Raw genomic sequence first — 68,728 nt, 5'->3', positions numbered from 1 at the left:
CGGGAGGAGCCCGGAGCTCTCTGCTCCAGAGCCCCGGGCACAGCCACAGCCAGGATTTGGGATTTTTTGGGTTCCAGGCCATGCCAGGATTTTGGCAGGAGCTGGGGCAGAGCCTGGTATATCCCATCCCATGGATGCTCCGGCATTCCCGGCTCTCCCGTGGGATGGGGCGGTTTTGGTGTCCAGCTCACCCCACACACACCCCATCCCACCATCCCCGACTCCCCCCCTCCGGAAAGCGCAGGAATGTTAAACTCGGCTCAAAATTAAGCCAAACCCAGCAGGCAAAGCCCGACCCAGAGCACGGGGCCGTCCGAGAGGCAAAACAGCGCTCGGGGGACGGGAGAGCCACCGGGCAGGACGAGCAGCCACAGGCACGGTATTTTTAGCAGGATTACACAGGGACAGGGGATTCCTACCCCGAAGATCCCTGGGGGATGAAAATAGGTCCCGTCACTTCCTCCAGCAGCAGCCGGGAGAAGCATCTGCTCCTCCGGGAAAGGCAGGAGGAGGAGAGGGGGAGCCCGCGGGTTTTGGGGTGCTCGGGACACCCTGGGGGCTCACCTTGTCACCGGAGCCGCTTCCTCTTCCCTGCTCCGTGGAGAATCCCGCGGAAAAAAAATAAGAAACAAACCCCAAAGCGGCGGCAACCCCTCCCAAAAATCCCCCTGTGGAGCACGGCGGGGGAAACTGAGGCAGCAGAGGCGGAGCTGGGACGGCAGAGGGAAACTGGGGCTGCTCGGAGAGAGGGGGGAATCTCTAAAAATCCTAATTTTAATCCTAAAACCGGGATTCCAGAGCGGGATCGGATGCGGGGGGGTGGCGGCAGCAGCCCTAGGGACACGGGGACAAAGGGTTGGGGACAGCAGTGTCCCCCTCCTGCCAGCGATGGGGGTCCCTGCTCCGGGAATCCCCCTCTGGATCACATCCCTGCCCAGCTCCTGCCGTCCCGCCTAGCTCCGATCCCTCTCCCCACTCTCCTCCAGCCCAAAATCCATATTTTTTCCCCCCCTCCCCTCCAAAAACCCCGAGCCTAGCGGGGGGATCCTCTAAACGAAAGAGACGGGAGAAAGGTAAAAAAAAAACAAAACCAAAAAAATCCCAAAAAACCCGAAAATCCAAGGGCTGCCAGCGCTTTTCGCTGCCGCAAAGGGTTAAAAAAAATAAAGTCGGGAAAAGCGATAGGAAAAACACACGCGGCTCCCAGGGAAGAGCGCGCCGGCTGCTCCCGTTTCCCTTCCCAACATGCTCCGCTCCTGGGAAAGTGTGGGCTGTTTTCCATATATAACTGCGAAACTGTTCCATGCAGTAAGAAGTCTAATTAAAGGGAGCCAGGCGAGCAGAAAGGCGGTATTTATCCCGGAGAAAAGAAAACCCACCCCTCCATCCCCGTCCCCCCCAAATCCCGACCCTCGCCCGGGAAGGGGAAAGATATCAAATAAATAATTTATATGTTAAAAAAAAATTAAAGTGTCCCGTGGTGGCGTGGTGGAGATGGCGAAAAAATGAAAAATAAAAAGAAAAAGGGGGGGGGGGGGAAAAATAAAATCCAGGCGAATCGGAGGTTGGAAAATATGGAGAAATAGGAGGGGAGAGGCAGATGGGGCAGGGGAGGGGCAGGGCAGGGAGGAGGGAATGCTCCTGTGAGCCGGGATATGAGGCAGGATGGGGTGGGAGGGGGCACAGCCACCCCCCAGGAGCCTCCCGAGGTCCTCCTTCCCCATCCCCCCGAGGTGGGAGAAGCGAGGATCTGAGAAAACAGCGGGAATGAGCTTGGAAAATAAATAGGAAAGCGAATTTACGCGGCCGGGAAGGAGCTCGGGGGAGGTTGGGAAATGCCTGGAGGCACCGTGAGGGGTCCGGGGTGGGTGGGAGAGGCTGGGAAGGGGCACCCACCCACTCAGGGGGTGACCCCCAGGCTGTCACCCCACCCCGACACCCAGCTGAACCCCACCCGTGTTCTGGGGGACCTCTCCCCGCGTCCAGAGGGATGGAAAAAAACCTTGGAAAAAGCCTGGATCTGCTTTTCAGAGGCGCTTTGTTGGAGCTGTGCTCCCCACCAGCGCCAGGCACTGCCGTAATCCAGAGCAGGCACCGCATTCCCGGTTACCGGGGCCTGTCCCGGGGGGATCAGAGCAATTAAAAACCGTTAGCGTGCTTTAATTAAACGCTGATTATATTTAAGAGTCGCCGAGCTGGGGAGAGGCTCCGTCACCATCGCGGGCATTGCTTCCCGCTGGATGGGGAAGCTCCCTAAAATTGGATTTTGTCCTGCTGCTGCCCTGATCTGGAGCCTTGGAGTTTGGGTTGTCATTCCTGGTTCTGCCATTCCCGGTTCTGTCATTCCTGGTTCTGTCATTCCCGGTTCTGTCATTCCTGGTTCTGTCATTCCTGGTTCTGTCATTCCCGGTTCTGTCATTCCCGGTTCTGTCATTCCTGGCTCCGTCATTCCCGGTTCTGTCATTCCTGGTTCTGTCATTCCTGGTTCTGTCATTCCTGGCTCCGTCATTCCCAGCTTCGTCATTCCTGGTTCTGTCATTCCTGGTTCTGTCATTCCCAGCTCCGTCATTCCCGGTTCTGTCATTCCCAGCTCTCATTCCCAGTTCCATCATTCCCGGCTCCGTCATTCCCAGCCCCACCTCCGCACCCCCGTCCTGCACAGTCCTGAGCTGCCATCCTGTTTATTCCGCATCCATCCCCGCGTGTTCCCTGCTCCCGGCACCCCAGAACGTCCCAGTTACACCAGTGACCCCCTCAAACTGGGATATCCCTTCCCAGTCACACCAGTGACCCCCTCAAACTGGGCTATCCCTTCCCAGTCACACCAGTGACCCCCTCAAACTGGGGTATCCCTTCCCAGTCACACCAGTGACCCCCTCAATCTGGGATATCCCTTCCCAGAGCATCCCAGTCACACCAGTGACCCCCTCAAACTGGGGTATCCCTTCCCAGTCACACCAGTGACCCCCTCAAACTGGGATATCCCTTCCCAGTCACACCAGTGACCCCCTCAAACTGGGATATCCCTTCCCAGTCACACCAGTGACCCCCTCAAACTGGGATATCCCCTCCCTTGGAGCTGCTGGCACAGCTCCCACCTCCCCCATCCCTGCAGGGAGGGATTTGGGGCCTTCCAGCCCCTCGAGCTCAGCCCCAAAACCGATAAAACGGCCCCAAAACAGATAAACGTGCCACAAATCCCAGCTCACCCCCCCAAAACCCACCCAAAACGAGTCCCAGAATGGGACACAACCCCAGAGCGGTTTGGGATGAAGGAGACCCTAAAGCTCATCCCATTCCATGGGCAGGGAACACCTCCCACTATCCCAGGGTGCTCCAAGCCCCGTCCTCAGACACAACGGGGACAAGGACACGGCGCTGCCGGGGGGGGACACCCCAAAGGACGCCCCCCAAACCCCGCAGGCCTCCGGGCGAGGGGGACACGGGGTCAGCCGAGGTGACAGCGGGGACCGGGCGCTGTGTCCCGGCCGGAGCTGCCGGAGGCTCCGGCCCTGCTCCAGGTGGGTCCCTAAGCAGCAGCAGCGCTAATCCCGGGATAATTGCGGATTTGGCAGCGATACGGCCCCGATTATCGCGAAAATCCGGGGGTTTGGGGCGCTGCTGGCACCGAGCGGGGCCAGGGGAGAGAGGGATCCGTGGGATACAGAGAGAGATCCTGGGAATACAGCAAGGGATCCCTGGAATACAGAGAGGGATCCCTGGAATACAGCAAGGGATCCCGGGAATACATCAAGGGATCCGCAGGATACAGAGAGGGATCCCTGGAATACAGTGAGAGATCCTGGGAATACAGGGAGGGATCCTGGGAATACAGAGAAAGATCCTGGGAATACAGAGAGAGATCCCTGGAATACAGTGAGGGATCTATGGGAACACAGTGAGGGATCCCAGGAATACAGAAAGGGATCCCAGGAATACAGTGAGAGATCCTGGGAATACAGTGAGAGATCCTGGGAATACAGTGAGGGATCCACGGGATACAGCAAGGGATCCCGGGAATTCAGGGAGGGATCCAGGTGATACAGCAAGGGATCTGTGGGAATTCCCTAAGGGATCCCAGAAATAGAGCGAGGGATCTGTGGGAACGCAGTGAAGAATCCTAGGAATACAGTGAGAGATCCTGGGAATACAGGGAAGGATCCCTGGAATACAGAGAGGGATCCCAGGAATACAGTGAGGAATCCACAAGAACACAGTGAGGAATCCTGGGAATACAAGGAAGGATCCTGGGAATGCAGTGAGGGATCCCTGGAATACAATGAGGGATCTGCAGGAATACTGTGAGGGATCCCAGGAACACAGTGAGGGATCCCTGGAATACAGTGAGGGATCCCAGGAATACAATGAGGGATCTGCAGGAATACCAGAGGGATCCCGGGAACACAGTGAGGGATCCCCGGACACCGGAGCCCAGCACACCCACAGCCCGTGGTGCCGATTCCCGCTCCCCATCCCAATGGAAAAATGCCAAACCCACAGCCAGGATTCCCCCTCCAGCCCAGCTGTGCCCAAGCCCAGATTGGACTGGGGTCGTCCAGCACTGTCTGGGATCCCCCAGAACTGTCTGGGATCCCCAGAAGTGTTTGGGATCCCCCAGAACTGTCTGGGATCCCCAGCACTGTTTGGGATCCCCCAGCAGTATTTGGGATCCCCCAGAACTGTTTGGGATCCCCAGAACAGTTTGGGATCCCCAGAACTGTTTGGGATCCCCCAGCATTGTTTGGGATCCCCAGAACAGTTTGGGATCCCCAAGCACTGTTTGGGATCCCCAGATGTGTTTGGGATCCCCAAGCACTGTTTGGGATCTCCCAGAACATTTTGGGATCCCCAGAACTGTCTGAGATCCCCAGATGTGTTTGGGATCCCCAGATGTGTTTGGGATCCCCAAGCACTGTTTGGGATCCCCAGAACAGTTTGGGATCCCCAGAACAGTTTGGGATCCCCAGATGTGTTTGGGATCTCCCAGAACAGTTTGGGATCCCCAGAACTGTCTGAGATCCCCAGAACAGTTTGGGATCCCCCAGCTCCACCTTGGCTGCTCCCACACTCGAGGGGAGGCAGGTCCCGGGTGAAGAGGCTGAGATTTGGGGGAATCCCTCTGCTCCCTGCTGCCTTTTCCTGGATCCCTTCCCAGCGCCCGTGTCCAGAGGCTGATCCCGAGAGGGGACGGATCCCAGCGAGCTCCCGGGACACCCCGAGGCCGGGCTCAGCAGGAAGGGAGGCTCCCTCATTGTCCTTTCCAGAGGGAAAAGGGACAATCCCGTGCCTGGAAGCGCCAGGAAACGCCAGGAAACACTTCCAGGCTCCGGTGTCCGCGCCGTGCCCGCCCTCGGGGCCCGTCCCCCGCGGCGCTGCAGCATCTTCCCGGGATTCCATGCACTTCACGTCCGACTGCAGGAGCCGGGGATGCCCGGGCTGCTGACCCGCTCGGAAACGCCCGGCTGCTGCGGGAGGGAGGCAGCGAGCGGGGAAAAGCCCATCCTGCAGCCGGGATGCTCCAGCGGCGCCCGCTGAGGCACGGAGCGCATCCAGGGATGGGGAGAGGTGGGAAAACGGCGCCGAGAAGGGAAGGGGGGGGAACGGGAAGGGATGAAAAGGCAGCGGGGTCAGGAGGCGGCACGACGGAATGCGGCGATGGGTACGGAGCTGGAGCACGGCGTGGATGGATTTTGGGCCCGTGGGATCGGCCGTGCCCATCCTGGAGAATCCATGGATAGCAGGACAGCCCCCGCTGGATGAGCCTCCCCCAAAACAGGGAGCAGCAGCATCTCAGCAACCCGCCCGTGGTTCCAGCCTTCCCCACCTCCTCTGGGAGCCCCAACCAGCACCCAGCACTCTGCCATAAATCCAGAATGCCCCTGAGGTGAGGATCCCATGGATTTAACACCTCCCAGGGGCACAGCACACCCGGGGGATGCCAGAGCAGGTAGCGGGATGAGGTTTTCCAGCTGGATTTCACCACGGAGATGCGAGCAGGGCTCGGCTGTTTGCTTTCTCCTTCCCCCAGGAAATCTCCCGCTGGCTCGGGAAACACCCTCGGGAGCAGCTCTGCGGGGAGGAGACACTTCCCAGCCACAGCTTTGCTCCTTCCCTTAGTTTTTTCGGCCAGTCCAGCTGGGGTCAGATTGGAGAGCAATCCGCCACTTGGGAAATAACACCACTCCAAGGCCTCCTCCCTCAAAGAAACCTCAAAAGACAGCATTTAAGGCGAGCTTAATTTGGACAACTAAAAATAGCCAGCACCAGTCACACTGGAAAATGCAGGATGTGGAGCTTCAGCCTCTCCCAGCCCCAGCCTGCAGGCGGGGGTTTGTGGCCCCCAGCCCCACGGATTTATGCCCAGGGATGAGCACAGCCCTGCTCCCACAAGGAATCCACCAGAATCCTCCCAGAGCCCGTCCCAGAGCCCTGCCCGGCTGCTCCGGTGGAAAAGTGGGGACCCAAACCTTTCCCGGGCGGGATGTGGTGACTCAGAGCCACGTCTGCAGAGGGACACCCAGGAAAGATCCCAGCCACGCTTCCCAGCTTCTCCCGAGTTTCTGATCCCGGCTCCCCGCAGCTGATTCAGCCCGGGCTGAGGGCAGCCAGGCCTGTGCCATCGGGATAAATCCCGGCTGGCATTCCAGCTTTCCCGCTGCTCCAGAGGCTGTCACCCGCACTGTCACCCTCTCCCAGCCTCGCTCCGGCCATCCCGGGGCTCCTCCAGCGCCAGCCTGGCATTCCCAGCTGCCGGCACGGCCACAAATCCAGCCTGCCCTCATTTCCCCGCGCTGCCCCTCCTTGCACCGAGCTCTCCCTCCTTGCGCTAATCCCTGCCGGCTCCAGAGGCAGGAGGAATAATGTTTAACTCAGGTTCACGCCCGAGCACGGGCTCCCTCCCAGCCCAGGTCAGCCCCAGGCGTGTCCCCATCACCGAGGCCATGCCGGATCCTCGCTGCTGGCCCGGCCACGTGCCCGGCTCCGGCAGGAAGCCCCTCTGGAAGCGGGGAGCTCCGGGCAGCGGGCTGCAGCGATCCGTCACGCCCGGGACCGGGACGCTGCAGCCGGGCTGAGCTGTGCAGGTACCGGGGGAACCCCGCAGCTCGGAGCCGCCCCATCTCCCCCAGGCTCATCCCAAAATCCGGGGGCTGAGACTCGGCGAGGATGGGAGGGGACGCTGCCGGAGCCGTGTCCTGGCTCATCCCTGGGCTGCCTGAGGAACGGCAGGAGCGGGACAGCCGCGTTCCCGGCGGATCCCGGGATGTGCCCCCAGCAGCGCGGGGTTATTTCTGAGAAGGTGGGGAGGGAGGCGAGGAGAAGCCTCTGGAAAGGCTGGAGCCCCAGAGAGGCGAGGCATCGACATTCCCAAGCAGGAACAAAAGGCGAGAAAGCAGCGAAAAGCCGAGGGCATTCCAGGGGCCACGGGCACCTCCCGGCTGAGCGAGGGGTGGCGAAGGGACACTAAAGCTCCAGCTGCTGCAGCAGGGTCCTTAATTAGCATCTCGAGAAACGGCGCCGAAAATCAGACACCTTCTGCCCGAAATCCGAGCCCGGGACCTGAAAATCCGATCGCCGACCCCGATGCTCAAAGAGCAAAGGTCACTTCCAACCCCACACAGACCCTTCCCCGCCGTCCCCCCCGCTGCCCGCATTCACCCCCTGCCCACAGCAGCCCCCCCAGACCGAGCAGAGGCAGCACGGTGAGGGCCAGCGGCTTATTTTTAGCCTGGAGAAGGCAGGAGCCGGGAGCAGCCATCCCGACTCTTGCCCTTGGCATGGGACGCGCCGCTGCTCCCCCCGCGCCCCGCCGCCCCCCGGCCCCGCAGCGCCGCGTCCCCCCCGGGCCGGCAGCGCCTGCCCTGGCACGGCTCCTCCACGGGGAGGAGGAGGAGGAGGAGGATGCTGGGCTCAGCCCTGGAGCCGGCCCCGCGGCACAAGGAGCGGGATTATTCGCAGCTCCTCGAGGGAGCGAGGCAGGGCTGACCTTTGCAGACAAAGAGGAGATGTCGGGAATCGCTGCTGGGACCCTTCCCTTGGCGGCGGGATGAGCGGGGGGCCAGCCCCACGCCGCGGGGGGATCGGCTGCGGGGAGCCGGCCAAGGCCACGGAGAGCCAAGCGCGCTGGGATCCCAGCCTGGGAAAAGGAGGGATCGGATTCCTCCTGCCCGGCCCCGCCGGACAAACTCTTCCGGGTGGGGACTCCTACGCGCCGCGCTCTGCCCGGGCACGGCCCCGCTGCTCCTTCCCGCAGCCCCGGCGGCGGCAGAACGCCGGGATCCGCCTGGCAATGGGAAAATCGGGACCCATCCTGGCCCCCGGCGCCCCGCTCGGCTCAGCCCAGCTGCCGACTCATCCCTGCCGTGGAAGCGTGGAAGGAAAAGTTTCCCCGTCAGCACAAAACGCGGACACTTGGCCGAAGCTTCCCCTTGGCTGCTGCTGCCCTGGCCGGGAGCTCCCCACGCTGGGGACACGCCAGGGCCCGGCCACGGGTGGCCGCAGTGGGCGGGAGTGGCAGGGGACAGGCCTGGTCCCTGCAGTGTGGCACTGGGGTGGCACTGGGGTGGCACTGGGGTGGCCCGGTCCCTGCAGTGTGGCACTGGGGTGGCACTGGAATGCCCCAGTCCCCACACTGTGGCACTCGGGTGGCACTGGGATGGCACTGAGGTGGCCCGGTCCCACAGTGTGGCACTGGGGTGGCACTGAGGTGGCCTGGTCCCCGCAGTGTGGCACTGGGGTGGCACTGGGGTGGCACTGGGATGGCACTGGGATGTCCCAGTCCCCGCAGTGTAGCACTGGGGTGGCACTGGGGTGGCCCTGGGGTGGCCTGGTCCCCACAGTGTGGCACTGGGGTGGCACTGGGATGCCCCAGTCCCCGCAGTGTGGCACTGGGGTGGCACTGGGATGGCACTGGGATGTCCCAGTCCCCACAGTGTGGCACTGGGGTGGCACTGGGATGTCCCAGTCCCCGCAGTGTGGCACTGGGGTGGCACTGAGGTGGCCTGGTCCCCACAGTGTGGCCCTGGGGTGGCCCTGGGGCTCCCCAGTCCCCACAGTGTGGCACTGGGGTGGCCCCAGGGCTGTCACAGCCCCTGGTGCCGCAGGGAAAGGAGGGATTCCCGAGGCCAGGAGCTGTCCCGTTGGCACTGGGTGACGGGATGATCCATCCCACCTCCCTTCCCTGGCTCCCAAGCTGTGGGATTTGGGCAGAGGGCTCCTGTGGCACAGCTGTGTGTCCCCTGCCCGGCCTGCACCCTCCTGGTCCATATTTAGGTCCCCATTTAGGACCTGACCCCAGGAAGCTGCCTGGGAACACCCCACCAGGGTCCCCATGTCCCTCACCAGCAGCCTGGGCCACGGTGGCCTGGCCACCCTGGCGGGAGCAGCCCCGAAAGGGAACCCCACAACCCCAATTCCTGATTCCAGGGGCTCTGCTGTGCCATCAGCTTCCCACGCTCAGACCTGAGACCCCTCCCTGAAGCTCACAAAAACGCAGGAGGACTCTGAACTCAGCTGTTACTCACAGAGAGCTCTCCCAGGATTTAAGGTGTTTAATTAGCGGTTTGAAAGAGTCACCAGCCAGGTGGGTGACACCCCAGCGGGTGTCATGAGCTCCACAGGGCTCCAGCTTCCCTCCTGCCCCGACCCAGCCTTACCCTGTGTCTTTTTTCCCTTTTCCTAATGATCCAGCAGAGGGGCAGGGTTTATAAGTCCATGGAAACTCTATTATCCCCGTGCATTAAAGCCAAAAGCAACTAATTAAAACATCAAAGTCGCAGGGTTCATTAGCTCGGCCTCGGCGCTGGGAGGAGGTGATTGGGATGGTGACACAGAGATTGTGGCTGTCACTGCTCCCAGGGACCCCAGGGCTGGCCCTGCACCCCAAAACACATTCCCTGTCCCGGTGTCACTGGGAAAACCCCTGGAAAACCACTGGGCTGGGCAGGATCCTGCCACCTTTGCCTGCAGCAGTGTGGAGAGGAGGGAGGTTGGGGACAGCTCTGCCACCCTCTGCCGTCAAAGCTCCGTCCCCCAGGAGCTTCTCCAGCCCCATGGGATCCCCATTCCCACCCAGCACAATGAGGGGGACAGGGATGGGATCAAATTCCCAGCTGGCCCCCACTGATTCATCTCCTCCTCTGCACACCAGATCCCCTCCGGTGTGCCAGAGCAGCCGTTCCTTACCGGGAATGCTGCGGGCATCCAGCAGCATCCCTGGATCCGGGAGATCCCAGCAAGCCACGGGAGAGGGGGAGCAGCAGGGGAAAGCGGCACGGCTCGTGCTGCAGTGGCCACTTCCCACCTGAGGGCCTGCATCCACTGCCAGGGTCACACCGGGCACTGGGCACACCGGGCATTGGTCACATCTGGCTCTGGTCACACCGGGCACTGGGCACACCAGGCATTGGTCACACCGGGCACTGGGCACACCGGGCATTGGTCACACCAGGCACTGGTCACACCGGACACTGGTCACACCGAGCACTGGTCACACCGAGCACTGGTCACACCGAGCACTGGTCACTCCCACTGCCATGGTCACACCGGGCACTGGTCACACTGGGGACTGGTCACACCGGGCACTGGTCACACCGAGCACTGGTCACACTGAGCACTGGTCACCTCCCCTTCTAAGGGCTGCATCCCATTTCCACGGCCACACCGAGCATCGGTCATTTCCCATCGCCATGGAGCATGGCTCACTTCCCATCCCGGGATCTGCACCCAGTGCCGTGCCCACACTGACCCCTGGTCACTCCCCAAGGACCTGCACCCAGTGCCGTGCTCACACTGACCCCTGGTCACTCCCCAAGGACCTGCACCCAGTGCCGTGCTCACACTGACCCCTGGTCACTCCCCAAGGACCTGCACCCATTTCCACGGCCACTCCGAGCCTCCCTGCCGGGGCTCCCCGTCCCTGCCCAGCCTCTCCCGGACCCAGCGGGGTCCCCGGGCTCTCACCCCGGCTTTTCCTCCGTCTCCTCTCCCAGCACGGCGCAGCCGTGCCCGGCGGGGAGGAGCCGTGGGCGAGGAGGAAGCCGGAGCTGCCAGCCCTTCCCCGGGCCCTGCTCGGGGAGCGGCAGCAGCGGCCGGCGGGCGGCGGCCGCGAGTCCCCCCCAGCGCAGGGATTGGGGTCCCCAAATCCCCGCAGGCTCCAACCCGCGCTGCTGGAACGGGAGCGTGTGGCCACTGCGGGAAAACTCCGCTCGTGGCCTAGCAGGGAGGAGAAACAGGAAAAGGGGAAAGAAATAAACCCCAAACCGCAACCCCAGAGAGGAGCAGGGAACGCGCGAAGGAGCCGGGAAGGGGCAGGGAAGGAGCGGGGGGCAGGAGGGGAAGGAGCCGGGTTCGTCTCGCAGGGCTTGGGGACAAGGGGAAACTCCGGGCTCGGCTCCACCCCGGCGCTTTCGACTGCTGAACAATAGTGGAGAGGAGCAGCCGTCCCTCCCTGCTCTTACTCATCCTGCACAAGGACCGGTGCCACCCTTGGGCTGCCCCCGCCCTGCCCGGCCTCTGCCCGGGGGCTCGGGCACGGCGGCTCCCGGCTCCGGAGGCGCAAGGCTCGGGTGACAGCGACAGATCCCCCGGGAAGAGATGCGGACCCACGGCACGCGAGCGGCGAGCCGGCAGCGCAGGGAATTCCCTCCGTCATCATCGCCAGCGGAAAAAAAAAATAAAAAAAAAGGGGGAAAAAAATAATAATAAAAAAATAATTAAATGAACCAACACCCAACAACAGCCTGAGCCCTCTCAAAGCTCTCTACCTGCAGCGCTCGCAGCACTTCCCAGCGTTTTTCCAGCCGGGGAGGGAGCAGGGAAGGAGCCGGGGGTCGGACGGGGAGCGGCCGGGGTGGGACGGGGCCGGAGCCGGCGGGGAATGCGCGGAGCGAGGGCAGGAACGGGGAAGCGCTGCCTCCTGCCTGCCCCGGGCGCTCCCCAGCTCCACCTGCAGCATCCCGGCACCGGCACCGGCACCGACACCGGCACCGACACCGGCACCGGCACCGGCACCGGCACCGGCACCGGCCCCGGCACCGGCACCGGCACCGGCACCGGCACCGGCACCGGCACCGGCCCCGCACCCCGGGCACTGCCACGGCCGGGGGCGGTCGCGGATCTCAGAGGCCTCCAAGCCCACCCGGCGCCCACCATCGAGGGAGGGTCCTTCCTCCACCCCCCAGATCCGAGGGGCACCTGCAGCCCCCCTGAACCCGCGGGTGGGGCTCCGGGGGGGTCACCCGAGGGAGCAGCCGGGGAGAGGAGCCCGGGGCCGGGGAGGGATCCCCGGGGCGCGGCGGGGTGGGGCTGGCGGAGCGCGGGGGCGTCAGCCTCTCTCGCTCATGATTTAATAATTTAGGTGCGTTTCAGTGCTCAGGGAAGCGAAAGATTGAGGGCAGTGTCTGGAGCCCGGCAGCGGTGCAGCCCCTGCCTCGTCCCCGCAGCACAGGGGGTTTGGGGTGGGGGGCTCAGCTCGGGGTCCCCCGGCCCCAGGACGGCTCTGGGTGCCCCTTGGCGAGCTCCGAGCACTCACCTCCACCCCAGCTCGCTGCCCTCGGCTCCTGCCCGTCCACCCACGTCCAGGGCCGCCGCTCCACGGCCACGGGCAGAAACTGGCTGCACTGGTTTGCGCTTCGCAACGCAAACCCCCACCCAAGCTCAGGTCTCCAGAGATAAGAGCACAATAACCTATTGTCCCTCCTCCCCTCCCAACATCTCCACTCGCCTCTGGCCGGGCAGAGAGCGACCACCCAGCTCCGCACAGCCCCCGGAGCTGCCCCCGACCCACCGAGCCAGGCCAGGGATGCTGGGAGGCTCCAGAGCCGGGGCCGGGATGCAGGGAGAGCGCTGAGGGCAGAGGCGGGAGGAGGCGGACGAGGCCAGAGCCTGGCCGGGCTTCCAATAGATTTCCTGATTTATTTTTTAATTTATTTTCCGCCTCCCCACTCCTGTTTTCTCCGCCGTGCCCAGCTGGATTGGTGCAGGCAGGAGGGGGACGTGCCCAGCCGTGGCGTGGGCATCCCCCACGCACCTCCCCAGCGCATCCCACCCTCCCCACGCGCCCCCCACCCGAGTCTCCCCGCTCCAGGCAGGAGCAGCCCCCCGGGTGGGGAAAAACCACCCCAAACCCACCCACGCAGCACCTTCCCCGCTCTGTCCTTGGGCTGCCGCAAGCCCCCCTCCCTTTCCCCCGCCTCTTCCTTCCTCCATCATCCTCATCCTCCTCCTCCTCCCCGCAATGCCACAACTCGCTGCCTCCCAAAAAAAAATCCAGCACCACGCGCGGCCGGGAGCCCCGCGTCCCCCGCCGCCCCAAGGGCGGGCAACAAGTTGTAGGATCCGAGCGGAGCGTGTCCCCCCCGCCCCAAATACCGGGGGGGCTGCCGGGCTTTGCCCCCCACGAGCTGTTTGGGGGCTGCACCCCCCGCAGCCGCCCACGCCCCGGAGCGGCCGGACCGCGGTCACCCCATCACCCCCCGCCTCTCCCACGCGGGATTGGGGTCTGGGGGGGTCCCACGCTGAGCCCCCACCCCTCCCCCCATGATTTAGGAACCCACGCCAAGCCCACCCCTCCCAAACCCACCTGCTGCACCGGGACGGAGCGGGTGAAATCCCGGCTGCCCGCGCCCCACCCGCCCCGGCAGAGCGCTGCCAGCGATGCTCCCACCCAGCCGCGCCCCCCGCCCCTACAAACAACCCCCTCGCCGGCCGCCCCACGCCGCTCCCGCCTGTCCCCAGCGCGTCCCCCGGCACCTCAAACCCCCCGCGGGACCCCCCGTACCCCGCTGCCGGGGTCCCCCCGCGCACTCACCGGCTCCGGTCCCACCGGCTGGCGGCGGAGCCCCCGCGACTGGCCATGGGATGGAGGGGCAGCGGTCCCGGAGCTAACGGGAGAAAATGCTTGTCATGGCAACCCCCGTGCCGTGCGGGGCCGTGCGGGGCCGGGCCGGCGAGGGAGGGGACGGCGGGCAGGGAGGGGGAGGGCTCGTCCCAGCCCGCCGGGGGAGGGGCTCCCTTAAGGTGGCTGCACGCCCCGACGGCTGCTTAAGGGGGACGGCGAAAGGAACGGGGTGAACGGCCCAGCGCGGGGGGACAGCGGCGTGGGGAGCCCCAAAACAGGGCGGGAGACCACGGGCAGAGTGGGGGTGCACGCCTAGGACACCCCCGGGGCAGAGTGGGGACACCCCCGGACAATGTGGGGACACCCCTGGACAATGTGGGGACACCCCTGGACAATGTGGGGACACCCCCGGGAAGAGTGGGGACACCTTCGGACAATGTGGGGACACCCCTGGACAATGTGGGGACACCCCTTGGCAATGTGGGGACACCCTCGGGAAGAGTGGGGCCACCCCCGGTCAATGTGAGGACACCCGCGGTAAATGTGGGGACACCCCTGGACAATGTGGGGACACCCTCGGGAAGAGTGGGGACACCCTCGGACAATGTTGGGACACCCGCGGACAATGTGGGGACACCCCTGGACAATGTGGGGACACCCCTGGACAATGTGGGGACACCCTCGGACAATGTTGGGACACCCCCGGATAATGTGGGGACACCCCCGGTCAATGTGGGGACCCCTGGGCAGGATGGGGACACACTTGACAGAAGTGTGGGCGCACCCCCGGAAATTTTGGGGACCCCCCAGGACAAGAGAATGTGCTCACCCCAAACGGTGGGAGGACCCCACGGGCAGAGTGGGGCGTGCGACCCCAAATAAAGTGGGGGCACCCCCGGACAATGTGGGGACACACCCGGGAAGAGTGGGGACACCCTCGGGAAGAGTGGGGACACCCCCGGGCAATGTGGGGACACCCCCGGACAATGTGGGGACACCCCTTGGCAACGTGGGGACACCCTCGGGAAGAGTGGGGACACCCCCGGGCAATGTGGGGACCCCCCCAGGGCAGTGCGGGCACCCCAAAAAGCGAGGGCAGCCCCATTCCCAAACCCCTCCCCACTCCACGTGTGGGGGAGGCAGAAGGAACTTCATGACCTGCGGCAAAATTGGGGTTTTTTTGTGGGGTTATGGCAGTTTTGGGGTGTGACCCACCCTGGGAGCGGCCGTCCCCTCATGGGACAGCATCACTTTGGGGTCACTGTCACCCTGAGAGCCACGAGGGTCCAGCACGACCACCCCCCTCAATCCCAGATCCCACATTTTTTATTTTTCACCCCCTTTTTTTATTTTTACAGGAACCCGCATCAAATTCCTCATGGAATCCTTCCCAAAGCACGGGAACGCGGTGGCCTCGGGGCCAGTGGGGCTGGCAGGGGGCACCTCAAATCCCCTCCCCGAGGCCCAGTTTGGGCTCGCAGCGGTTCCAGTTAAACCAGTGGAACGCCCGTGCGGGCACAGCCCCTCATTAGCGCTCCCGAAGGGATTTTTCCCCCCTCGAGGGCCCGCACCTCCAGAATTCCACATTCCCGAGCGCTCCCCGGCCGCCGTGGTGCTGCACAGGAGCCGGGCTTGGAAACACAGCCCGACCCTGGCAATTCCTCTTTCCCATTTTCCAGCAAAATCCCTCCCTCAGCTCACCGGGATGGACATTCCCGCTCAGCCGAGCTGATCCAGGGGTTTTTTGGGAGCAGGGAATGCTGTTTGAAGTCACCTGAGTGACCTCAGAGCTGCCCAGGTTGGGTTTGATTCCATCTCCGCGTCCTTTGGAGCACAACCCGGCCCCGAGCTTCGCTTTGAGAAGAGGGAAATGCCCTGGACTGGGAATTCCGCCTCAATTCCTCCTTGGCATCTTCCTGGGGAGTTCACAGGGTTATTCCTTCTGAAAATAAAATATTTCAGGGCTGGAGATTCTCGTGACGAGACAAACATCGAGTCCCAAAAAACAACCTCTGGCCTCTTCCGCTGAACGGCTCCGCGCTTCCCCGACACAAAAAAAAACCAGGGAAAAACACAGGGATTTTTATCCCTCCAGGAAAATCAGCCAGCCCTGACCAGACTGGTTCCCCGTGAGCGCAAGAACAGCTTGGAAAAGAGGTGTTGGAGCAGCTGGCAGGCGCCACTTCCAACGGGCCGGGATGCAAAACTGCTATTGAGACATAATGGCCTTTCCCAACAGGTTCTGGGAGCTTGGAAGGAATCTCTGACCATCTGGATTCGGGCTCCTGGAAGGAAATCAGCCTTCCTGCCTCAGGGAAGCCGTGTGAGCTCGGCAGTGCCGGGGATTTGCAGCCTCCTCGGGCTCCTGGGTTTGGGTTGAAACGGAGGAAAAGCAGGTTTTCCACCCGGGGAGGGAGCAGCCAAAATCCATGTGGGAAATGTGGTTCCCACGCAGTGACGGGGAGGAGATTCCAGCTCAGAGCCACGAGCAGCCCCGGAGCCTCTTCCAGGCCGTGTTTAAGGAGAAGCGCATGGAGGGTCATGGCCGAGCGGAAAAATTCCTTCGTGGAATATTTTGGGACCCTTTGTGTGTCTCTGCTGGTGCCACCTGCTCCTCCTGGTGATGCCACCACCCCCGGGGTGGTGACAGAGGTGTCCCCACCCTGCGCCCAGAGCAGGAAGGAGAAGGACGCTCCCCCCAGGGAAGTCCCTGCAGGGCTGTGCTGCGCCTTCCTCCTCCTCATCCTCCTCGGATCATGGCTGGATCGGTATTTATTGTTATCTGTTGGTATTTATTGGTATTTATTCCCTTTTCTTCACGGCTCTGGCCATGGATGCGGGGATCAAACCCCCTTTTCCCAGCTGGGAATTCTCTCCTGGATGCAGGAGGGATTCCTGGCTGGATTCTCCTTGTTCCTTGCACCCAGAACCTGCTGCGGGCTCCTCTGGATCCGCACCACACCCCAAATAAAAAAATAAAAGTCCTCTCCCTTCCCATTCCATGGAAAATCAGCCAAACTCCCCCAGTGACCGGCAGCACCCGAGTTCTCCACCAGGGACCTGAATCCCCATGGGAATCTCCGCTGTTATCCCGATTTTTGCCATCTCTTTTCTTCTCCCAGCGCTTTTCTGGAAGGCAGTGCCAGGCCTGGAGGAGACCCAGCAGCACCAAGGTAAAATAAATAACCCCAAAATAGAAAAAAAGTCTCCACCAGGCTCTTCCCTAAGAAAAAATAAAAATAATAAAAAAAAAATTAAATCCTGCTACCCTGATGATTTCCCTTTAAACCCAGCCTCTAATATTTGGATTAATTTGCCTTTAATGCCTCCCAGGCTGCGAACTTGTAGGTGGAGTTTTTTTAGCCCGAAAAATGAATTAAATCAGCCGAGTTGTATCAGCCAAGTTACAAACCCATCAAAACCCGGGGCCAGATCCTGATCTCATCCCCGGAGGGGGCGGAGGGGGGTAAATCCAGCGCCGCTGGAAGACGCGGGGAAAGGTTTTTTTTTTGTCACGGAGCTCCGGATTGGACCCCCCGTGTTTCTCATGGAAACACTGAGTGACTCTTGAGCACAAGGCAGAGTCAGGCGTCTGTAAAATCTCTCTCCATTCAAGGGCTAAATATAGGGGGAGAGAGCGCCAGCGCTGTGGCTCGCGGTGCTCGGGGATAAATAAACCCTGGAAAAGCTCTGCCGGGAATGCCGGGGGTCCTGGGGGGGCTGCGGAGATGGGGATGCTCCCGCAGCTGCGGGAAAAGGGATTGAAAGGATTTTTTTTTCCCTTCCTCTTCCCCCTCTCCCTGCTCATCCCTGAGCTGCAGCACCCAGAGGTGCCCGTTCAAGGCTGGGATTCCTGCCTGGAATTCGGGATGCCGATGGGAAATGTCCCATCCCTGTCCCATGAGCATCCACAGCGATTCCCTGCTCTGCTCCCGGCTTTCCCCTCGCTCCAAAGCCTTTGGAGGCCTCAAAATAAAAATATTCCGGCAGCCACGGAACTGCTAATTACCCATCACCGCACTAATGAACCTCTCCTAGCCCATTTCTGCTCCAAATTACTCCAACAGCCCCGTTAATTCCTAATTAAGCAGCTCCTTCGTCAAGGGGCTTGAGTGGAGAAGCGAAAAGGCGAGAGGAGGAATTTGGGTTGATTGGGAGGGATTTTTGCTTTGTGGCTGTAACTGGATGATGGAATTGTTTGCTCATCTACGGAATTCATCCCCAAAGTGCCTGGGAGCCTTTTCCTTCCCCATCCCTGCCCATTCCCGCTTGGAAGCACGGGAGGGTTGATAAATCTCTTATTAAACCCTCAAAATTTGCGACAGCTCAGGAAGAGCCTCTGGGCCGCTCCTTCCCGAGCATCCCTGGGTGGAAATAAAGGGAATTTCCAGGATGCTGGATCCGTGCTTTTCCATGGATCCCAGGGAAACAACCCCAGGGAAACCCCCCCCCGAGATCCTCCTCTCCCTCCCTCCCGAAATGAACATTTTTCCCTCCAGTTCCGACCTCGTTTCATTCCTCACATCAAGGAGGAACCTCGTACTCGGTGTTTGCAGCGCGCTAACAGCTCGGGGACCTTGGTGGGCCCGAGGAAAGTCCCCGCTGCCGGCGGTGACAGCGCGGTGGGCGGTGCTGAAAGGGAGGGGAGCGAAGTGACAGAGAGGGAAAAAAGCTCTGCCCGTCACTCCCGAGCTGTCAGCCCCGAGCTGGAGAGGCGGGGGAGCTCCCCAGACCCACTTTGGGGCCGCTCTTCCCTCCAGGGAAAGGTGCTGGAAGGGCTGGAGGTGCCCTCGCTCCCACCTGGATGCTCCACAGGGATGTGACAGCAAGGGCAGGGATGACCCAGCCGGGCCACTTTTGTCACCTGCAGAGAGTTGTGGGGTCGGGAACAGCTTTCCCAGAGGAACAAATTCCCAAGATGCTCCAGAAATCCAAAATTTGGAGGCCGAAGCAGCGGTGAAAACCCCAGGGGCAGCTCCTCGTGGTGTCCCAGCAAAGCCACCCAGGGCCTCTGGATGTTCCTGTTCTCCAGGATCCCCCGGATTCCTGCTTCTGGAAAGGTCGATTTTCCCCCCAACCCCACCTTCAGGTGCTTGGGGGACGCTGGGTGACAATAAGGGGACATCACCGGTGTTGGTGTCACAGGGCAGCACCCAAAAGAGGGGTGAAACACCCAAAAGAGGGGTGAAATACCCAAATGAGGGGTGAAATACCCAAAACAGTGAAATACCCTAAAAAGGGGTGAAATACCCCCCAAAAAAGGAGTAAAATACCCTAAAAAGGAGTGAAATTAACTAAAAAGGAGCTAAACACCCTAAAAAGGAGTGAAAGACCGAAAAAAGGTGTGAAAATGTGTGGAAAAATCTCGGATGCAAAGGTGACCTCTTCCATCAAAACAGGGAGAAAGAGGGAAGAGGGAAAACCAGACATTTTCCCGAATCCATCCCTGGAAAAACCAACCAGGAGCGGCTCCTTTATTGGAATAATCCCCATCAATAATTCATCGCTGAGGAGCTGCAGATGAACGCAATTAAAAAAAAATAAATAATAAAATAAAGCAGCGCATTCCCCGAGCAAAAAAAAAAAAAATTAAAAAATTGAAATTATTCCTCGCAGCTTCCCCGAGATTTATGGAAATGAAGCGGTTCCTGGAGCTCGGCAGAGCCGGGGAGCCCGGGTGGAAGGCAGAGTGGAGGGGGTGGGGGGGGGAAAAAAGGCAGGAAAAAAATGAAAAATGGGAAAAAAATGTAGGGATTTATAAATATTTTACAGGCGAGGAGGAGTGGGGAGCCATGGATATAGATGGGATTGCGGGCGGCTGTGGTGGGAGGAAGGAATTAATCACAAAAACGGAGGAGAAACTTTCCTCCGGGAGCACGTGGCGGCACCCACGGCTCCCGAGGGAAAAGTTTGGGGTTTGCTCTGGGAGGTTCAGGACTCCACCATCCTGGAGAGGTTCTCCATCCCGGCCTGGGATTCTGGGAACACGTCGGAATCACCTCGGATATGGGGTCTGGCACAGATGTCCCCTCCCTCCCTGCCTCCTCCGGTGCCAGTGTCGCGCATCAGCGGTGACGCCAGCAGCTCCTGTCCCCGCTGGCTGCTGAGACAGCCGATCCCAGCTCCCGGCTCTGACGTGGGAATCTTCATTTCCAGTGCCACCCAGCTGCTTTTCCCGGATTTTTTCCCCCTGCCGAGCCCCGCTTTGCTGGGCGCAGGAGGTGACAGGCGGTGATGGAGCACAGGGAGGCCCCGGGCCTGGCACCGGGAGGCCTCCCCAGGAGTAATTAAGCTAATGAGGGCCACGGGCTGGGCTGGCAGCGTCCCTGGCAGCCGGCGGTGAACCCGGGTCAGCAGTGACACATCTCATCCATAAAGGATGGCGATGGATGAGCTGCCGGGAAAAAATCCAAGCAAGGAAGGGCAGGAGGGGAGGGAGAATCTGTCCCCAAAGCCAGGGAAGGGGACGCTGCAGCCCGGGGGATGGGGGTGAAGGGTCTCTGCAGGACTGGGGGGTGAAGGGGCAAAGATCCGGGGTGGGTGTTGGAGGTGGGGATGGAAATTTGAGTCCAGGTGTGCTCTGGGATCCAAACCTGAGTCCGGGTGTGCTCCCAGAGCCAAAACCCTGTCCAGGTGTGCTCCAGGATCCAAACCTGAGTCCGGGTTTGGGATCAGCTCCACTGGCTGATCCCAGAGGACATTTGGTGATGGAAGCGCTTCTGGGATGCTGTGCCGGGGGATGGGAGAGGGCAGCTGGGCTGGTCGGGATGGGAGAGCCTGGAGCCTCTTCCAGGGGCTCCAGGAGAGCTGGGACTAAGACTGGAGAGACTGGGAATATTGGGAATATTCCAATGGAATGGGATATTGGGAAGGAATTGCTCCCTGTGAGTGTGGGGAGGGGCTGGGATGGAATTCCCAGAGCAGCTGTGGCTGCCCCTGGATCCCTGGAAGTGCCCAAGGCCAGGCTGGAGCAGCCTGGGATGGCGAGAGGTGTCCCTGCCATGGCAGGGGTGGCTCTGGGCGACCTTTCCCGTCCATTCCCGGATTCCAGGCCCGGTGCAGCATTCCCCAGGTGGGGAATCCCTGGGATCCCCGGAGCTCCTGGGTTTGCAGGGAGGGACCCAGCAGGGGCAGCGCGGCCTCCGGGGAGCCGCAGCCTCCGCGCCCCTCCCGCGGCTCACGGAGCCGGTTCTGCTCCGCAGAGCTGGAATTGGCTGCGGATCCCAACTCCGGGAACAGACTCTCCTTCCAGGCAGGAGCTGTGGGCAGCGCCGCGAGCAGACGGGGAGGAGGAGCAGCAGCAGGAGGAGGAGGAGGATGAGGAGGAGGAGAAGGCTTCGTGCGGTCCCTCGGGGCACCACGGCAGCAGGTGTGGGCTCAGCTCTGCCCAGCAAAGCCCGGCAGGAAGGAGCCCAGGCAGGCAGCAGGAGCAGGAGGCAGAGATTCCCTGTGGGAATGGGACTGGGAGGGATTGAACCCCCCAGCGCTGCCCGGCTCCCCTGTCCTTTGTTTATCCTTCCTCCCATTCTTCCCGGAATCCCAGCCGGGATTGGGATCGAGGTTCTCCAGCCCAGATCCTGGAGGAGACCCAGCAGCTGCAGCTCGGGGGATCAGTGTCCGGTGTGGGGTCACATCAGTGTCCAGTGTGGGGTCACATCAGTGTCCGGTGTGGGGACACATCAGTGTCTGGTGTGGGGACACATCAGTGTCTGGCCTGGGGTCACATCAGTGTCTGGTGTGGGGTCACATCACTGTCCGGGCTGGGGTGACATCAGTGTCCGGCCTGGGGACGCATCACTGTCCGGCCTGGGGACACATCACTGTCCGGGCTGGGGTGACATCCTCTGCTCTCTGTCCCAGCAGCCCCGCAGTGCCAGGAGCCGGGATCCCCGTTCCCTCGGTGTTTTCAGAGGGAAGGGGAGCCTGGGGAAGGTCCCGAGGCTCTCAGCCCACCACGAGCCGCTCCCTCCCTGGCAGGAGCCGCTCTCAGGAAGGAGAAGTTCGCTCCTTCCCTCTCGCTCGCACTCAGATTTTCCAGTGACCCAGCGCTGATGGAAACTCGGCCTCTCTCTGGCCCTTCCTTCTCCAGGGTGTTCAGGGGTTGGTTTTTAAAATTTTTTAAATTTTAACTTTTTAATTTTTTGAATTTCCAGCTGTCCCCCCAGCCCTGGCTGACCCTTGGAGGACAAAGCATCACCTCTGGCATAGCGTGGGGCTCATCATCCGAAAGGGACAGCCCTGTCCCCCTGCCCCAGGTGACACTCTGATGGCACAGCAGGAAATTCAGATTGAGCACATTTTGGGGGTCTGGAGGCAGCTGGAAAAAGGTTTCCACCCATGGAGAGCCTCGCTGGAGTTCCCCAGCAGAGCTGGGCACCCCTCAGCTCCCGGCCACCTTCACCCCTCCTTTCCTGGCAGCGAAACCACTCCAGTGGATCCCTGCTGGATCCCTGCTGGATTCCTCCTGGATCCCTGCTGGATTCCTCCTGGATCCCTGCTGGATCCCTGCTGGATCCCTGCTGGATTCTGGCTGGATCCCTGCTGGATTCTGGCTGGATCCCTGCTGGATCCCTGCTGGATCCCTGCTGGATTCTGGCTGGATTCTGGCTGGATCCCTGCTGGATTCTGGCTGTATCTCTGCTGGATCCCTTCTGGATCCTTGCTGGATCCTTGCTGGTTCCCTGGTGGATTCTGGCTGGATCCCGGCTGGATCCCTGCTGGATTCTGGCTGGATCCCTGCTGGATTCCTCCTGGATCCCTGCTGGATCCCTGCTGGATCCCTGCTGGATCCCTGCTGGTTCCCTGCTGGATTCTGGCTGGATTCCTCCTGGATCCCTGCTGGTTCCCTGCTGGATTCTGACTGGATCCTGGCTGGATCCCTCCTGGATCCCTGCTGGATCCCTGCTGGATTCTGGCTGGATCCCTGCTGGATTCTGGCTGGATTCCTCCTGGATCCCTGCTGGTTCCCTGCTGGATTCCTCCTGGATCCCTGCTGGTTCCCTGCTGGATTCTGGCTGGATCCCTGCTGGATCCCGGCTGGATCCCGCCCGATTCCCAGCCAGCCTCTCTGACACGAACCCCTGGTGACATCTCCGGCTCGAGCTGGGGTTTAATCAACTCCTCAATTAATCATTAGAGAGCTGCAGGTTGGAATCCGCAGCCCGCGCTCCAGCACGGGCACCGGCAGCCAACGAGAGCTCTCCCAGCCCTCATTCCCTAAATCTGCTCCTAATTAGGAATGCACTATCCCTACAATTAATTGCTGGAGTTGTTCATTAGCGCCTGGATACCCAGGTCTGTTTGGGAGAGGAGGCAGCAGGGTAATTAATCAGGTTAACTAATGAGGGGAGCGTCCAGCCCCGTGGCCAAGTCCCTGTACCTGGCCGGGGGACAGCTGGTGGCTTCCAGTGGAAAGTTGGCTTTGGGACAAGCGGGATTTGGGCATTTTTTCCCGGCTCTGGAGCCGCTGCTCGTGGGCGCTGGCAGCCCCAGGGGCTGTGGCTTGGCGTGACACCCGTGTCCCCACTCGCCCCGTATCCCTGCCTGCCCACTCCTTGTCACCGAGCCCCGAGGGAGCCGCGGCTGGAGCTGGGGGCTCTGATTCTCTGATTCTCTGATTCTCTGATTCTCTGATTCTCTGATTCTCTGATTCTCTGATTCTCTGATTTCCTGATTCTCTGATTCCTCCCCACGAGCTTTTGGGACACCAGGATCCCCTTTCCCTCATTTTTTTCCCCCCACGATTTTTCCCCTGTGCCCTGGGAAATCCACCTGAGAAGGACAGGGAATGTTCCCCACCCCATGGCACCGCCACCACACTCGGGGCAAACTCAGGAGCAGCTCAACCCTTTCCCAAACCTCCTTAAATCCATCTGAGCGCTCCCGTGCCTCAGTTTCCCACCCCCGCAGGCTGCACGAGGCTCGGGGCACCCGCTGAGCCCGAAAGCGCCGGGTGCTATAATTAGGATTTAGGGAAGTGAGAGTCTTTCTGTGCCTCAGCATTTTCATTTTCCCTCAGCGTGGAAAAAAAAAATAAAAAATAACACCCCCCACACACCCAGACCCCCCAGGAAATCACCGGTGAAATCATCTGATGAAGTGAAGGGTCATTCCTAAGGGTTTGGAGAAGCTTCCAGAAGGTCAGGGAGGGTCTCGGGGATGTTTTGGCAGCAGTTTGGGCAGGACTGGGCTGGTTTGGGGAGGCACAAAGCTCCTGCTTTTGACAGGTCGTGGTGAGGGTCCCAAAAAACCGTGAGGGTTTTGCTGCTGAGGCGAACTCAAATAGAGATATCGGGGGAAAGGGAAAAATTTAGGAAAAAGTTAGGGGGAAAAAATGGGGAAAAACCTCTGTGAAGCGAGGGAGGGGCAGAGCAGCGTTCTGGGCTGATGGCTGGTGAAGTTACATGAAAAACTGGAGCAGAGCAGAGCCTGGAAGGCAGATCAATGCAAACAGCACGAGGAGAAACTGGGACGCGGCTCCTAAGCCGGAATGTTTATGGCTGGATGGCAGCGAGGCCGCCGTGACTCACGCTGGCATCGGCCAACCAGTCCCAGCCCTCCCGGGGACTGCTGCGGCTCCAGGCTGCGTGATCAGACCCCAGGGATGGGCTCTGTGACGGGACCCCCCTCTCAGAGGGGACAGAGTTCCGCCTGAGCCGGCGCCATCCTCACAAAATCGCGTTTTCACAGCAATATCCAGATTTTCCAGCCGGGTTGGGGGGTCAGAAAATTCCCTGGGGCAGGAGGGCTCTGCAGGCCATCCCTGAATCCTGCGGCAGCTGCCAAGGAGGGATTTCCTGCCCGCCTGAGGAGGGTGAGGATAACCCTGGAGGGCTCGGAGAGGGAGAAATCCCCTAAAGATCCCTGGGGCAGGAGGATGGGGAAGTGAGAGGGATAAACGCGAGGAAATCCATGGATAACGGCACAGCTGGGCATGGACAGGCAGGAGAGGGCAGTGATGGGTGTGGAGGGTGCCACAGGACGGGCAGAAGCTGCCAATGTCCCCGAAGAGCCAAGGATAATGACAATTGTCGCGCATTCGCAGCGATAATTGTCAACATGATAATTGTTGGCGATAATAAGCGATAATCATGAGTTGGGGTAATTAACAAACTCCGGGGTTCAGGGAATAAAGTCGGTCCAGCCCTTCCCGCTGCTTCCGCTGGCCCGGGGCCACCGCCAGCCCTGGGGCCACCACGACATCATCCTGCTTTGCCAGCAGCGGCCGTGCCAGGCTGCTCGGGATGCCACGGGGGTGGCAGCGCCTGGATCCGGCCGAGGCAGCCGGGACAGGTCTCCAGTGGCGCTCCGTGCCCTGCTCGGGTGTCACCCGTGTGTCCCCCCAGGAGATCCCGCTGGGAATGGGCATTTAAGGACATCCTCTCCCGATTCCTGCCTCTCTGGAGTTCCGGAGCTCGCCCAGCCCGGCTGTGACCGTGCCCTGACCGAAGAGCAGCCAGGCTGGGGCAGAATCTGTCCCAAAACTCCGCTCCAGAGCCCAAAGTGATCCCGACGGATTTCTCCTCCCTTTCCTCCACTTCAGTTTCCCGCTGTGGCTGCTCCTCCTGGGATCCCCGAGAGAAGGGGGAACATCCACCCATCACCCCCCTCCTCCAACGGGACCCCGCAGTTATCCCCCGCCGCCCGGAGCCCCCCAAATCCAGCCTCCTGCGCCTCTTGGCAGCAGGTGCCCGCTCCTCCCGGATTAATCCCGCTCCCCGCCACGGGCCAAGGGCTCCGACAGGAATAAACACATCCCAAATGCCTTTCCATAAGGGGAGCGAACCTGCTGGCCGAGGTGCCGCTGTCCCGGCTCCTTTCCAGCCCGGCGGTCACCGCGGGCCAGCCAGGGAAAGGCTGCGGCAAAAATCCCGCATTTTGGGATGTGCCCGAACCCACCCAGGCAGCGCCTCCGCTGCTCACCCCAAACCTGGGAAGGGACTTGCTGGGGACAGCGGAGGGACAGTTAATTAACGAATGAGTGTTAATTAGCGCTAAGGCGGGGAGGAGCTGGCTGTGCCCCCACTGCAGGAGCACCCCGGCTCCACGGTGAGGACAAGGCAGGGGGTGGCTGTGCCCTCCGCGGGTGTCACCGCGGGTCCCGGGTGTCACCTCTCCCATCAGCCGGGATTCCCCTGCTCCCAGCAGCTTTTCCCAATCCCGTCTGTTTTCCCATCCCGCCGCGGTGATGGCTCTTTAGATAAACCCTGCTAAGTAGGGCGGCCTTTTCTGTCCCTGCTGCCATCGCTGCTGCTGGCTCCGGGTCACCACACTGTCCCCTCTGCCCGCCTGGCACCGGCGCTGGAGCGGGGCTGCCCTAGAGCCCAGACCCATGGATTTGGGGTGGCAGTGGGGACAGGCTGGTTTGGGGTGGCAGTGAGGACAGGCTGGATTAGGGTGGTTTGGGGGATAGGATGGATTTGGGGGTATCAGTGGGGACAGGATGGATTTGGGGTGGTTTGGGGGACAGGCTGGATTTGGGGTGGCAGTGGGAACAGGATGGATTTGGAGTCACCCCAGCCTGGCCACCAGTTCATCCAATGGGACCCTGGAGAGCCCTGGCATGGCTTTGGGGCAGGAATATGGGATTGGGAATTCAGCGGAGTGGCTGAGCCCACACTGTGCCCTCCCCTGGCAGGGGACAGAGGACCCTGAGCAGGACTTGGTGACACTGCCACACTTGGCTGGCTTTTGACCCTCTGTACTCAGCAAGGAGGGTCCCACCCCCGGACATCCCCCTGCCCCATAAAATCCCAAATTCCCGATCTTTTATGGTCGCTGTGCCCTCCCCGCTGCCCCCAGCCCTGTCACACATCTCTGCCACAGGCAGCTCGAGCAAGGGTAAATTTTTGATGAAGCAGGGATTAAATATTCGTGGCTGCCGCTGGAGCTTTCAATAATTCAGCAGGGAAGGGCAGGCGAGGCCGGGGCGGCTGCGGCCGCGTGGCACCGGAGGACACGGCGGCCACGTGGAGCGCGGATGTGCTGGGATGGGCTGGGAATCCTGGGCAGAGAGGCCGGAGGGAAAAACCTCCAGGAATGAAGCTGCTTCTCTGGAAAACCATTGGAATTCCCTGGAAGGCTCAGGCAGGGAGAGAGAGGAGACTGGAGCCAGGGGAGCCTGGCTGGGATGGAGGGAATGCTGGGACACGCTGCAGATCCAACCTGTTCCCTGATTTCCACCCTCACCCGCTTCCCTCTGCACCTTGGATTTGCTGCTGAGGCTGTGGAGGTGGTGCCAGAGAGACCAAATCCCAAGGTTTGGTTGGAGTGGGAACTGGGGACTCCAGGAACTGGGGATACTGGGAGCTGGGGGCATCGGGAGCTGGGACATTGGGAATTGGGACATCGGGAGCTGGGGCACTGGGAATTGGGACACTGGGAACTGGGGACACTGGGAACTGGGGACACTGGGAACTGGGGACACTGGGAACTGGGGACACCGGGAGCTGGGGATACTGGGAACTGGGGACACCGGGAATTGGGACACTGGGAATTGGGACACCAGGAGCTGGGGACATGGGACCTGGGACACTGGGAGTTGAGGACACTGGGAATTGGGACACTGGGATCTGGGGATACCGGGAGCTGGAGACACTGGGAATTTGGGATACTGGGAATTTGGGACACTGGGAACTGGGGACATGGGAGCTGGGACGCTGGGAGCCCGCAGACAGGAGCACAAAACTTTCTTCCCTCTGAAGAAAGGAAAGCCGAGGATTAGCCCGGCTCTCCCATTGCTGCGGCAACCCGCAAGCATCCATCGGGAGAATCACACAGGGCCCGCATCCTGCTCCACCCGGGACCGGCTTTTCCCTGCCCCATCCCTTCCCGGCAATTCCAGGGCGTCAAATCCCGCTGGGAACTCCAGGAGAGGCCAAGGAGTGTCCCAAACACTCTCCTGCTGCTGGGAGAGCCAGGGAAAGGCTCCTGGGGGACAGGGATGCTCTTTCCATTTCCATTTTTAATGTGAGGGGTTTCCACCCCCGCATCGCTCTGCAGGAACCTGGCGGCATCGCCATGGTGGGAATGAAAATCCATTTCCAGCACTTGATTATTTTTATTAATAATAATAATTTTAAAAATTGGCTGGGAAAGGTGTTGCTGACTTTGGCACAAAGAGTGTGCAGGGACTCAGCGCCGGGTGGGGTAAATGGGATTTTTGGCCTCATCCCAAGTCACCAACTCCTCCTGGAGCCGGTCATTAATCCCAGGAAATGCCCTGTGATAGGGTCAGAGAGGATTTATAAATCCGGGCTCCCATCCCACCATCCTGGACCAAATCCTGAAGTGATTCCAGGCAGAGCTTGGCTGAGGGAGGCACTGCCCGAACCCGCGGTGGCCACGGAGCCCAGCTGGGGCTGAGTGGGCTGGGGGTGCTGGGGGATGCAGGAATTGTTGGGATGTGGGGAGGGATTTGGGCACTGCAGGATGTGGATCCCGTGGGATTTGGGCACTGCAGGATGTGGATCCCGTGGGATTTGGGTTCTGCAGGATTTGGATCCCGTGGGATTTGGACAATGCAGGATGTGAATCCTGTGGGATTTGGGTTCTGCAGGATGTGGATCCTGTGGGATTTGGACGATGCAGGATGTGGATCCCGTGGATTTGGGTTCTGCAGGATTTGGATCCCGTGGGATTTGGGTTCTGCAGGATTTGGGTTCTGCAGGATTTGGATCCTGTGGGATTTGGGTTCTGCAGGATTTGGATCCTGTGAGATTTTGGTTCTGCAGGATGTGGATCCCGTGGGATTTGGGTTCTGCAGGATTTGGGTTCTGCAGGATTTGGATCCTGTGGGATTTGGGTTCTGCAGGATTTGGATCCTGTGAGATTTTGGTTCTGCAGGATTTGGATCCCATAGGATTTGGGTTCTGCAGGATGTGGATCCCGTGGGATTTGGGTTCTGCAGGATTTGGATCCCGTGGGATTTGGGTTCTGCAGGATGTGGATCCCATGGGATTTGGGTTCTGCAGGATTTGGGTGCCGCAGGACACGGGTGCTCCAGGCACTGGTGAGGCCGGTGGATAATCACCCCTGCTGGATCCAAGGATAACATTTCCTTGTGGATTTGGACCATTCCACAGCCAGGAAAACCCCTGTGGGCGATCACACCCCTGAGCAGTGCAGCACAACACCCCAAAAACGAGGTGCCACCTGAAAAACCCTCACACCTTCCCAAATTCCCTTTGTCCCTGCAAGGAATCCTCTGCATTCCCTCGGTTCTACCCCTCCCATCACCCTTATCCTACAGTTTTTCCCAGCTGGAAAAGGCAGCACCTTCTTTTCCATGATCCCGCTCCTTAAAAGTGAAATAAACCCCATTTATCACCGCAACGATTTTAATTTCCTGGCTCTCCGGTGATTTATGGAGCTGCTTCCCGGAGCTGATGAAAGTTCAGGAATGGGCTGGGGGTGGCGAGGGACACTCGGGGACACCGTGGGCTCCCGGAGAGTCCCGTGGCAGCACGAGCTGGGAAACGGCTTAAAATAAACTGGGGTTGAGAGGGAAGGGACATTCCACCATCCCACAGCACGGAATCAACCCTGGATGCGGGAAAATCACGGGGTGTGGGAGCAGCCGGTGCCACCCGGACCGTCCCCTGGGGCTGGCGGTGTCACCCGGTCCCGCTGGCGCTCGGGGCGGTGGTGACAAAGCGACCTCCAAAAATCGGATGTGTTTGAGGCCAGAAATCCAGGTGGGAAACGCTCCAAGGAATGTGACCCTGCCCTGCATCATGGCCAGAGGGGATGTGGGGCCTAAAAACCAGCGGGATTTGGGTCAGGGAATCCCAGCGGCTCCGTGCCACTCCCCTCAGCCTCCTGGGCCACTGGGAACCTTTGGAAAAGCCCCTTTGGAGACAATTCCCAATCCAGACCCTTCGCAGCATCCCCGTCCCCAGATCCAGCTGCCTGGATCTTTTTGCCTGCATTCATTTGCTCACATCTCTCTCTTTTTCCTTATTTTACTCCCGTTTTATTCCTTATTTTATTCCACTTTTAATCCTTATTTTATTCCCCTTTCCCCCCTTATTTTACTCCCCTTTTCCCCCTTATCTTGTTCCCCTTTCCCCCTTCATTTTATTCCCTTTTTTTCCCTTATTTTATTCCCCTTTTTCCCCCTTATTTTTCCCCCTGTTTGTCCCAAGTCGCAGCTCGATTTCAGGAGCTACAGAATTTCGGGATCAAAGGCATCTCCCAGGAATCTCCGTGTCCCCAGGGAGGGTGACTTCCAGAAGAGGGGGGTGGATTTTCATCCCTCAGCATTCCCACTTTTACCCCCGCAAACCAAGGGCGGAGATTTCGGCTGCGGATGTCACAGCCAGGACATGTCCCTGTGGAATTTGGGGCCATCCCAGGCTCGGCAGCCCCATCCTCCCCAGCGCTCCCGGGATGTCCCCAGGGGATTTTGGGATCTGATGTTGGGAATTCTTGGGGAATTGCCACCTCTGGAGCATCCCGCTGCTCCTGTCACCCCTTTTAAGGCCGTCGCTGCTGTCCCCGTGGAGCAGGGCTGGGAGCGGCTCCAGGAGGCTGGAATTGTGTTCCCGTTGCTCCGGGATATCCAGGATTGTGCCTTTCCCTGCCAGCTTCCAGCCGGGATCGCCCCTCCCGAGCACCCCGGTCCAGCCAAAGATGCCCCAGAGCAAACATTCCCAAAAAATCCCTGTGTCCAAAAGTCCCTTCCCCTCTCCAAGGCCTCCCTGGGTGCTCCCAGACAATTCCCAGCTGGAAAGGCAGTGCCTGATCCCATTTCTCCTCGGGCAGGGTGTTCCCGCAACCCAAATTCCCGGAATTCTGAGGCTGCGCGAGGACCTTCAGAATTTAAACCACATCTCCACCTCTTCGGCCCTGTCTCTCCAAAAAAAATCCCTTAAATCCCTGGATTTCAAGGTCCCTGGTGCCCGGGCTCCCAGTGTCCCTGGGATCCTAAACCCACCAACATTTGCCACCATTTGTTCTCCATCCCCTCACCCCTCCCATCCCAAAGAACTCCGGAATCTCCTCCCGCTTAAAGCCACAAATTCCCTGGTTTTTTCCCCCCAAAAAAATCAACTTTGCCGATTTTGGGGAATTTTTAACTTTTTTGTTTTTTTTTGTGTTTTTTTTGAGGGAGGGTTGGTTCCTTCTCCCTCTCCCTCTCTCTCTGTTTCTGCCGGGGATGGAAAGTTTTGCTCCAGCTCACCCTTGTGACTGGAAAAAGAGCTAGAGCAGCCTCGGAACAAGGGGATGGTTCTCCTTTCCCGATTTTTTTTTTTTCCGTGGCAAAGTTCTCGGGGAAAGAGGTTTTGCAAGGAGACAAGAGGGAGTGAAATCCCTGGGAAAAAAAAAAAAAAAAAAAAGCAGGATCCAGAAAGGATGAGGATGAAAATGTGGAGGGGATTTAGGGGGAAAAGGGTTTGGGATGGGGGCAGAATGGTCACGGAGAGGAGCAGGATCCCAGAGGCGCTGCCTTTCCCAGGAAAATCTGGGAATATGTTTGGGAATGATCTCAAGGGTTTGGTAAAATTCCTGGAAGGGTTGGAGGAATCCCTGGAGGTTTGGTTGTGGAAATGGGGCAGGGAATGGGATGGGATCCATGGGTTGGGATGGGATCCATGGGTTGGGATGGGATGGGATGGGATCCATGGGTTGGGATGGGATCCATGGGTTGGGATGGGATGGGATGGGATCCATGGGTTGGGATGAGGTGGGATGGGATGGGATGGGATGGGATCCATGGGTTGGGATGGGATCCATGGGTTGGGATGGGATGGGATGGGATCCATGGGTTGGGATGAGGTGGGATGGGATGGGATGGGATCTGTGGGATGGGATCAATGGGATCCATTGGATGGGATCCATGGGATGGGATGGGATTTGGGGTGGGATCCATGGGATCCATGGGATGGGATCAATGGGATTTGGGATGGGATGGATAACTCTCCTGGAAAAGAAATGGGAGGGAAAAAGGGACATAGTTGGAAAATCCCAGAGCCCAGGATGGAAGGAGTTAATTCCAGCCTGCCTGAGATCCTCCCCAGCCATTCCCAGCAGGATTTCAGCCCCTTCCAAGGGGATTTTGCAACACCCAGAGCAAAATGAGAAAGTAATTTTGGGAGCTGAGGAATGGATTCTGCTCCAGCAGAATCTTCTCGCCTGGGATCTTCTGGAAATTTGGGAAGTCTTCCCTTCCCCCAAACCCCCTAAAAATCCACTGGAAAGTGGCAGTCTCTGGAAATCCATGGTTTTTTTTCCATAAATATTGTGAGGTTTCAGCAAATCCCCATTTTCCCAGAAAAAAGCCAATTCGGTTTTCTATTCCAATCGCTAAAATCTGGTTTTCCCTGGGTCTGGTCTCATTCCCGTGGTTTGAATTTTCCCCCCAAATGTTCCTGTCCTTCCTTGATCTTCATCAGGCCATTCCCAATTTCTGGAAGCACTTCCAGCACTTCCAGCTGCAAAAATTTGGGATTCAAGGTGGTTTTTTTTTGTGGTTGAGGGCTCCTGGGGGAAATCCCGGAGGAACAAAACCATCCCGCTCCAGACCCCGCAGCTCCTACTTGATTTAAGGAAAAATTCACATTTTATTTCAGGAAAAAAATTCCCTATTTTTCACCTGAAAAGTTCTGGCACCATTCCATACCCCCAGCTCCATCTGCTCCCAGCGCAGGGAAGAGCAGGAAGAGCACGGATCGATGGGACCACGATTATTAATTGATTTTGATTTTTTTTTCCTCACTTAATGGCGCCAGAAATCCCCTCCCTCCTCTTCCTGCCACTCTCAATCCCTGCAGGAAAAATCGGGATGGGCCAGAGAAGGAATTTCCCCCCATAATCTCAATTTTTCGCATTTTCTTCCCGCTTTAGGGCGGGATAAACAAATCCCGTGAATCTCAACCCCTCTCCCATGTGGAGACATCATCCATCACATTCCCAAATTCCCATTAATTAAGGATTCCAAGCCAAATTTTCCAAAGCGCGGCTCTGCCGACGGCGAACGGGGAGAGCGGGATGCGGTCGAAGCTGATCCATGGCGCCGCCGCCGTTTCTCCCCCTAACGGGGATTTCATCCCAATTCCCGGGAATTTATTGATTTGAATTTCATCAGGGATGCGGGACCGTGCCAACACGGCCGGGGTGACAAGGACAAAACCCAGCGGGGGGACAGCCCTGGGTGACATCGGGGGTGGCGGAGAGGGACACGCCCAAGGCTGAACTTCCCCCAAATCCCGGGATCAGCGCCAGCTCCTGATGGAATTTTATTTTTTGGGGAAAAAAGGGCTTTAATTGTGGAGATAATTGTGGGGAGTGCTACCCGGGGATCCATCAGAAATTCCGTGTTCGTGGAGTCCTTCCCAAAATCCATCCCTCTCCCAAAAAACCAGCACCAGCCGGGAATCACTTCAGGCAGCTTAAACGCCAAATAAATCGACTTTAAAGAGAAATAAATCCAGGTGGAGGAGGCGCTGGAGCGGCACATTCCTGGCTTTTCCCGCTCCAGCAGGAATTCAGTGGGCATCGATCCACCCAGGGATCAATAACTCATGAGCACAGACATCGATTTCCCGGCATTTCCTCCGGGGGTTGGAGCCGTGTGAGCCGAACCCGGGCATGGCCGGGCGGGGAAGGGCAGGATGGGCCATTCCAGGGATGCTTCAAACCATTCCAGGAATTCTTCAAACCATTCCAGGGATCCTTCAAACCATTCCAGGGATTCTTCAAACCATTCCAGGGATCCTTCAAACCATTCCAGTGATCCATCAAACCATTCCAGGGATCCTTCAAACCATTCCAAAGCTTCTCCAAGCCATTCCAAGGGTTCTCTGAGCCATTCCAAGGGTTCTCCAAACCATTCCAAGGGTTCTCCAAGCCATTCCAAAGGTTCTCCAAACCATTCCAAGGGTTCTCCAAGCCATTCCAAGGGCTCTCCAAACCATTCCAAGGATCTTCCAGGGCTAATTAGCCGCTTGGCAAAGCCAGCTAATGAGCTGCTGGAGCTCGGCTCATCCCATTTTTCCTTCTCCAAGAGGTGTCCCGGTGTCCATCCATCCACGGTGTCCCCTTGTCCCCGTTCCTCGGCACCTTTGGCAAACCCCGGAGCCTCTGGATGAGGACAGGCTGGGGTAGTTTAGATTCACTGATTTCCGTTTCCACGCACCAAATAATGTGGTGGTTTTTAGCAGTAAAAATCTAGACATTTAGATGTGATGATCTAAAAAATCACCAGAATATTTACTCATCTCTCGCTGTGAGGTAGGGATTGGGAGAAGGGCAAAAAAAAGGCTCAAAACTTAAAAAGAATAAAGAAAATTTATTAACAGAACTACAAGAAACCAAAATAAAACTTCCAGAAATATCTTCTCCCCTCCCACCCAACCTTTCCCTTGTCCAGCTGACAGCACAAGGACAAAACCTGGGGTGCTAAAGCAGTCCCAGCTACAGAAAAGTCTTTCCACCGGTCTTTGTAGCGAGAGAGGAGTTTTCTCTTGTGGTTCCATGGAGAGTTTACCACGAGAAAAAAACAGTTTCCTCGTGGCTTTTCATTCCCATGGTGGCAGCCGCCAGGAAAAATCTCTGCCATCAGGTTCTCCTCACATTTCACACCGCGCTGAGGTGCGTCCATGAACCCATGGGGCGTAATTTTAAGGATGGGCATGAGGAGGAGGAGGAGGAGGAGGAGGAGGAGGAGGAGGAGGAGGAGGAGGAGGAGGAGGAGGAGGAGGAGGAGGAGGAGGGGGAGGAGGAGGAGGAAGGATCGATCCCTGGGATGTGCTGTGATGCTCACCCAGCTCCTCAGGGATGCTTAACGAAGATAAAAACCCCGCATCACCTCACGGCCACGGGCCCACGGGGACAGCGACAACGGGGCCACGGCGCCGTCACCAGCGGCCACAACAAGCGGGTCAGACATTCCCAGGGGATAAAATCGATGTCCTGCAGGGCCTGGATGGAAAGATGTGGGAATTCCAATTCTCCCGCCCTGCTCTGGGTGCACAAAGGAACATCCACCCCCCCCAAAAAAAAATAAACAGGGAAAGAGGAATTCTCAGGGCTGGCAGTGATCCCCAAATCCTCACAGGGAATTGGATCTCAACGGGCAGGGCCAGGAAAAGCTGAACCTCCCAGTGCAGCTGGAAGCAGCGGGGAGGGAAAGGCAGGAATAATTCCTCGAGCAGCAATTTGGGCTCAGCGTTCCCACAATTTTCCCTGTGGGGAAGCCTTTTCCCGAGGCCTGGAGAAAACAGATTTCTCCTCAGCTGAACGCCAGGTCCTTTCCCTGCAATCCTCCAACTCCAGCATTTCTCTGATCATAAATTAGCGATCCTTGCACTCGGCTCGCTCGGAGCTGTTTCTCTCTTCCCCCTCTCCAGGTTTTCCACATCCCACAGAAAGGGAAGATCCAGGCTCCGCGTGGTTATTTTAAAAGACGCCGATCAATCACAGCTCCCCTCCTCCCGTCCGGATCCCCGGCTCCCCGACACGGTGCTGCCCCCCAAGCCCCTCCTGAGCGCAGCATCCCCCCCAAAACCAACCCAAATCCCGCTTGGAAGAGCTCGGATTCACCTCAAAATTTAAAAAAAATAAATAAAAATTAAAAAAATTGGGGAGGGCCTCGTGCCCATCAGGATGCTGGATGTGCTCCTTGGAAAAGCCGGGATTGCGGCATGGAAGAGCCATTCCCGCCGGTGTTTTCCTTGGGAAAGGATCCCCCTGGGAATGGGAGCTGGAGAGAATTTTCCCTGCTCCAGGACACCCTGGGGTGGGATCCAGGAGCCCTTGGGTTGGGAGCAGCAGCAGGGTGGGAGAACATTCCCGATTTTGGGGAGCCGCGCTGCTGTCGCCCCCCCAAGGAGGTGACAGTGCCACTCCTGGCTGCCACAGGGCCACCACCTCCCCCTCCCGGGCATCCTCTGTCCCATCCCTCATCCCTGGATCCCCTTCCCACAAATCCAGGCCCCTCTGAGCCGTTCCCTGTGCAGGAACCGGGTTCATCCAAGGCCCCCCTTCCCGGGAATTCACGCTTCCCATCCCGGAGCCTTTCCCAGGCTTTCTCAGGGCTCCTGTTGACAGGACCTAACGAGTCGCTGCTAAAAATAGCGGTGTCGTGGTCACATCTCCCACCCCGGAGCCGCTCCGGGCGCGGGATCCCAATCCAAGAAAAAGCCAGGAAAGCCCCGGGATGCTGCAGGAACCCCCAGTCCCTTGGGAGTGCTGCAGGGAGGGGGCTGAGCTGGAGAAATCTGAATTTCTACTGATTATTTTTACACAATTCGAGGGGGAGGGGGATGTGAAAAAAACAAAACAACAAGGAATGTGTTTGCTGCGTTTTGCTGCATTTTGCTGTGTTTTGCTGTGTTTTTCCCTCCTTTTTTTTCCTTTTTGTTTTTTTTTTGGTTTATTCTTTGCTTGTTTTTCCAGTGGTGAAGGGGAAAATGAGGAGAAGAAAAGCTCAGGCTGTTCCCCCCATCCTGTTCCCATTCCCATTCCCATTGTTGAGTTTCCCTGGAGGGACCCCAGAGCTGTCCGCACCTCAGGGATAATTCATGGGCCGCCCTTTCATCCCCAGCTCCCACCTAATCAATCCCAGCACTGGGATATTCTGGGGGGAAAAAAGGGGAAATGTCCGGAATTGGAGCAGCACCATCAATAATCAGAATAATTTCTTAATTCCCAGGGGGAGTTAATGACTCCAGCAGCGACCCCAAAATCCCCATTGGGATTGAGGCAGGAAAATGAGGCTTTGGTCATTCTGGGGGATCTTCCCAGCTTTTCCTGGAGGCTGAAAATTCCATCCTCGTTCCCTGATTCCTGTTTCACATCCCTGAGCCCGCCCTGGCTGAGGAGCTGCAGAGGGACACGGGGGACAGCTCTGTCCCTGCGTGGTGGCCAAAGGACATCGGCTGCTCCCGCTGGGGGGGACAAGGGAGAGGAAATTTGGGTGAGGAACGGGGATTGGGAATGTTGGACTTGGAAACTCCTGGGCAGAAGAGGACGGAGCGAACTCCTAGACACAGAAAAGGTCCCCAAGGGTGTCACTCACTGTCCCCGGGGGTGTCACTCACTGTCCCCAGGGATGTCACACAGAGTCCCCAGGGGTGTCACACACTGTCCCAGCTCCTCCGAGCCCCCCCAGGGGCAGGGCCGTGCTGGTGCCGCATCCCCCGGGAGGCAGAGAGGGAGCGGGTCCCGCTCTCCGGGGCTCGGGAAATGTGGAGAATTCCCGGTCTGTGCTTCGGTGCCGGGGCTGGGAGCGGAGCGGGGCGGGAGGAGGAGGAGGAAGAAGAGGAGGAGGAGGAGGAGGGGGAGCGGGCCCATATGGAGCGGGCGGGAGCCGCAGGATGCGGAGCTGGCGGGGCTCGGGAGCGCTGCGAGCCCGCGCTGCCACAGCCCAGCGATCAATATGTGACAATATGCGACAATCCAGCCCCGCCGGGGGAAGGTGACCTTGAGCAGCACAGCGAGGAGGGAGGCAGAGCCAGGAATTCCGCACGGGAATGCTCCCGGACTAGGGAGGAGGGATGGAGGGGAGGACAGGGATGCACCGGGGGAGGGCTCTGTGCCCTTCTGGCTGCTCCAGGACAGGGTCCCGGGGCTCGAGGACAGCCTGGGGACAGCCCCACTGGAGTGGCAGGAGGGGGTGGCCGTTCCCAGCGGGGACACGAGGGCGAGATCAATAACTGCCCCAATAATCAATAACCAGCCACTCCTGGGGTCCCGCCAGGGTCCCTCCTCCCTGGGGTGACAGGGACACCAAAGCCACCCAAGGCACCCGCCCTGAATCTCAGCTCTGCCCCAGCAGAGCCCCCCAGATCCCTCCCTGCTCCCGGAAAAATTGGGATTTCTGTAAACCCGGGAGCCATCCCTGCCCTGCCGCAGCCCAGCCTCCTCTGAACCTTCCCCCGGTAATTCCCGGGCTATTCCCAACCCCGGCGGGCATTCCCGGGAGACCCAAAGCCTCCAGGAGGGAGAGCGCGGTCCGGGGGGAAGGTCCGGCATTCCCGACACTCTGCCTTTGCCCTCTAGCGGGACGAACGTGAAGGACCTGGCTGGGAAAATTCGGCCAGTTCCATCCTGCTGGAGCCTGATTTGCAGAAATCCCAACTTTTCCAAAAGAAACGAGTAGATGTGAGGGGGATTTGCTGGAAGAGAGATGAGGTTTGGGGGCGTTGGGTTGCCTTGGGCGGCTTTGGGGTCCCCTCACCCCCAGGGAGGAGGGAACAGGATGGGACAAGGGCATTCCCACCTTTTCCAGAGCTCTGGAGGGGCAGAAGTGGGGCTGGATTTGGGGATCTGGGGGCTCCATCCCATGGGAACAGCGGGATAAAGGCTGGTGGGAAGGTGTTGAAAGGGTGGATGGGGATGGAGGAGGATGCGGGGACAGAGCTGAGCTGTCTCAGGGGTGACACGACAACAGCGGCAACAAATCCCAGAACTTTGGATAAAACAGCTCCAAATTCCCATTTCCCAAGGATTTTGGGTCAACAATCCACGCCTGAGCTGGGTTTTGCATGGAAAAATAAAGGTGCCGCGCTCCTCTCCGTGCTGCGCCAGGGGCTCCGGGTCCCCATGGATGAGGAGCTGGATCCTCTTCCCAGGTTTTCTCCAGCCGCCTTCGGATGCCTCCCCGGGCTCCGAGGATGTGGGCTGAGCTCCGTGGTTTCAGTTCAGGGGTTTGGATTCTCCGGGGATGTGTCATCCCCGGTGTTCCTTACACGTGGATAAAAATATAGGGGATGAATACATCGCGTCGAAAATATCTCACACCACTGGGCAGCTCCTCTCGGCTGCTGGAAGCCGGGATGATCCCAGAGATTTTAACTCCATCCCAGTGATTTTCCTGCTGCTCCTGGTGGGGCTGTTGGACGTGAGGATTTCCAGGTTTCTCTGTGGTTTCAAATCCATGGATACCGTTCTAAATCCAGGGATGTCCTCCCAAATCCAGGGATGATCTCCCAAATCCAGGGGTGCTGGAGATCCCACCCGACGCCAGGACAGCTCCCAGTCCCTGTTCCTGGGAATGCAGTGCGTCTGGGATGAGGGGATGGAAGATTCCCATTTCCCTGTGCAGGGATTTCCCGTTTTATCCTCTCTGGGAGCACTCGGGGACTGTCCAGCTGTGCCCAGAGGTCACATCTGGATGTGAAACACCCCCTGGAGCTGCACAGCTGGACCTGAGGATGGATCACACCTGAGATGACCAGAGTGTCACCTCCCTGGAGCAACACCAGGACACCCTGAACAGGATCTCAGGATCTTCCCGAGGCTCTGGGAGGGAATGGAGGGAAAAACAGGACTCAGGGAAATCCCATCTTTGCAAATTCAAGCCAATTTGGGTCTGGCCGAGGACTTCCCTCCACTCTCACTGCCGAGAACAAGACTTTGGGAGCATTTAAAAATCTTCATTTTATTTTTATTTCATTACTCCCCGCTGCATTTGCCCCAGCACCGAGCTCACACTGGGGTGAGACACTGCCGCGTTATCCACATTTCCCAGGGAGCAGCGGGGGCCGAGCGCTCTGGGACGGGATTTGGGAATATTTTCCTGCATTTCCAGCTCGGGGGCTCAGGAGAAGCGCCCGGTGGGCAGGCGGGGCAGGCAGAAGAAGGCGTTGGGGAAGAGGCTGAGGTTGATGGGGTTCCCGTCCAGGCGGATGTCCTCGAGCGCCCGGCGGATCTGGCCCTGGTCCTGGCTGTCACAGAACGTGTCCTCGTGCATTGTCTGGATGTTGTTGTTCTGGAACATGGAAAGGGACGAGGACGAGTCAGAGGGAGCAGGAGCAGGAGCAGGACAATGAGGATGAGGAGCAGAACCAGCACCAGGACTAGGACCTGGATCAGGACCAGGACCATGAGGATGAAGAGGAGGAGAAGGAGGAGGAGGAGGAGAGGATGGAGAAGGCGGGATCTGCTAAACTCAGATAAATCTCATCCCACTCGGAGGTGCAGGGAAAGGGACAAATCTGAGTCAAAGGGATGAGGAGGAAGAGCAGGTCCAGGCCTAGGCCCCGGATCAGGATCAGGATCAGGATCAGGATCAGGATCAGGATCAGGATCAGGGCCAGTACCAGGACAAGGAAGAGGAGGATGAGGAGGGGGAGGAGGATGAGGATGAGGATGAGGATGAGGATGAAGATGAGGATGAGGATGAGGATGAGGATGAGGATGAGGATGAGGATGAGGATGAGGATGAGGATGAGGATGAGCATGAGGAGGGCTGGGCTTCACTCAGGCAAACCCCGTCCCACCTGGAGGTGCAGTGAGCGCAGGCTCTCGGGAAGGGGCACCGGGATAAAATCCAGCTGGTTATCGGAGAGATGGAGGAACTGCAGCTGCTTCAGATCCTGCGGGGAGAGGGCAGAGAGGAACCTGCTAAGGATGAACCCCAAGAGATGAACCCTGAGAGGTGAACCCCAATAGAAACGAACCCCTAGAGATGAACCAATGAACCCCGTAGAGATGAACCCCCTTGAGCTGACCCCTCTAGACCTAACCCCATAGACCTGACCCCATTGACCTAACCCCATAGACCTGACCCTCTAGACCTGACCCCATATACCTGACCCCATAGATCTGAGCCCTCTAGACCTGACCCTATAGACCTGTCCCCACTAACCTGACCCTATAGACCTGACCCCATAGACCTGACCCCATAGACCTGACCCCCTAGAGCTGACCCCATAGACCTGACCCCCCAGCTCCCACCCCTCTGCACCCCCCGTGTCCCCCAGGCCTGGCAGTTGCCGGACGCACGCGGAAGGCCTCGGGGCGCAGCCCGGCGCTGGGGATGCGGTTGAGGCGGGCGTCCAGGCGGACGATGCTGCGGGGCAGCTCGGGCAGCGCCGTCAGGCGGTTCTCGGGCAGCAGCAGCTCCTGCAGGCTGGGCAGCAGCCGGAACGCGTCCACGTCCGCCCACGAGATGGAATTGCTGCTCAGGTCGATGCGCTTCAGCTTCTCTGAGGGGAGCAGGGAGAGAGGGATAAAGCCAAGGCCGTTTATTCCCCTCATTCCCCATCCAAATCCTGTTCATTTCCCTCGGCCCAAAGATGATTTTTATGCATTTTTCATATATCTGTAGCTCTGTAGACTGATATTATCCTGCTCCCTAACCAACTCTGGAACCTTTTCCCACCCTCTCTCTCAGGTTCTGGAACAATAAGCTGACCTTCTAAACACGTTCCTGAAATGTTCAATAATATTGAATTATATTCATATATATATATATATATATAAAATATATTATATTATATTATATTATATTATATTATATTATATTATATTACATTACATTATATTATATTATATTACATTACATTACATTATATTACATTATATTATATTACATTACATTACATTACATTATATTACATTATATTACATTATATTACATTACATTATGTATAGTATATATATATTATATATTATTAGATATTTATATTTAAATTATTTATTTCTAAAAATAATATATATGATAATATATACAGTATATATAATATTATATATATTTTATATATATAAAGTATATATTTGAATAGCTCTATTCAATAATACTGAATAATATTCAACAAACAATATTCCTGATATATTGTTTGGTGTTATTCCAAGGAGGGGACCTACGATAAGAAGTGGGGCAGGATGGGGAAAAACTCAATCCAGAGTTGAGTCTTTGCAGAAACCAAATCCCGGCTGTGCCCATCACCACCAGCTTCCCATCAAATCTTGCTTTTTAACTGCTCTACCCTGACTCTGCCTGGAGGGATTTTTCCTGGGACCGGGACGGGACCGGGACGCACCGAGGCCGGAGAAGTCTCGGGCACGGATGGCCGCGATGCGGTTGAAGCGGGCGTACAGGTACGCGGTGTCCGGGGGCAGCGCCGGGATCTGCTCCAGGTCGGCGTCGTCGCAGTACACCGAGGTGCCGAGGCACAGGCACAGCAGGCAGCTGGGCAGGCCTGGGGGTGCAGAGACAGCCTGGGCATGGAAACCACCCCTGAGCCCGTAAAATACCCCACAACAGCGGGATCTGCCCACCCTGCTGTGGGTCTGTGACCCCCAGAGCTCTCACAGCCCCCTGACCCCATAAAACACCCCACAACAGTGGGATCTGCCCACCCTGCCATGGGGACATGGAGTTTGTGACTCCCAGAGCTGTCACAACCCCCTGACCCCACAAAACATCCCACAAGAGTGGGATCTGCCCACCCTGCTGTGGGTTTGTGACCCCCAGAGCTCTCACAGCCCCCTGACCCCACAAAATACCCCACAAGAGTGGGATCTGCCCACCCTGCTGTGGGTTTGTGACCCCCAGAGCTCTCACAGCCCCCTGACCCCACAAAATACCCCACAAGAGTGGGATCTGCCCACCCTGCTGTGAGTTTGTGACCCCCAGAGCTCTCACAGCCCCCGACCCCATAAAACACGCCACAACAGCGGGATCTGCCCACCCTGCCATGGGGACACGGAGTTTGTGACCCCCAGAGCTGTCACAGCCCCAGCATCACCCAGGCAAGAACCTCCCAGCCAAAAATTCCTGTTCATAAACAAAGTGCCCAAATCCCTCCTGCAGGAGGAGGGGAGATTAAAGCCCCCAAATTCAGCTTTTTACACCCAAATCTCTCCTGGCCCCCTTCCATTTTCCCGCTGGAGGAAGCAGAACTCAAGAAAATTATTTTAGACCAAGAAAAATCTGTCCCAGCCGCCCCAAAGGCCCCAGCATAGGGGGCAGGAGGGGTAAAACGGAGCCCACCCCCTGCACCTGATCCCCCTCCTCTCCCCCAGCTCCATCCCGCTCCCCCCCCAGGTTCCCCATCCCTTCCAGGGGGGGTTCAAAACAGCTCAGCACCGATTTCCTTTCTCCTCCCACTTAATTTGTCCCGGTCTGGAGTGACAGAAAAGGGATAAAGATATTTATCCTCGCTCCAGGATTTTAATTGTCGCTAATTTAATTGCCACTGTGGCAAAGCCTCTGCTCATTAAAGCATCGCTGCTTTGATGGAGTCGGTTTTTTCCCCAGAAACTTCTCTCTCTGTCGCCCTCCTGCCTCGCTGTGTGAGCAGACTCAACCCCAAAACCCTGCAAAGAGCTGCTGGCAGCACAAGAATTCCCTTTTTTTCCCCCAAAAAAACCTCCACCCCTGTGACGTGGGGATGCATCCCGAGGGAACGCAACTCACCCTGCCCGGGGATGGGCGCTGGGGGCGCGGGGCCAGCGCCGCTCGGGGGCTGCGGTTTTGGGGTTCCAGCTGTGGTTTCACCCAGCTCTGGGTGGGTTTTGGGGTCCTTGGGGCGAGGAGCCAAGGTGCCAACCTCGATCTGCAAACACGGCTGGGTGTGAGGGTGGGTGACGCCCCGCGGTCACAGGTTGGGGTTAGGAATTCCTTCTTGGAAAGCTCTCCAAGCTCTCCAAGGACCCCTCCTGGCCCAGAGGGATGAAGGAATCCTCACATCCAGGCGCTGGCAGGGGGACAAAGATCTGGCAGAGGTTTGGCTCGGGTAAAACCTTCCCCAGCACCGGGAGAGATGCCAGGGCTGCTGCTGCTGCCAGAGGCTGCTCGTTCCTGCGGTGCCACATCCATCCCTGGCACCAAATCCCTGTCCCGGGATGCACCCAGGGGCTCTCCTGCGTCCCCCTCACCTTCGGGACAAGGTCCCCGTAGTCGTAGAGCTCCTCGTAGTTGCTCAGGTCCAGGATCTCCCCGTAGTTATCCAAGGTCAGGTCGTAGTTGTCCAAATCCGGGTTTTCATAGAGGGTCAGGTCAGCCTTGGGCTTCTCCGCCTTCCTCCTCTCCTTGGCTGGGACGGCCCAAAGTGTCCCCAGGCACAGGCTGGCCACTCCCAGCCAGCCCAGGGGACACATCCTGAGCCCGGCCAGGGTCACCGCGCCGAGGGATGGGGCCTGGAACGGGCACCGAGAGCTGGATGGGTGTGGGGCAGGGATGCGGCTGAGCCAGCCCGGGGGGGACAGGCAACCCCCCAGCCCCAGAGGGGACAGGCAGCCCCCAGCCCCGGGGGGGACAGACAGCCCCCAGCCCCGGGGGGACAGGGAACCCCCCAGCCCCAGAGGGGACAGACAGCCCCCAGCCCCAGGGACATTCGGTGACCCTTTTCAGACCATTTCACGCTCGGCTGTGCAGGAGAGGCCCCGCCGGTGTTTCCCGGCTTTCCCAGCCCCGGGGAGTGCGGAGGGGGTTGGGAGATGGGGAGGGGGTCGGGGGGTGATGAGGGGGTCGGGGGGTGATGAGGGGGTCGGGGGGTGATGTGGGGGTCAGGGCACTCGTGGCAATGGGTGGAACCGGTCCCTGGCCCAGCAGCCGAGGGGAACCAGCCCCCCCCTGGAACTGCTGCTCCCCCCTTCTGCTCCCACATCCCGGTCTCGGAATCCCGGGATTCTGCTTCTCCAACATCCTGGGGAACCAGAGGCCGCAGGATCCGTGCGACAGCACGGGGAGCCCCCCAGTCCTCGCAGCTCCACATCCAGACCCTTCAGGGCCCATTCCCACAGAATTCCCTCCCTCCGGGCTACCCTCCCATGGGACACCCACGGCAGAGTTGGGGGGAGGCTCCCGACCCATTTAGCCTCTCCCAACCCAAACCCCAAACCCCAAATCCCAAACCCCAAATCCCAAATCCCAAATCCCAAACCCCAAATCCCAAATCCCAAACCCCAAATCCCAAATCCACCACCCAGCCCAGAGATTTTTCACTCCGTCCTGAGGATGCTGCTCCCAAATTCTTGCTGTTTCCCCCCAGATCCGCCCTTTCCCAGTGCGCTGAGCCCCTCCGGCACCCCCAAACCCTCCCATTCCCAGCTGCCCCAGCCCGGGGGGGGCTCTGGAGGAACCAAAGGGAGCCGGCACCGACGTACCCCCTGTCCTTCCTCTTCCTCCTCCTCCTCCTCGGCGTGGAGAGCCCCGCTGGGCGGCAGGGGCTGGGGGAGCTGCTGGGGAAGGGCTGCCGGGCTTTTAAAGCACGGACAGGAGGAGGAGGAGGAGAAGGAGAAGGGGGGCTGCTCTGGGGGTCCGGCCGAGGGGACAGGCAGGATGCGGCCAATCAAACCGGCGGTCCCCTGCTGCGACCTTACATTGTCGCCAGGGCCAGCCGGCCCCGGTGGTGGCTCTGCTCCAGCCCGGGCTGGGGCTCAGAGGGGCGGCAGAGGAGGGGGACGAGCGCTGATGGCTCCCTGGTGTCCCCAGGGGCAGGGGGACACGGCTCTGGGCAGGGGGACAAAGCCAGAGAGGGACCCCGGGCTGGGTCCGGCCCCGGGGACGCCCCAAAGCACCAGGGGGACCCCAGTGACCGGCCCAGGGTTTGGGGGGCTGCACAGACCCCCCCGCCCCCGGCCAGGGCTTATCTCGGGGGGCCACCCCCCTCCTGGGGGATGTCACCGCGGGGCTGGGACACCCCAGGAGGGGCAGAGCGAGCACGGCAGCCCCTCCTGGGCAGCCTCGTGCCCACCCACGGCCGCGAAAATGTTCCTGTCGCCAGCGGCGCATCGCCCCCCCACGCACCACCCACCCTCCCGGAGCACCCATCTGCTCGAGGGGCGGCCGGGGACACCCCCGCAGCCCCCCCAGCCCCCCGTGGGCACCGGCGGCATCCGCAGCGCCCCCAGCCCACTCCGTGCCCCCCCCTCCCCAGCCCCGGCCAGGACAGCCCCGCTCAGCACGGAGCGGCCGCTAATCTTCATTAAGCCCCTCATTAGGCGGATCGGTGGCCACCGTGACGGAGGCGATGTGGCAGCTCGGGGGGCGACAGCGCTGCCAGGGGAAAGGGGCTGGGCCAGGGTCCCCAGGACAGCGGGGTCCCCAGGGCTGAAGGGTCCCCAGGACTGAAGGGCTCCCGAGGGGTGAAGGGTTCCCAGGGCTGAAGGGTCCCCAGGACTGCAGGGTCCCCAGGGCAATGGGGTCTTTGGGGTCTTTGCTTTTCTGTGCTGTCCCCGTGAATGATGTCCTGTCCTTGTCCCCACAAGCAGCACCCTCCCCTTGTCCCCCCTCAGCGCTCCCTGCATGGTCGGTGTCACCTGGAAGGTCCCCGCGCCTGTCACCGTCCCAAACGTCCCTGAGCGCCCAGCATCCCCCGAAGGGTGGGTGCCGAGCCTCTCAGAGCGGGGGGTCCCTGCTCGGCACCCACAAATGGGGTTGGGGCGTCACCAGCTGCGAGGGGGGATTGGCTGGAGCCAGAGTTCCTCCTGATCCCAACCCCTGGGGGATCCAGAGCCTTCCCAGCACTGGGAACAGCAGCTGAGGAGCCCCCACCCCTCTAATGTGGGGTTAACCCCACTAATCCCAGCCTTCCCCGTCACCCCACAGCAGCAGCTTCCCAAACTCTCAGCCCCAATCCCGAGCGGGGGCACCGAGGGTTTGCAGGGAGCAGATTTGGGGTGCTCAGCTCCCGTGGGAGAAGGGTCTGACATCCCGAGCGAGGGTAAAAAACCCCGCCGCGAGTGGGGGATTCACGCTCCGGTTACGAAACATCGGGGCTGGGAGGGGCGGCCCCGCAGCCGCACCCAAAGCCTCAGCCCCTCCCGGCAGCATCCCCACGCCTCATCCCACATCCTCACACCTTCCCCCGCAGCCGTCCTCCCTCTCCACTCGGGATTCGCGTGGGGGCAGCGGCAGCAGGAGCGGCTTTGGGGACGCTGAGGGGACGCGCGGGAGGAGAAGCCGCTGCCGCCACCCACCCGGCTCGTGTGGGAACACGCGCAGCCCGAGCCCGGATCCCCGCGGCTGCCGGGGCTGGGAGAGCGCCGTGGAGGTGGGATGTGACCCCAGGGATGGGGCCCTGCATCCCAGATTTTACAGGGAAGGATGTGGATGCTGGAACCGGGATGTTATCCCATGGATGTGGATGCAGGATTTTGGGATGTTATCCCATGGATGTGGATGCAGGATTTTGGGATGTTATCCCATGGATGTGGATGCTGGGATGGAGCTGTTATCCCATGGATGTGGATGCAGGATTCTGGGATGTTATCCCAGGGATGTGGATGCAGGATTTTGGGATGTTATCCCATGGGTGTGGATGCAGGATTTTGGGATGTTATCCCAGGGATGTGGATGCAGGATTTTGGGATGTTATCCCAGGGATGTGGATGCAGGATTTTGGGATGTTATCCCAGGGATGTGGATGCAAGATTTTGGGATGTTATCCCATGGATGTGGATGCTGGGATGGAGCTGTTATCCCAGGGATGTGGATGTAGGATTTTGGGATGTTATCCCATGGGTGTGGATGCAGGATTTTGGGATGTTATCCCATGGATGTGGATGCAGGATTTTGGGATGTTATCCCAGGGATGTGGATGCAGGATTTTGGGATGTTATCCCATGGATGTGGATGCAGGATTTTGGGATGTTATCCCATGGATGTGGATGCAGGATTTTGGGATGTTATCCCATGGATGTGGATGCTGGGATGGAGCTGTTATCCCATGGGTGTGGATGCAGGATTCTGGGATGTTATCCCAGGGATGTGGATGCAGGATTTTGGGATGTTATCCCATGGATGTGGATGCTGGGATGGAGCTGTTATCCCATGGATGTGGATGCAGGATTTTGGGATGTTATCCCATGGGTGTGGATGCAGGATTTTGGGATGTTATCCCAGGGATGTGGATGCAGGATTTTGGGATGTTATCCCATAGAACCCCGTGATGGATCCTGGCAGCTGCCGGGGGTGGGAGAGCGGCTTTGGAGATCTCCATGCTGCTCCCACCGGGAAAATCACCCCGGGGAGGTTTTTAGGGATTCCCCTGGTGCCACTGGAGCAGCTCATGGCTGTCACCTGTCCCGACGCTCGGTGTCACCCTCTGCCGGGGTGACAGCAGCGTGTGACACTGCCTTTGACTCCAGGGCTGTGAGCCCAACCCCTCAAACCCTGCTTTGGGGTCAAGGCACCTTAAATCCCACTCCATCACCACCTTCCACCCCCCCAGGCTGCTCCAGCCTGGCCCCAGACACTTCCAGGGATCCAAGGACAGCCACGGATTCTCTGGGAATTCCATCCCAGCCCCTCATCACCCTCCCAGCCAAGAATTCCTTCCCAAATTCAGCATCACTGCAGCCAAAACCCCAAACCCACCAACCCCCCAAAAATATTGGGAGAGCTGTCCCCAGGCAAGGAAATTTTGCTGCTGGACGAAGCAGAGCCTGAGGAAGGCGAGGATGGATCAGGGAGAGCTCGGGGTCCCTTGTGAATGATTTTATTTCCACTGCTGCAGGGAGTGGGAGTGAAAATCCCATAAAGTTGCCGGGTTGGGAGGCACACGTGGCTCTAGGAATATCTGTACATTCTACCAGTCTATATACACATCAGATATAAATATAGATAAATCCTATTTATCGGGGGCTCCGTCCGGGTTTAGGGCTGGAACCTGTCCCACCCAACTGCAGGGAGAGCTGGAAAAGGGGATTTGATCGTCGGGAAAAACCTCCTTAATTAGCACGAGGTTTTAATTAAGGGGGAAAGGGGAGCATCCCTGTGCCATCCGCAGGGAGAAGGACACGGTGCCCGTCCGTGGCCATCCCGGGAAGGGTCAGTTCTGCTGGCTGGACACAAAGGAGCTTTCTTTGGTTTATTTAATGCTCGTTGCAGTGGGATTTTGATTATTTTTTTTTTTTTTTTCCCCTCTCTAATGCTCGGCCTTTAAATCCAAATCCTGAGACTCAGGAAAAAGAGAATAATCCCCCCTAAACCCGGACACCCTATAAATGCAGGTACAGCTATGGAAGGGGGAAGCGATACATGTGAGGACGAGGAAGAGAAGGGATAAAAATAGCTCTTCCAAAGGATAATTCTTCCCTTTTCTTTCCCCTTCCTTTTATTTCTAATAAAAAAAAAAAAAAAAAAGGGCAAAACCCAGTCATGTGTGATTGGCTCCAGAGAGAAACTGAGCCGTGGATGTGGCCCTGAATCCTCAGATCTCAGAGGGAAGAGTGAAGGATTTTGGGATGGGGCTGTGACCCCATGGATGTGTCCCTGCACCCTCCGATTTTACAGGGGAGGATTCAGGATGCTGGGATGGGGCTGTGACCCCATGGATGTGTCCCTGCACCCTCCGATTTTACAGGGGAGGATTCAGGATGCTGGGATGGGGCTGTGGCCCCGTGGATGTGTCCCTATATCCCAGATTTCCCGGGGAAAGGTGCAGGATTTTGGGATGGGGCTGTGACCCCATGGATCGGTGCTGGGATGGGGGATTTGAAGCCGGGAAGGGGCGGGTCATGCCCAGGGGGTGTGGGAAGGTGCGGCCCACGCAGGGCGCAGGATCCAGGGGCAGGACACCCTCCCTGCTCCATCCCGGCAAATCCACAGCTCCAGGAGGGATTTAGATCCTCCTCCTCCAGGGAAATGTGGAGCCAAAGCTCTCCAGAAGGGCCCAGGTGACAGGAGCGTCCCCATCCCCTGGCACGGCCACATCGGCCATCCTCCCTCCACTTCCATGGATCCCACCCTCCCTCCAGGCCAGCCCAGCCCCCAAAATCCACCGGGAATCATTCCCCAGGAGCAGGGACACGCTCCAAGCCCAGCTCCTCCAGCAGCTCCATCCAGAGCGAACCCGACGCGCCCAGAGCTCTGCTGGGTGCCAAGGGACGGACGGAGCCGGCTCGGGGGCTCGGGGACAAGGACAGGAGCTGGGGTGGCAGCCGGGACACGGCGCTGTCCTGCAGAGAGCGGTCCCCAAGGCTGTCCCTGCAGGGGAGGAAAGGGAGGAGCGGGGAGAGGGACGCGGAGGGAGAGGGAGGAGAGGGAGGAGAGAGGGTCCCACGTGTCAAACGCCGCCGGGGGTGAAATGTCCGAGCAAAGCCGGGCCTGGGAGAGGCTAAAACACCACGGACTGCAGCAGGCGGAAACACAGCATCAGGTCCAGAGGGATGGGCGGCTTCAGGAGGTTCCCGTCCAGCCGCAGGTAGCGGAGCCGCGGGACGCTGTCCAGGTCGGAGGGAGAGAAATCCTGGATGGACACCAGCGAGGTGGGGCAGATCTGCGTGCCGTTGATTTCTGTGGGGAGAGGAGGAAGAGCGGGATGCAGGTTAGGGAAAAGGGGAATGGAGGCAGGAGGAAGAATGGGATGTAGGTTAGGGAAAACGGGAATGTGGACAGGAGGAAAAGCGGGATGCAGATTAGGGAAAGGGGAATGGAGGCAGGAGGAAGAATGGGTTAAAGAAAAGGGGATGTGGACAGGAGGAAGAACGGGATGTAGGTTAGGGAAAAGGGGAATGTGGACAGGAGGAAAAGCGGGATGCAGATTAGGGAAAGGGGAATGTGAGTGGGAGGAACAGAGGGTTTGGGAAAAGGGAATGTGGACAGGAGGAAGAATGGGATGCAGGTTAGGGAAAAGGGGATGTGGGAAGGAGGAACAGTGGGTTAAGGAAAAGGGAATGTGGACAGGAGGAAGAATGGGATGCAGGTTAGGGAAAAGGGAATGTGGGAAGGAGGAAAAAGAGGGTTTGGGAAAAGGGAATGGAGGCAGGAGGAAGAATGGGTTAAGGAAAAGGGAATGTGGACAGGAGGAAGAACGGGATGTAGGTTAGGGGAAGGGGAATGTGGACAGGAGGAACAGCGAGTTAGGGAAAAGGGAATGTGGGAAGGAGGAAAAGCGGGATGCAGTTTAGGGAAAAGGGAATGTGGACAGGAAGAATAGAGGGTTGTAGATTAGGGAAAAGGGAATGTGGATGGGGATTTTTGAAACCCCCCCATTATTGAACCCAAAACTGAGGCTGTTTTGCCAGCAAAAGGGACAATCCCAGGCTGTTCCCGAAGCCCCAGTGAGAGGGAAAATCTGGCTTTTCATCAGGAGTGAAGTAGGTCACGTTCCTCTGGAGCGTGGTGAGGGATGCGGTGGCGTTCCGGGGAGAAAAGGGATCATCCCTCTCCCGGAACCTGCTGAGCCAGCCCCGAGATTCCCAAAAAAACATCAAGGAATCCCACTCCAGCCCCGAGATAACGTCAGCACCCAGCTTGTTCTCGCCTCTGGAATTCCACGTGTCCCTGGCCAGCTGGGGCCTGCGTTATGGAAAATAAACCCCGGGATTCTGATGTCAGAAGCTGGCCCCAGGGATGGGAACCTTTTAAAAACCGGGGAAACAGGAGAGGAGGAGCTGGGTCAGGACGTGCACAGGATTTCTGTCCATGGAAAGCACCGGCAGGACCTGGATGCTGGGAGTGTGGGGAGCCAGCAGGAGTCACCACCTGCAGCCCGAGGTCCCTCCCGGCTCAGATTTGGTGGTGTTTGATTAAAATTCAGATTAATGAGTGCTGGAGCTGGATGTGATCGCTGCAGGGTCCTGGAGATCCAACAGTGGAAACATCAGGGGAGACCAGGAATCCTGGAATGGTTTGGGTTGGAAGGGAACATAAAGATCACCCAGGGACACTTTCCATTATCCCAGGGTGCTCCAAGCCCCATTCAGCCTGGCCTTGGACACCTCCAGGGATGGGGCAGCCACAGCTGCTCTGAGAATTCCGTTCTAGACCCTCACATCTCTCCCAGAGAAGAATTCCATCCCAATATCCCACCTATCCCAGCCCTCTGGCACTGGGAAGCCATTCCCTGTGTCCTGTTCCTTCATCCCTCACCCCAAATCCACCTCCAGCTCTCCTGGAGCCCCTTTGGGTGCTGAAATGGGAATGCAGTGGGATTCTGTCTCCTCCTCTGTGCTTGCCCTCTTTCCACACATCCCAGGCTCCTCTCCCATGGAATTGCAGCTGGATTTCCCTGGAAGGGTGTGAAGCAGCCCTGGCTGCCTTGCCTTGTTCTCCCCATTCCTTCCCCGCACGTCTCCGCTCGGGAGAGAAGCTGGGATATTTCCTCACCATCCCCAGCCGCGTGTTTGGCATCTGGTCCTGAAATACGTGCCCAGGCTCTCCTCGTTAAACATCCCGATTTTCTCCAGGGAAAGAGCTCTTCCAAGGGCAGGTGGCCCCAAAGAAGACAACCAGGAAAAATCCTGCAGCACCAAGGGGGGTGGATTTCACTCTGCTCCTGCCCTTCCCTTCCCCCCCAGACCCTCTCAGCTCCCACCTCATCCCACCGCCGCTTCCCCCTTTGAAGGGATCACATCCCACCGGGCGAGAAACGACCTTTCCAAGGTTTTTCCCCCCCAAAAAAAAACCTCCCCACGTGCCCCAGCCAGCCCCTGGGACTCACTCTCGATGGAGTTGTTGTTCAGGTAGAGGTGCTCCAGCTTGGAGCTGATGAAGGGCACGTTGGTGAGCTTGTTGTGGGCCAGGTGCAGCACCAGCAGGTTGGTGAGGTTGAAGGAATTTTTGGGCAGCCCCTTATCCGAGATCTGGTTGTAGTTGAGCCGGATGAAGGCCAGGTTGGGAAACTCCTTGAAATAATCGCTGGGGATGTCCTCAATGTTGTTCCTGTCCAGGAAGAGCTGGTGGATGGCGCTGGGCACGCCAGGGGGCATCTTCCTCAGGATGTTGTGGGCCAGGTTGAGCTGCATGAGGTTCTTGAGCCCCTTGAAGGTGTTCTTGTTGAAGACGCCATCGCTCAGCTTGTTGTGGTGCAGGTCCAGCAGCACCAGGTTCTCCAGCTTGTTGAAGACACCGCTGGGGATCTTGGAGATCTGGTTCCTGCTGAGCCGCAGCTGCTCCAGGTTGGGCGGCAGGAAGGCGGGCACCTCCTTCAGCTGGTTCCTCTCCATGTAGAGGAAGATGAGGTTTTCCAGCTTCTCCAGCACCTTCCTGTCCACCTTGCGGATGCGGTTGTTGTCCAGGTTGACCCATTTGAGGCCGGTGGCGTTGCGGAAGGACTCCTCGGGCAGGTCGGCGATGAAGTTGTTCTGCAGGTACAGGTAGTGGATGCGGGGCGGGATCACCGGCACCGTGCGCAGGTTGCGGCTGTCGCAGTACAGCGCCGACGGGAAGTCCGGAGGGCAGTAGCATTCCCGGGGGCAGTCAGGGAAGATGGACGGAGGGCCCGGAGGGAGGGGAGGGGGCAGCTCGGTGGGCTCGGCCGGCTCCTCGAAGGGCGCGGGTGGCCGGGTGGGTCTGCGCGGGGGTTTCCGCCGCTGCCCGCCGGCCGCCGGCACCAGCGCGAGCACGAGTGGGAGAAGGAAGGCCAGGGCCACCTTCATGGTCCAGGTGTTTTCCTGCGGGGACACAAGGAGAGGGGGCTCACCAGGCTTTTCCCAGCGGGATTCATCACCCGGGCAGGATCAGAGCTGAGCCGGACGCTGGGCAAGGCAGAGGGAGGGTGGGAAGGAGCACGGAGAGAGGGGAGAGGGAGGAACATGAGGAAAACCAGAGGAAGAAGGGAAATGGAAGTGAAAGTGAAAAAGGGAAGTGCCACTGAGATGGGAGAAGCCTTTGGTGCTCCTGGGGGTGCTGGTGCCAATTTTTAGGGAAACGCGGCACTTCCAGCTCTCCCATCCAGCACAGCAGAGTGGGATTCGCTGTCCACCCTCCTTTTCCAGCCCATTTCCAGCTCTCCTCACACCTGGAACCCCCAATTTACATCATCCCTGGAGAGGGAAAAGCTTCCACCCAACATGGGAACCACAGGGAGCAGGCCACACCAACCCCCAGCAGGATCTGCATCCCACCCTGGATGTGCCACCCTCTTCCAGCCCCACCTCTGCCAGCCCCAGCTCCCTTCGGAGCGATCCCACGCTTTCCTGGGGCTCCCAGGAATTTGATTTTCTCCAGGAAAAGATCCCGTTTTCACCCCCCCCTGCAGGCCCAGCCTGTTCCTCCCGGCTCCATCTGGCTCTGGTTAACCCCGCACGCCTCCCGAGCCGGCTGCTTTCCATCAGGGCTCTGGCATCTCGCTGGGGGAAGGGAGGAGCAGTGAAGGAGCCAGTGGAGCCTGGAGCTGCCGGATCCTGAGCCCAGCAGAGCTGCAGCAGGTCCTGGCTGGGGATGGATGCGATCCTGTCCCCGCATTCTGGATTCAGTGTCTGGAAAATGGGAAAATGGGATCTGCTGTTTGTGCGGTGCCCTTCCCATTCCTCCAGCATCCCGCTTCTTCCCTGGCCACAGCACATGGATCTCACTCCATGGGGTCCCAGAGCTCTCCATGGGGTCCCAGAGCTCTCCATGGGGTTCCAGAGCTTTCCATGGGGTTCCTCTGCTCCAGAACCTGGATTTTAGCCCCCACAAACACCCAAGGGAGCGGTGACATTCCCAAAAACCAGGGATGCGACGAGCCTGAGGCCACCACAAGCGTCACAATCGCCTTCAAGCCGCTGGGAGATTCCAAGGCAGCTCCCCCTGGATCCGGAAAAGCTGGAAGTCTGTTCTCCATCCAGTCGGATTTACTGGCGTGGATGCCGGGAGCAGAATTCCCGATCCCCCTGATCCGGCCGGAGCCCCAGCACGGCCCCTGCCCTTCCAACCTTCCCTCCCGAGCTTCGCCCTCGCTCCCGACGGACGGGACAGCTCCGATTCCAGCTGCCCACAAGGAATCCGTGCCACTGGAACAAAGTTAAGTCATGGAGTAATGAAGGAATTCAGGAAACCGACGGCCTGGCATGGAAAAAAGGCTCAATTCATGGATAAAACCAGTCCTGACACCTCCGGAGCCGCTGAGCTCGGCTTGGCTGCAAGACCAAGGCACCCAACAGATCCCGGGGTTTTTCCCAGAAGGAGCCAGCTGCTCCCTCAGCTGTCCCAGTCAGAACGGGCAATAAAAGAAAATAAATTAAAAATCGCCGCAGCAGCTGGAAATTCCAGCCCCGAAGGCCGCTGGGGTTTGCTTTGCTCATAGTTTCTCTTCCCTGCATCCCAGTAACCCCCAGCTCCCAGCGGCGCTGGCTGCCAGCCCCGGGATGGGAGCCAAGGGCAGGGAGAAGCCGCCACCCTGGGCGAGAGGGAGCGGCACAAAGGTCGCCCCGGTGCGGGGGATTCGTCACGGGCTGAAGCCCCCGCGCTGTCCCTCGGGTGCCTCCTGCAGCGGTGAGGGGAGAGGGAGCAGCTGGATGCGGATATTTGTCCAAGATCCAGCTCCCGCAGAGGGATAAAGGGAATTTGAACTCTGGGAGAGGCAGGAAAAGCTTGGATGGCTGCAGGAGGGCCCCTTTCCAGCCCGTTGTTAGCTCCTCTCGTGCATTCCCGCAATTCCCAGCATCCCTGGTGGGGGAAAGGCCTCCTTCCAGCCTGGGAGCGGGAATGTCGGAGCAGAACAAGGAGAGCAAGATAAAAATAACCACGAGGATCGGGCAAAGCTCCTTCCTTGACCTCCCTGGCGTCCAACCCCGCTCGTGTCTCTGCGAGAGCCTGGCCCAACGCGGAGCTCGTTATCCAGCGGCTCTGGAGCGCTGGGAATCGTGGAAAAGGGGGAGGGCAGCCAGGCTGTCACCCGGGCGTCGCCGGAGTCCCTTGGGAAGCGCAGCCCTGATGCAACAACCCCGCGGTTCTCGCCCTTTCCCAGCGAGCAGCGGAGCCGGGCTGGAGCCGGGACTCGGTCCTGCCGCATTCCCGCTGGGAAAGGCGCTGTGTCCATGCAGGGATGGGGGACACCCGCCAGGGCTCAGCCAGGACAGGGCGACAACAGCGCAGGGCTCCTGATCCAAAGGTTCATCCCGTCCTCTGTTCCCGGGTTCCCTCAGTCCCCGGGATCCATCCCGAGGGTTCATCCCGTCCTCTGCTCCCGGGTTCCCCCAGTCCCCGGGATCCTTCCCGAGGGTTCATCCCGTCCTCTGTTCCCGGGTTCCCCCAGTCCCCGGGATCCATCCCGAGGGTTCATCCCTTCCTGTGCTCCCGGGTTCCCTCAGTCCCCGGGATCCATCCCGAGGGTTCATCCCGTCCTCTGCTCCCTCCTCCCGCGGCAGCGCCCGTGGGAAGGCTGCCCTGGCAGGGAGCACCTTCTCGCTGCTTTCTGGGTGTCAGCAATTCCTCCCTCCCTGCGTGTCCCGACCCTTCCCAGCGCCGCTCCCGCCTGGGATCCCGCTGCCACACGCAGTGGGAATGGCTGGACAGGGACAAAAGCGGATCCTGGCAGGAGCCGCTGCCAAAGCGCCGCCGGCCCGGACCCCACACACGCCCCGCTCCCCCCGCCCCAGCCGCCGCCTCGCCCCGCTCCGCTTCTCCCTCAGGCTGGGAAGCGGCTCCGAAGCCTCATTCCCTCCTCTCCAGCCTCTTCCAAGGGCAGGAGAAACCTCCCAAGGCTGCTCTTTGATCTCTTCCCGTCTGGAAGCGCGGATCCCTCATTCCCCGGGGTACCATTCCCACATTCCGGCTGTCCCGGGAAAGGGCTCTGCGCTTCCCGGGAGGCAGCTCTGGGATGCTCTGGGCGCCACAGGAGGCACGGCCGGGATCTCGGGATCCCAGGATCCCAGGATCGCGGGATCCCAGGGAACTTTCCAAGCCCTCGCGTGCCGCGCTCCAGGGGGATGAATTCCCATGTTTCTCTTTGGAGCTGCTTTTCCCTAAACCTCTCCATCCGGCGGGGAAGGGCAGCTTTGGGATGAGCCTCTTCCAAGCAACAAAACCCGTTTTTTTCCGGGATTTCGGTGAACATCGTTTCCCTCTCGTTCCTCCCCTGGCGGAGCGGGGACAAAGAGCCGGCTCCGAACGGGACCCCCGCGGGGAGGGGGCTGCACCTCCCCGCCCACCTGGAGCTGAGCTGGCTCCGGGCAGGAAAAGTGGGATTACGTGTCCTGGGAATGTGCGGTGCGATCCAGGCAGGAAAGCAGGGCTTTGCCACCTACATTTTGGGCAGAAAAGCAGCCCGTTGGAGGCGGCCCTGGAGCTGTCGGGCTGCTCGCTCCCACCTCGCTCGGGTCCCTTCCGAAATTCCTTGTTCCCAATCCGGCACGGGGAGACGGGAGCAGCCCCCAGAGCCCCCCCGAAGCCCGGTCCGGCTGCTCAGCCCCTGTTCCGGACAGGACAAGGTGCCCCGATGTCCCCGAAGGCTCCTGGTGGCGTTCCTGGCTCCGGAGGGGTCCCTCCTCCTCTCTCCCTTTCCTCGCTTGTTTTCCCTCGCGCTCTCCAGGGCGGGGGATTGTCCTGGCCATGGCCGGGGCTGTGCGACCCCCGCGGCTCCCCCAATTCCGGCCCCCGCCGCCCCCAGTTTGGGCTCTGCAGCCCCCGCGGCCCCCCCGGTTTGGCTGCAGAGACAAAGATCCTGGCTTTGGGGGTGTGGGGGACACACAGAGGGCACCTCAGTGTCCCCCAAAACGCGCCTGGCAGTGGCCGCAGCGCTGTCACACCCCCGGGGCTTCCCTGTGACCCCACAGCCCCCAAATCCCCCCTCCTCCACCCCACGGCGAGAGAAACTCCTGGAACCGGAGCAGAGGGAAAGAACAAAGACTCCAGAGCGCTGCAGGACAGAAGAACCAAGAGGAGAGGGGGGAAAAAGAGGAAGAGCAGATGTTTTTGGGGATGGAAGGGAGGCTGGAGAGGGCAGGAGCATCGTGGAGTCCTGGCTGGGAGGCTCAGGCAAGGTGAGAAGAGCCTGGGTGGGGGGAAACACCTGCCCAGAGCTTACCTGTGTGCACCTCTCCCTCCTCCTGCCTCCTATTAATCCCCAAGACAAGTTTCTCTCTGGCTTCTCTCTCCCTCCTCCTCCTCCTCCACCTCCTCCTCCACCACCGCCTCCTCCTCCTCCTCCTCTTCCTCCTCCTCCTCCCCGCTCCGCCACGAGCGAGCCCGGCCGGGGAGCGGGGGTTTTGTTGCTGGGAGCGGTGGGAGCGAGGGGGGCGGAGGACTGGGAGGGCTGGGAGCACTGGGGAGGAGAGCTGGGAGCACTGGGAACACTGGGAGCACTGGGAGGGAGCACTGGGGGCACTGGTAGGGAGGGCTGGGGGCACTGGGAACACTGGGAGCACTGGGAGCACTGGGAGCACTGGGAACACTGGGGGCACTGGGAGCACTGGTAGGGAGGGCTGGGGGCACTGGGAGCACTGGGAGCACTGGGAGCACTGGGAGCACTGGGGGCACTGGGGGCACTGGGGGCTCTGGGAGCGCTGGGAGCTCTGGGGGCACTGGGAGCACTGGGAGCACTGGGGGCACTGGGGGCACTGGGGGCACTGGGGGCACTGGGAGCACTGGGAGCACTGGAGGCACTGGGAGGGAGCACTGGGGGCACTGGGGGCACTGGGAGGAAGGGCTGGGGCACTGGGAGCACTGGGGGCACTGGTAGGGAGCACTGGGAGCACTGGGGGCACTGGGAGGAAGGGCTGGGAGCGAGGCACGGTGACAACAATCACGTCTTTCTCTGGCACCGAGCGCGGCGGGCTCGGCGCACACGCGGATCTGGCGCTCGGCAACAATTCCTCCTCCTCCTCCTCCTCTTCCTCCTCCTCCTGCTGCTGCTGCTGCGGAGGCAGCTCCTTGTTTCAAAACAAAGCTAATTAATCACAGAATAAGCCCTGCCCGCGCCGCCGGCTCCGCTTCCCCAGGAGCGGGCTGGAGTTTTCCAGCGGGTGGGTGTCCCCTGCCGCCACCCACAGGGACTCCCGGCTGTCCCCACATCCCGGCTGTCCCACATCCCGGCTGTCCCCACATCCCGGCTGTCCCCACATCCCGGCTGTCCCCACATCCCGGCTGTCCCCACATCCCGGCTGTCCCCACATCCCCATTTCCCGGCCCCTGGCAGATGGAGCCTGAAGGATGGCGCGCAGGGCTTGGTTTGCTGCCAGCTGGGGATGAGCTTTAATTTAAAGCCTGATGGCACTTGGCGCAGACGGGGAGGGGGTGACACGGTGGTGGCACGAGCTGAGTGTCCCCTGCCCTGCGGCCACTGGATTTTCCTGGCTGGAGAACAGCACCGAGGGGACACGGCCAGGAAGGCTCGGGGGAGACGTTTCTGCTCCAAAAAGGAGCATTTTTGTCCACGAGAGGATCAGAGGAACCAGGGACATGTTGCTCGTTCAGAGCTCTGAGAGGTCCCGAGGGTGGGGGCACCTTCCCACAGCCATCCCGATCCCGGAATCTCTGGGATTTGGGGTCCAGGACCCCCTCCCTCCCTCCCTCCCCATCACCCCCCTCTCTCCATCTGCAGCAGAACCGGGAAACCTGAGCTGCTCTGGCTCCTCGAAATCCCAATCCCGGCCCTGCCAGGGGCTGCTCCTGCAATTCCACACTGGGCTGGCAGCGGCTGGCAGCGAAACCGGAGCTTTTCCCAAAATTCCCACTCTCTGGACCGCCCCGTTTTGCCTTAAATGTTTTTATTCCCAACACGGGGCTTTTGTTTTTTACCCCCAGAACCGGGGGATTGCTCCTTGCGGGGTGCCTGGAGCAGGATGATCCCTCAGCCTCTCCTGGATCCTGGAATTCCAGCCAGGAAAAGGCATCGAGAGGACCCGCGGAGGAATTCCAGGCTGTTTAAAGGAAAAGTCGGGATGGAGACTCGAGTTTGCCAGCTGGAAAAGGACCGGGATCAATAGGGAAAGGAGATGGTGCTGGAATTTGATACTAATTCCTTTAAAAACCAGTCCAAAAATCCCCAAATCCGTGGAGATTCCATGAATTTTTTAATTTTTAAATTTTTTTTTTCCTGCTAATTTACAGCTGCTCAGCTGGGCACGGAAAGGGAGAAACTGAGGCACCAAACGGGGCAGCTCCTCTCACGCCAGGCATGGAAAGGTGTCACATCCCAGACCTTTTCCATGCTCTGCCCGAGCTCCGGAGCTGCTCCCACCCCAGGAAAGCTCCAAATTCGGGAGGCTCCGACCCCTCCCAGCGGCTGCTCTCAGCCAGGGGACTTTGTTTGTTGAATTTTCTCCCTGCAGGAATTCTTTCCCCGCCACGGCCAAGTTTCGGTTCCACCTTCAAAGGCGCCCATTTACATTTTTCAAACCTCGGACGTGGCTCTGGCCACCGTTTTTTCCCCTGTCTGGAGCAAAATCTGTTCTCGCAGGGAAAGGGGGTGTTGGAGGTGGCTGTGGTGCCCCCAGCCTTGGGGACGTTGCAGTTCTGGTGGCCCTGACGGGGATTTCTGGCCATGTTCTGGTCACTCTGGCCATGTTCTGGTCACTCTGACCATTCCCTGGTCACTCTGGACATGCTCTGGTCACTCTGGACATCCCCTGGTCACTCTGGACATTCTCTGGTCACTCTGGACATGCCCTGGTCACTCTGGCCATTCCCTGGTCACTCTGGCCATGTTCTGGTCACTCTGGACATGCCCTGGTCACTCTGGCCATTCCCTGGTCACTCTGGCCATGTTCTGGTCACTCTGGACATGTCCTGGTCACTTCGGACATTCTCTGGTCACTCTGGCCATGTTCTGGTCACTCTGGCCATGTTCTGGTCAGTCTGGCCATGCCCTGGTCACTCCGGCCATCCCAAGTCTAGGAAAGCCGGACAAGAGGCAGCAGAGTTGAAGGGCAGGGTGGGAGCAGGGAATTCCCATCACAACCTGTGACTCCATCATTCCAGCTGGGAATGGGGGAGAGCCCTCATCCCCTCCATCATCCCAAATCCTCTCTCCTGGACCACGGTGCCCACGGCTCCTGACAGGTGTGGCAGCCTGGAAATTGATTTTTATGGATTTTTCTACATGGATAAGCTACAGGAACGCCACAGCTCACCAGGAATTGCCAATCCCAGCCCTGGAGACACCAGGAATTGCCAATCCCAGCCCTGGGAACACCAGGAATTGCCAATCCCAGCCCTGGGAACACCAGGAATTGCCAATCCCAGCCCTGGGAACACCAGGAATTGCCAATCCCAGCCCTGGAGACACCACAGGACCCCAGGAGTTGTGGATCTCAGTCATGGAATTGCCAGGAGCTCTCAATCCCAAGCCCAGGAGATTCAGGAATGGGAATCTCCTGGAATTTTCCAGAGCAAAGGGCTGTCCCCAAACCAGGCTCATCTTCCCCACATCCCAGCCTGGATTTCTCAGGAATATTGGATTAAAAATGATGCTTTGGCCCCAGGGAGATGATTCCTGGTGTTATCCCTGTCCCAAGCCAAGCCTCCACTCAGTGCCATGAGGATCTTTCTGGATCTTTCCGAGGGCCAGATCTTCAAAATTCCCTTTGGAGAGCTCAAAAAAAAAAAAATTTCAGAAAAGCAGAGAGAAAAAAAAACCAAACCAAAACAAAAAAATCAGCCAAAAAACCAGGAAAAACTGGAAAATGTCGAATTTGGAGAGTTTGGCAGCAAAACCTCCGAGCCTCAGAAGGGAAGGGAGGGCAGGGATAACCCCAAAAGGATGTCTGGCAGTTTGGGATGGCTCCATTCCCGCAGGATGCGGTGGGAAGGGGCCGTGCCGCCCTTCCCGGGGCTCTGCCGGGCGTTCCCGGTGGTGCCAGGCTGGAAAATCCCGGTCAGCTTCCCCCAGAGGCGGCGGGGAGCGGGGCAGAGGCTCCTGCCCAGCCCCGGCAGCCCCCGCACGGCAGGGCCGGGAACCCGGGAGCAGCTCTTGGCTCCGGGAAAAGCTCTGGAGCTGGGAGTGAGCGAAGGGGAAAAGAATTCCGGGATGTAAGGCACGGATGTGGCCGTGGGGAGCCCCGTGAGGGGAGGGGAGCAAATCCCTTCCCACCTTTCCATCCCCAAAACAGCCGGGAGTGGGGAGTGGAAGGTGCTGGAGCAAATCCGGCCCCAGAGGCGCTGGGATTTGGGAATTCAGCTCGGGCTTGGTGTCATTTTGGTTATCCCAGCACAAGGAGGAGGAGGAGGAGGAATTCTGGGCAGATTCCAGCCATCCCAAATATCCATCCCTTCTTCCCTGGCCTCTCCATGAATCCCTGAGCATCCCTGAGCCCGGGGCAGGATCCCTGAGCCCGGGGCAGATCCCTGAGCCTGGGGCAGGATCCCTGAGCCCGGGGCAGGATTCCCGAGCCTGGAGCAGGATCCTTGAGCCCAGGGCAGATCCCTGAGCCCAGAACAGATCCCCGAGCCTGGGGTAGATCCCCGAGCCTGGAGCAGATCCCTGAGCCCAGGGCAGATCCCCGAGCCCGGAGCAGATCCCTGAGCCTGGAGCAGATCCCTGAGCCCAGAGCAGATCCCCGAGCCCGGAGCAGATCCCCGAGGATCAGAACGTGCAGTTTCCCAGCACAGCTGGCCTGAGGCCGGGCCAGGCTGCACAGAACAAGCTCTGCTCACTTCCAAGCGGGAAAAGCAGCCAAAGGAGCTGCTCCCGGTCCCGGCCAGGTGTTTAAAGGAAAGAGGGAAAACAAGGAATAGCCCTGGATGGAGCTCAGCTGCTGCTCTGGGCATTAAATCCATGGGCAGATCTCCCGGGAGAAGAGGCTGGGAGTGCGAGCCAGGGAGCCGAGGGGACAGGGGAGGGCTGGGAATGGGAGGGGACGGTTTGGGAATGAGCCCTTCCTGAATCCCAAATCCCTGTGAACCCCAGCCCCTCCTGAACCCCAAACCCATCCCCACCGCCCCCGTGGCCGCTTTAAGCGCAGGGCGGGATCCGGAGCTCAGCAAAGCTCGCATTTCTGCCGGATTAAATCATCCCGCTCGCGCTCCCAGGGACACGAGGCCAGAATCCCGAGTTTTTTCCTCATTTTTATTCCTGCAAAGCCGAGCAGCTGCTCTGGAGCTCCTGGAGGGGGGACGGGGACATCGGGGCCACCGTGCTGGGGCTTCCCCCTGGGATCCCTCCTCCCCTTGGGATCCTTCCTTCCCTTGGGATCCTTCCTTTCCCTTGGGATCCTTCCTTTCCCTTGGAATTCCCTTTATCCAGGCGTTGCCTGAAAATGGAGCAACACCTTCGGGGGGACAGGATTTGGCCAAATATCCTGAAATCCCTAAGAATTCCAGTGAAATCTCATCCCTAAAAACAGCTTCCATTCCCCACCAAGGGCTTTGCTGAATTCCGACATCCCTGCATCCCCACATTCCCACATCCCTATATCCCTGCATTCCTGAATTCCCACATCCCTGTATTCCTGCATTCCCTGTATCGCTGAACTCTCACATCCCTTCATCCCCACGTTCCCACATCCCTGTATTCCCTGTATCCCTGTATCCTTGCATCCCCGAATTCCCACATCCCTGCATCCCCCGCATTCCCTCTCCCTCCGGCCCATCCCGGCTCCTCTCCCGCTCCCGGCGGTGCCGGAGCTCCTCCCGCGGCTCCATCCCTCTCCCCGGGCTCCATCCCTCTCCCCGGGCTCCATCCCTCTCCCGCTGCTCCATCCCTCTCCCCAGGCTCCATCCCTCTCCCCAGGCTCCATCCCTCTCCCCGGGCTCCATCCCTCTCCCCGGGCTCCATCCCTCTCCCCGGGCTCCATCCCTCTCCCGCTGCTCCATCCCTCTCCCCAGGCTCCATCCCTCTCCCCAGGCTCCATCCCTCTCCCCGGGCTCCATCCCTCTCCCCAGGCTCCATCCCTCTCCCCGGGCTCCATCCCTCTCCCCGGGCTCCATCCCTCTCCCCGGACTCCATCCCTCTCCCCGGGCTCCATCCCTCTCCCGCTGCTCCATCCCTCTCCCGCTGCTCCATCCCTCTCCCCGGGCTCCATCGTCTCCCCGGGCTCCATCCCTCTCCCCAGGCTCCTTCCCGCTCTCCCTGCACATTCCGGACCCTCCTCTCCCCCCTCTTTAATAACGGCTTTAATTCTCTTAATTACTGCTGTTAATCACCGCAGCTCCTGCCCCTCCCAGCGGGTCCCAGCTCCCACCCAAGGGAGCCGAGGCCGGCGCTGGAGCCTCCGCAATCCTGGATCCCTGCCCTTCCCAGGACATCCATCACTCCCTGCTCGCAGCTCAAGCCTGCGGCATTCCTAGAGGAAAAATAAAATCCAGGATTTATTCCCCACAAAGCCACGGAATCCCTGAGTTCTGGGCCTGTCCCTCGGATTCCGAGGGTGCCAGGGTGTCCCCGCAGGTGACAAACGGGGACCAGGACAATAAATCACGGCAAAATCAGCATTTAAAGCACTCCCAGGCAGCAGCAGTCCCAGGTTTTATTCCCAGGTTGCATTCCCAGGTTCCTACGAGGCACCGGGGCAGCAGCAAGGGCTTTGCCACCTTTAATCAAATCCCTTCATTAGGTTGTTTAATTAGCGAGGGAGCTCTGGGAGCGCTCCCAGAAGGAATTTCTGGCAGCGCAATTAAAGCCCAATTAACCCAGCTTTAATCTTGTGGATCCCACTTCAACCTTCCCCATTTCCCCCTTTAAATCTTTCCCGGTGACCCTGGGCCGCCCCACGCCAGGGGACGCTTCCCTGGAAGTGCCCGAAGGGTTGGGAATGATCCAGGCACCCCCTGGAGCATCCCAGTATTCCCCCGCTTCTCCCATTCCAGGGAATTCCTGCAGCTGATCCTGCAGGGATTGGGAAGTGCTGAGCCCCGCTGGGTTTGTGGGGCGCAGGAAAAGGATCAGGGGAAGATGGGAAAGGCTCCTCATCCCAAAAAACCCCAAATTAATTTGGGTTTGCCCAGCAGGGAGCAGGTTCCATCTTCCAGCTTCCACCAGGAGCTGCAACTCTTTAATTCCATGTTTTTTATCCATATTTCCCACCCGGGGAACAACAACCCGGGGTCGGGGACTGTGACCCAACCTCCACCCCCGAGGTGGCCCCGGGGCTGGGCTGGGAGCCCTGGGACAGCACCAGGAACATTTTTATCCCGGGAATTGCAATCCCAGCTGGCACCCGCGGGATCGCGAGGCTGCGGCCAGACACCGGGGTCAGCTCGGGGGGCTCCTGCCAGCGCCGGGTTTGGGCAGAGCTCAGCCCCCTCTGAGCTGCCAAAATCCTTGGAAAAGCTGGGATTAGAGCTGACAGAGCCCCTTCCCGAAAAAGGGGGACCTCTCGCAGCTTTGCCGCTGTTCCAGGGTCCCTTCCAGATGGATTTGCTTCTCATTTTCCGAACTTCTGGGCCTTCGCGCTTCCTGCGGGTTTTTCTAACCCCTCAGTCCTCTCTGGAATTTGCAAATCCTCCCAGTCCGGTTCTGGGGATAAACGCCCGGTTCTGGGGATAAACACCCAGTTTGGGGGATAAATGCCCGGTTCTGGGGATAAACGCCCAGTTTGGGGGATAAACGCCCGGTTCTGGGGATAAATGCCCGATTCCCGGGACAACAGCAGGGCCCGGCTCCCGTCCAGGCTGTCCTGGAGCTGCCCCTGCCCCGACACCTCCTCCCTGCCTCCTCCTCCTCCTCCCTCCCTCCCCGTCCCCGTGACGGCTCCAGTGAAAGGAATCTGGAAATCTCCCGGCTGTTCCCAAATGTCAGGTGGAGGTGGAGGCGCAGGAAGTGTTTTCATTCCCGAGGCATCCGCGCCGCCGCTTCCAGATGCTCCGGGAGCTGCTCCCGCGGCCTCCCAGGATCAATCCCTCCTGCCTGGGGATGCTCCAAGCCCTTTCCCGCAGCCCCCAGAGCGGTGAAAGGGACGGAACAGCTGGAAAAGCATCGCGGGTTCCCGTTCCTTGGAAAACCACCCAAGGCTGCCCGGAACAAGGAATGTTCTGGGAGGAAAGGGGAGGCACCAGCAGCCTGGATGGATGGAAATCTGCATCCAGGTCCCTCTGGAAAGAGGATGCAGAGGGGCTGTGGGGCTGGGGGAGGAAAGGAGAGGAGAAGGGAGAAGGCAGCAGGTGCCCCCTGGTTATTTTCCAGCACTGGGGCTTTGCTGGAGCTGGAGGAATCCATCCCGCTGGAAGAGCCTTGTTTTTGTCGGAGGAAATGAGATGGTGCTGCTTTAAAAGGAAATCAAAACACATCGAATGAAGAGAGAGCGGGACACAGGCCTGGAAAAAAGCGGAGCCGTCCAGCCGTGTCTCGCCAGCAGCCCGGACACTGCCAGGAGCCCGGCGGCTGCACGGCCACGGTGCCCTCGGCCAGGCCCAGAGCCCAACAGGAATATCCCAAAGATCTCCATCCATAGGGATTCACCTCCCTCCCTGCCCCTCTGCGCCCCTTCTGCCCTGGTGGGGTGGCAGGGGGTGCTAGGGGGAGATGGAGGGATGGATGGATGATGGATGGATGGATGGATGGATGGACAAATGGATGGATGATGGATGATGGATGGATGGATGGATGATGGATGGATGGATGGATGGATGGATGGATGGATGGATGGATGGATGATGGATGGATGATGGATGGATGGATGGATGATGGATGGATGGATGGATGATGGATGGATGATGGATGGATGGATGGATGATGGATGGATGATGGATGGATGATGGATGATGGATGGATGGATGGATGGATGATGGATGGATGATGGATGGATGGATGGATGGATGATGGATGGATGATGGATGGATGGATGATGGATGATGGATGATGGATGGATGGATGGATGATGGATGATGGATGATGGATGATGGATGGATGATGGATGGATGATGGATGATGGATGGGTGATGGATGATGGATGATGGATGATGCATGATGGATGGATGATGGATGATGGATGGATGCTGGATGGATGGATGATGGATGATGGATGGATGGATGGATGGATGGATGGATGGATGGATGGATGGATTGATGGATGGATGGATGATGGATGGATGGAATCCATGGATGATGGATGGATGATGGATGGATGGATGGATGGATGGATGGATGGATGAGTGACCACATCAGCAGACCCAGCTCCAAGGAAAATCACCGATGCTCCCCACCCAACTTCCCTGATATTTCCAGCAAGGAACAATTCTGTACCCGCCTGGAGCTCTGGCTCCTGGAAACTCCCCCAGGGTTCTGTGGTTTCCTGCAGGATTGGGAATGCCCATGGATACAGCCCAGCAGGGAAAGCTGGACGTGTCCGAGTCCTGCTGGGGCAGGAACCCAACTCCTCCCGGAGCTGTGGAAGCTGAAGCTGGAGCGAGAGATAGAATCAAAGGAGGTTTCCATGATCCAGCCCTGGCTGTCCCTGGGAACTGCATCCCAGGCTCCAGGACACAGGAGGGGCTGGGAGCTGGAATTTCAGCCTGGAATTCCCTAAAATCCTGGGCTGTGCTGTGCCTTTGTTATTCCTGTGCCCATTCCCGCATTCCAGCATCCACCTCCGGCAGCACTGAGAGTGAAGGAAACCTTTGAAGGTTCTCCTCAGAGGCGACCTGCTGGGATTTCTGGAGCTGCAGAGCTCCCAGACAACCTCGCTTGGAAGCGTTTAATTGGGAAGGATGGGCAGGAGTGAGGAGGGAGCCCGGGAAAGGGGGGGAAAGGCTGGATAAGAGCTGGATGCACAGGGATTTGGGATTTTGGGTTGTGTCAGTGACGCTCCAGCACCGCAAATCCCCCGGGATCATGTTCAGGAAAAGTTGGGAGAAGGAGGGCAGGAAGAGAAATCTAGAAGGAGATTCCACATAATTCCCTCAGCCGTTTTCCCAACAAAAAGCTCCTTCAGCCGCGCGCGAGCGGCCGCAGCCAAGGGCAACATTTGCGCCCCTGGAGCTGCAGGAAACGCGGAGATTTTCCAGCACATTCCCTGCCCTGCTCGGGGGGAGAGGCAGCGACTGGGGGTGCTCTGGGGGCTGCTGGGACCGGGAAAAGCTTTCCCTGGATCAGAGGGATCAGTGCCAGCTCCGAAAGCCACCCCAGAAAGATCTGGGAGGTGTTTTCCAAGAGAATGGGATTCTTTCTCCCGGCTCCGGAACAACTCCGGAATCCCACGGGTCCCCACCCTGGGGCCCACTACGAGGAGAGTGTGGAATCTGCTTCCCGAATCCTGCAGGGCCCTGGCAGAGCTGGAATTGGGGTGCCCAGGGGGTCCCCCGGCGCCCATGGATCTGGGGGGACAGGGGGGGCCCCCATGCACCCGCCACGTCACTGCGCGGCTGCTTCCTGGCTGAGGGGGTGCATAATTAGTGCCAGACCTCGTTAGGCTGCTCGCTAATTAACCCCGAGCCTCTGCATGGGCTCCTCATGGATTTGGGGGGGCAGAGCCAAGGAAAATGCTGGGAAACCCCCCCAGGATCATCCCTGGCACCATCCAGGGGTGAAACTTTTATGGAGTCAGAGGGAAAAACCCCTCCCACCCCTCCCGAGCGGCAGCGGGAGGAGAATCCAAAACCCTGCCGGGATTTTGGGGGGGTGATTCCCAATCCAGCACCGCGGGGGTCTCCCGGTGTTTGCTGCTGGCTCCCGGTTAAACACCCCTGGACGGAGACATTCACCCAGCATCTCCCGGTATTGCACAGCCGCGGCCGGGAAAGGTCGGGAAAAGCAAAACGCCGCTGTGATTTCCCAGAGGAGAAGCTCGAGGATCCTGCGGGGCTTTCCTCGGGCAGCTCCACAGCAAAGGGGAATTTTCCTCCTTTAAAACACCCGGAGGAAAAAAAAAAAAAAAACCAAAAACATCGCCAGAGGGAAGGAGCGGGATGCTTTTCTGGAATATCCCGGAGCCATCAGCGGGGTTGGGATGCTCCTGGAGCATCGCCGGGAGCCGCTGGCATCATCCCCATCCATCCCCATCCCTCGGCAGCCCTCGGGGGCGTTCCGTGAAAGGATTAATTAAATTCTACACCCGGCGCGGGGCTGGGTGTGATGGTGAATTATTCATCCCTCCAATAACGCGGCTGATTTATTAATGAAAAGGTCAGGCTCGCTGGAAGCGGAGAATCGTTGGAAAAGCGCTTTGGGATTGGGAGGATTCGCTGCCGGAGCGGGCGGCGGGGACGGGGGTGAGGCGGTGGGAGCTGCGCTGTTCCTCGCAGCCCGAATCATCGCGGAGCCGCACGTTCCGCTGGAAAAGTGGGAATATCGGGGAGAGGGAGAGGGAGGAGAGAGAGGAGCCGCTGCCTCCTCCCGGCGGGAGAACCTGGGGAGCCGAGCAGACCCAGAGCTTCCACATCAGCAGGGAAGAGATCCCTCCCCGCGGCGCCGGCAGGGAGCAGCGGGAGCTCCCAGATTCCATCGGGAATTGGGGAAATCCCGGGAGCAGGAGCGCTTTGCCCTGAGGTTACTCCTGGGGGCTCGCAGCCCACCCACCGCTGAGCCCCGCGGTTGGGTTGGCCCCGATTTGGGCGCCCCCTTCCCTTTCCTCGGCTTTCCAGAGGGAGAAAAGCAGCCAGGGTGGCCTTTCCTGGGAATTCTGGGAACATTC

At 59.3% G+C, this 68,728-nt stretch overlaps 3 protein-coding genes and 1 long non-coding RNA gene across 13 annotated transcripts in view; 1 reads left to right on the top strand and 3 right to left on the bottom strand.

The window, feature by feature from the left end:
• The window catches only part of ATP2B4 (ATPase plasma membrane Ca2+ transporting 4), a 51,699-nt gene extending 37,722 nt beyond the window's left edge, over positions 1–13,977 (bottom strand). For 2 of the 10 annotated variants that reach the window (XM_086862031.1, XM_086862036.1), the window contains exon 1: positions 13,808–13,959. The gene's annotated coding sequence lies outside the window, so the exon portion shown is untranslated. Of the gene's footprint in view, positions 1–564; positions 1,330–7,984; positions 8,219–12,784; positions 12,900–13,807 lie in introns of those variants that run through there. The other 8 variants (XM_086862035.1, XM_086862028.1, XM_086862021.1 and 5 more) reach the window with 7 other exon arrangements.
• A 25,243-nt stretch (positions 13,978–39,220) lies between these two features.
• Positions 39,221–43,701, bottom strand: OPTC (opticin). Its single transcript, XM_086861890.1, has 6 exons — positions 43,448–43,701; positions 42,987–43,125; positions 41,608–41,766; positions 40,568–40,770; positions 40,063–40,158; positions 39,221–39,551 (listed from the first exon to the last, which is right to left on the bottom strand). The coding sequence occupies exons 1-6, from the start codon at positions 43,667–43,669 to the stop codon at positions 39,381–39,383; spliced, it is 990 nt and encodes a 329-aa protein (XP_086718016.1). The 5' UTR covers positions 43,670–43,701; the 3' UTR covers positions 39,221–39,380.
• Positions 43,702–47,996: 4,295 nt separating this feature from the next.
• On the bottom strand, positions 47,997–57,386 carry PRELP (proline and arginine rich end leucine rich repeat protein). The gene is made up of 4 exons (XM_086861872.1): positions 57,250–57,386; positions 51,961–52,912; positions 48,908–49,811; positions 47,997–48,836 (listed from the first exon to the last, which is right to left on the bottom strand). Exons 2-3 carry the CDS (start codon positions 52,895–52,897, stop codon positions 49,633–49,635), a joined length of 1,116 nt encoding a protein of 371 aa, XP_086717998.1. The 5' UTR covers positions 52,898–52,912; positions 57,250–57,386; the 3' UTR covers positions 47,997–48,836; positions 48,908–49,632.
• On the top strand, positions 56,469–59,213 carry LOC147649405 (uncharacterized). Its single transcript, XR_015279014.1, has 2 exons — positions 56,469–57,205; positions 58,968–59,213. It is a non-coding gene; the product is annotated as an uncharacterized LOC147649405 (long non-coding RNA).
• The last annotated feature ends 9,515 nt before the right edge of the window (positions 59,214–68,728 follow it).

Source organism: Cyanistes caeruleus, chromosome 24, assembly GCF_971803275.1.
Source record: "Cyanistes caeruleus chromosome 24, bCyaCae1.hap1.1, whole genome shotgun sequence".
Classification (NCBI taxonomy): Eukaryota; Metazoa; Chordata; class Aves; order Passeriformes; family Paridae; genus Cyanistes; species Cyanistes caeruleus.
Note: the sequence above shows the minus strand (reverse complement) of the source record. Positions and strands in the feature narration are given on the sequence as shown.

What these genes read in the sequence shown, in the direction of transcription:
- OPTC (XM_086861890.1), bottom strand. Translation starts at nt 43,669, where the DNA reads ATGTGTCCCCTGGGCTGGCTGGGAGTGGCCAGCCTGTGCCTGGGGACA. An exon ending in ACGGGGACCTTGTCCCGAAG is followed by an intron (nt 43,126 to 43,447) that starts GTGAGGGGGACG and finishes CCGTGTTTGCAG; the next exon opens with ATCGAGGTTGGCACCTTGGC. An exon ending in TGCGCTCACTGCACCTCCAG is followed by an intron (nt 39,552 to 40,062) that starts GTGGGACGGGGT and finishes TCCATGTTCCAG; the next exon opens with AACAACAACATCCAGACAAT.
- PRELP (XM_086861872.1), bottom strand. Translation starts at nt 52,897, where the DNA reads ATGAAGGTGGCCCTGGCCTTCCTTCTCCCACTCGTGCTCGCGCTGGTG. An exon ending in GAACAACAACTCCATCGAGA is followed by an intron (nt 49,812 to 51,960) that starts GTGAGTCCCAGG and finishes CTCTCCCCACAG; the next exon opens with AAATCAACGGCACGCAGATC.